The sequence below is a fragment of the Leiobunum rupestre genome, chromosome 6 (assembly GCF_980474605.1).
Source record: "Leiobunum rupestre chromosome 6, qqLeiRupe1.1.hap1, whole genome shotgun sequence".
Lineage (NCBI taxonomy): Eukaryota > Metazoa > Arthropoda > Arachnida > Opiliones > Sclerosomatidae > Leiobunum > Leiobunum rupestre.
The window spans coordinates 56618047-56690135 of record NC_143389.1 but is presented as its reverse complement, the minus strand read 5'-3'; the positions used below and the strand labels follow the sequence as shown (position 1 = coordinate 56690135).

General features: G+C 38.8%; 4 protein-coding genes across 7 annotated transcripts; 3 read left to right on the top strand and 1 right to left on the bottom strand.

Moving 5' to 3' along the window:
* Positions 1 to 31999: 31999 nt before the first annotated feature.
* Positions 32000 to 48657, top strand: LOC149942710 (uncharacterized). Its single transcript, XM_090179513.1, has 24 exons — positions 32000 to 32186; positions 32705 to 33203; positions 33265 to 33367; positions 34249 to 34504; positions 34572 to 34715; positions 34788 to 34985; positions 35411 to 35581; positions 35655 to 35740; positions 36414 to 36621; positions 37038 to 37242; positions 37729 to 37880; positions 37938 to 38060; positions 38662 to 39035; positions 40624 to 40780; positions 41744 to 41806; positions 41866 to 42017; positions 44447 to 44713; positions 44782 to 44905; positions 44971 to 45212; positions 45666 to 45970; positions 46032 to 46189; positions 46254 to 46472; positions 47677 to 47747; positions 47830 to 48657. The coding sequence occupies exons 1-24, from the start codon at positions 32000 to 32002 to the stop codon at positions 47929 to 47931; spliced, it is 4566 nt and encodes a 1521-aa protein (XP_090035639.1). The 3' UTR covers positions 47932 to 48657.
* Positions 48658 to 59429: 10772 nt separating this feature from the next.
* Positions 59430 to 64616, bottom strand: Gabat (4-aminobutyrate aminotransferase). Of its 4 annotated transcripts, none has more exons than XM_090179806.1 (2): positions 63659 to 64616; positions 59430 to 62681 (listed from the first exon to the last, which is right to left on the bottom strand). In XM_090179806.1, the coding sequence occupies exon 2, from the start codon at positions 62651 to 62653 to the stop codon at positions 61112 to 61114; it is 1542 nt and encodes a 513-aa protein (XP_090035932.1). In that variant the 5' UTR covers positions 62654 to 62681; positions 63659 to 64616; the 3' UTR covers positions 59430 to 61111. The 4 variants fall into 4 exon arrangements, with proteins under 4 accessions (XP_090035932.1, XP_090035933.1, XP_090035934.1 ...); XM_090179807.1 differs by having other exon boundaries at positions 59430 to 62678; XM_090179808.1 differs by lacking the exon at positions 63659 to 64616 and adding an exon at positions 63018 to 63405.
* LOC149942708 (uncharacterized) lies at positions 64195 to 66157 on the top strand. Its single transcript, XM_090179811.1, has one exon. The coding sequence runs from the start codon at positions 64657 to 64659 to the stop codon at positions 65968 to 65970; it is 1314 nt and encodes a 437-aa protein (XP_090035937.1). The 5' UTR covers positions 64195 to 64656; the 3' UTR covers positions 65971 to 66157.
* A 431-nt stretch (positions 66158 to 66588) lies between these two features.
* LOC149942707 (cytochrome P450 3A24-like) lies at positions 66589 to 68314 on the top strand. Its single transcript, XM_090179805.1, has 2 exons — positions 66589 to 67845; positions 67913 to 68314. Exons 1-2 carry the CDS (start codon positions 66627 to 66629, stop codon positions 68248 to 68250), a joined length of 1557 nt encoding a protein of 518 aa, XP_090035931.1. The 5' UTR covers positions 66589 to 66626; the 3' UTR covers positions 68251 to 68314.
* Positions 68315 to 72089: the final 3775 nt, after the last annotated feature.

Genomic DNA, 72089 nt, shown 5'->3' with positions numbered 1-72089 from the left:
ATTGATCCATTTGGCGGAATTAGACTCTTAACTTACGCCATCTAGGTTTTCGCAATAAATGTCTATAAATTAAATGTGTTCGGAATTAGGTTATTTTAGTTAATATAATTTTACAATAAATCCTCCTCCAAGGAAATCACCAAGAAGTAAAATTTTCCGAGAGCCAGGACCTGCAAGTCACTGTTTATATAGTGCTTGTTAAAATAATGGAAATTTTTCACCTTTACGGCAGCAACAAGCGTTTCCTTTTAACCAGGTAACTTTTTTGACATATTAAGGCTTGGCAAAAACACGACGTTTTGTTTACAGGTAAAAAGTTTCCATTATTTCAACAAGCACTATATAATCAATAACTTGCGGGTCCTGGTTCTCGGAAATATTACTTCTTGGCGATTTCCTTGGAGGATGATTTATTTAAACGCCTATTACCACTGGAAAATCTAAACAATTTCTGTAATAGCAGACGTAATTGTGTAACTACAATAGCAATACCGTCATATCTAGATTCCCTTAACCACCTTTTAGCAGGCGACAGATTCTAGAATCTAGACTTTTGATAAAGAATAGTTCACTAATAAATCTAGGGATGGCGCCACGTTTCACGAAAGGGTGCGATAGGTTTACTCCTGATTTATTTTAGTTTTTTTAGTGGTGATGGGCACTTTTGTTAAGGAACCTCTCAATTTGAGGTGCAAATTTAGAATTCACTCCTCTCTTTCGCTCTTTTTTGAGAGATGAAATTGGCGCTCCTCTCTTGCGCTCATTCTTGAGAGATGAGATTGGCACTCCTCTCTTTAGTTCATTTTTGAGATGTGAAATTGACGCTCCTCTCTTTCGCTCATTTTTGAGAGATGAAATTGTCGCTCCTCTCTTTCGCTCATTTTTGAGAGATGAGATTGGTGCTCCTCTCTTTCGCTCATTTTTGAGAGATGAGATTGGTGCTCCTCTCTTTCGCTCATTTTTGAGAGATGAGATTGGCGCTCCTCTCTTGCGCTCATTTTTGAGAGGCGAAATCGGCGCTCCTTTCTTTATCTCATTTTGAGAGGTGAGATTGGCACTCCTCTCTTTATCTCATTTTGAGAGGTGAGATTGGCACTCCTCTCTTTATCTCATTTTGAGAGGTGAGATTGGCACTCCTCTCTTTATCTCATTTTGATAGGTGAGATTGACGCTCCTCTCTTTCGCTCATTTTTAAGAGATGAGATTGGCACTCCTCTTATTTTGAGAAGTGAAATTGGCACTCCTCTCTTTATCTCATCTTTAAGAGATGAGATTGGCACTCCTCTCATTTTGAGAGGTGAAATTGGCACTCTTCTCTTTTTCTCATTTTTGAGAGATGAGATTGGCACTCTTCTCTTTTTCTCATTTTTGAGAGATGAGATTGGCACTCTTCTCTTTTTCTCATTTTTGAGAGATGAGATTGGCGCTCCTCTCATTTTGAGAGGTGAAATTGGCACTCCTCTCATTATCTCATTTTGAGAGGCGAAATTGGCACTCCTCTCATTATCTCATTTTGAGAGGCGAAATTGGCACTCCTCTCTTTATCTCATTTTTGAGAGATTAAATTGGTACTCCTCTCATTTTCGTTTCGCTCAATTTGGCTCAAAACGAGGGGATGACGCCCATAACCTATTACTAGTCTATGGATTTTTCTCACGAATGTAGCGCCACCTTCTCGTCAAAGACGAAATTCGTATTTGAATTCCGAAACTTTGTGATAAAATCTTAAATTAATTTTTGAAACATAAATATTACTCTCTTTTGCAAATGATAAATCTTATTTTTAACGTATTAGTTTTTCCATTCTACCCCAATATCCGTAAGTGCGTCAGCCGACGGGATGGTGTCGGCCCCCCTCTACTTCTACCTGTCCGAGCGGTCGGTGTAAATATTCAACCTCCCTTACATAACAAATAGTCGAGCCGCTGACCACACGCGCCACTACGGCTTGACCAACGTCCGCGGAGAGACTATTTATTAGAGTACGGGTTCTTGTAAGTATTTAGTCTCGTCGCATCCGTTTCCGTTACATATATTGGGAAAAGTGTAAGAGAGTGGACCGGGACCAAGCCAAGTTCGTTCAACTTTGGCGCTACACGTCGTAGCTGGCAGGTAGGTGTGTTGCACCTCAGAAACCCTCACTAACTCCCACCTATGACAGCAGACGCTATTTATAAAGTCAGATTTAACGACCCGGATATTCGAAGAGAAGTTTTTTTAAGTTTTCAGTATGCGAGTGCGTCGAGGTGCTGAAGTCCGGTGATATATCACCACTTTGAGGGCAGTAGCCGTTGACCCGCGGAGTTATATGTAGGATTAAACGGGGATTGGATCCCTTGACCAGGATTCTATTATCTCGTCGTTTTCTTTACGTATGGACGAAACTGGGCAGTAAGCGAGAGTCCCACAATTCTGGCCATTGTATTCACAAACTGGTGGCTGGCTAATCTCAGACAGTTGCCGAGCTGGCCATAGACTGTTACTCGGCTGGTCATAGACTATTACCGGCATGGTCAACGACTGTTACCGGGATGGTCATAGACTGTTATCCGACTGGTCACAGAATAGCTGAAAACTATTCGTGAGTTCTGAACCGTTAAGAGAACGGCCTAGGACTGAGCTGTGACGTCACGCAAAAGTTCTGGATAGTTCAGAACTTTTGTACGAATAGTTGTGATTCAAATTAGGATCGTACGATTTGACGTACGCAGCCCGTTGTGCAGACGAATTTTAGAGATTTCAACCTTGAGTTCCTTCCAGTACTTGCTCTTGAGCAGGTACCATTTAGAACGGTTCCGAACGGTTCAACAAGAGGTTCTTGTCTGCGAATAGTTTGCATTTGGGTAGTTCTAGAATTTTTTTGCCGAATAGTGCGCATGGGGACTGGTTGAACGGTTCAGAACTCACGAATAGTTTTCAGCTACTGTTACTGTCAGTGGTAGATTGTCTACACTCCAAATAGAATTAATAGAGACACTAATGCCACGTAGAGGGTATATATAACACGTATATATATATTTATTGTACCTACGGACAAGCAGTCCGTTGGAAGGCCGTAGACGAGACTCACGCCACTAAAATGTTTCTTTGTTTTGAACCTTAATTTAATCACTTAAACTGTTGCCGGGCTGGTCATAAACTGTTGCCAGACTGGTCACAAACTGGTGCCGGCCTAGTCTCAGACTGTTGTCGGGCTGGTCACAAATTGGTACCTGGCTAGTCTTAGACTAAAACCATGGTGGTCACAAACTTGTGTAGGGCTAGTCTCAGACTGGTGGCGGGCTAGTATAAATTGTGACAGGGCTGCTGCATAGTGCGTGGTTAGGACAAGCGCGAGGACTGTTGCTCAACCTAAAATTTATTTAGGTTCGAAAAATTCGGAAAAATAGTGGCACAGAATCTGAAAATATTATGGCGATAAAAATCAATGAAATAAGGGAAAACACGAAGAAATTCAAAGTGCAATAACAGGGAAAAAAAATGGTATAAAGCTTCAAATATTTCCTAAAATTTCTTAATAGAAATATGAAAAATTAAGGGGAAACTAACTAGAGTGCTCTGGCAACACTGTCTTAATGAAAATAAAAAGATCACTCCATGTTTCAGCATAAAAAACCTTTTCCTTCTGAAATCTGTCCTACCAAATGTTGCCACTAAAAGCTTTTCCAAATTAACGCGTGTAAATATTTATCCCAAACTTTAATGTTGTATTGATTATGGTGAAATTAATAAATATCGTACATTCTATCGATTTATCCATGGAAAATAATTACAAAAAGGTTTATTTTTAAAAGCTGCAACCATTAAGCCCTTAGCCACGTCGTCATAGTGACCCCTTGATAATTTGTTTTTATATCGCGTATTTCTCTCGCTAGAGGCGCTGGTCATTTAGGATATGACGTCAATTTTACGTAACTTCACACGTAGCTCTCAGTTATGATTTCGTCTAACTGCCACACTTATGCCTCAACCGATTAATTTTTTTGAAATTAATTTTAATCTTCGTCCACAACTTAACAAGTTTACATGGTTATAGTTAGTCATCAGCCATGATTAATGATATATTATCATTAATAATCATGATTAAACATTTAATCATTTAAATCTCCATTTAATCATTCGAATCTCCATTTAATCATTCGAATCTCCATTTTTCATTCAAATCTAGATTTTATCATTCAAACCTAGATTTTATCATTCAAATTTAGATTTTATCATTCAAACCTAGATTTTATCATTTTATTCAGATTTTATCATTCAAACCTAGATTTTATCATTCAAACCTAAATATTATCATTCAAATCTAGATTTTTTCATTAAAATCTAGATTTTTACCATTAAAATCTAGATTTTTATCGTTCAAATCTAGATTTTTTTCATTCCAATCTAGATTTTTTTCATTCAAATCTAGATTTTTTCATTCAAATCTAGATCTAATATTTTAATCGGGGTCTAATTATGGTTCAATCCATGTGTTTAGTATTTAATTATGTTAATCATGATTTAATAATTCTAAACGTGATTTAATAATTTTAATCGTGATTTAATTATGTTAGTCGTGATTTAATAATGATTAATGATATATTATCATTAATCATGATTAAACATTTAATCATTAAAATCTCCATTTAATCATTCGAATCTCCATTTTATCATTCAAATCTAGATTTTATCATTCAAACCTAGATTTTATCATTCAAATTTAGATTTTATCATTCAAACCTAGATTTTATCATTTTAGTCAGATTTTATCATTCAAACCTAGATTTTATAATTTTATTCAGATTTTATCATTCAAACCTAGATTTTATCATTCAAATTTAGATTTTATCATTCAAACCTAGATTTTATCATTCAAATTTAGATTTTATCATTCAAATCTAGATTTTATCATTCAAATCTAGATTTTATCATTCAAATCTAGATTTTATCATTCAAACCTAGATTTTATCATTTAAATCTAGATTTTATCATTCAAATCTAGATTTTTTCATTCAAAGCTAGATTTTTTCATTCAAATCTAGATTTTTATCATTCAAATCTAGATTTTTATCATTCAAATCTAGATTTTTATCATTCAAATCTAGATTTTATCATTCAAATCTAGATTTTTTCATTCAAAGCTAGATTTTTATCATTCAAATCTAGATTTTTATCATTCAAATCTAGATTTTTTCATTCAAATCTAGATTTTTATCATTCAAATCTAGATTTTTATCATTCAAATCTAGATTTTTATCATTCAAATCTAGATTTTTATCATTCAAATCTAGATTTTTTCATTCAAAGCTAGATTTTTTCATTCAAATCTAGATTTTTATCATTCAAATCTAGATTTTATCATTCAAATCTAGATTTTTTCATTCAAAGCTAGATTTTTATCATTCAAATCTAGATTTTTATCATTCAAATCTAGATTTTTATCGTTCATATCTAGATTTTTTTCATTCAAATCTAGATTTTTTCATTCCAATTTAGATCTAATATTTTAATCGTGGTCTAATTATGATTCAATCCATGTGTTTAGTATTTAATTATGTTAATCATGATTTAATAATTCTAAACGTGATTTAATAATTTTAATCGTGATTTAATTATGTTAGTCGTGATTTATTAATTTTAATTCTGATTTAATAATTATAACTCTGATTTAATAATAATTATAATCCTGATTTAATCATTTTAATCGTGATTTAATAATTTTAATCGTGATTAAATAATTTTAATCGTGATTAAATAATTTTAATCGTGATTAAATAATTTTAATCGTGATTAAATAATTTTAATCGTAATTAAATAATTTTAATCGTTATTTAGTAATATTTATCACGATTCAAAACATTTAATCGTTATTAAACATTTTAAGCATTATTTAATCAGATTAAATCTTTTGAGGGTGTTCTAATAATCGTAATAGTGACCTGCCTCTCAGGTAAAACAATAATTCTAGAAAACTGTAAATTGACAATTAAAACCTTATATTTTAAAGAATTATACGTGTAATCAGTTATACGTGTAATCAATTATACGTGTAATCAATTATACGTGTAATCAATTATACGTGTAATCAATTATACGTGTAATCAATTATACGTGTAATCAATTTAAAATAAAAAAAAGGTTTTAGTGATCCTTAAATAATTTGAACAGGGTCAATTAAAGATGCTTGGATATTTTCATACCGAAAGGATAATTGTTTAGAATAGTTTCAGGAAAAATGTTAAATAAATAAAAAAATTATTGGAATAGATTTCAAATTATGAACGTTAACCTTTGGTCTTATTGATAAATAATAATTTCTTATTCCTCATTCCTTTAAAATAAATATCGTATAATAAGTATTTAATGATATCAACTAGTACGATACGGCTTTTGGATCCACTTTTATATATTTTGTACCTGCCGAGATAGGTTTCAAAGCTGATGTACAAAACACCTATCGAAAGTTCGAAACATATAGCTTTTATTTAAGGTTCTGAAAAAATATATATATTTTGCAAAATCACACCAAAAGTTATTTAATACAGAAAGTTAATTCGTAAAACAGGGCAATGTTGCTAAGACGGTTCTGGCTAGCCTTACTAGGCAAAAAAAGTGAAGAATTGTTATTGTTTGATGCGATTTTCGGTTTGTTTCGAACGTTTTGATCGTCCATTTCCCGTCAAGGGTTCCTATTTGGCTGGAATAACAGAAAATGACCGATTAGCTCGGAAGTGGGAACAAAAATCGATTGTTTCGAGAGGAAATCACTTTCGTAGATTGTATAGCTGCGGTACACGGCAGAGACCTATTGTTATAGATTATTAGCAAAAGAAACGCAGGGGCGTACTAAAGAAGGTCGAACTCCAAACGGATGGGGGGGGGGGGGGGAGCCTCGATTTCGGTCAACTGTCCTAATTTTTCCGTGTTAATTGGCGAAATATTTCTTCCTAGATACAAGATCGCCAAAAAAACCTAATAATTTGGCCTATTTTAAATATAGAATCGATGTGTTTGGTAGATATACTTTCTGGCAGTACGGTTTTTACGTGTATGTGTGAGTGAAGGGTGTGTGCCGTTAGTTGCTAGCGGGATATCTCGATCGATAGTGTAATTTCTGAGCCGTAATAATCATTTTGTCCAATAATGAGTTCGAAGTCAATATTGTTTTTATCGATTAGCCACGTTTTCTCTTCTATTGAGGAAGGGGGGGGGATTAGCTCCTTACGTCCAAAATTATAAGGACGAAAGCCCCGCGTGTTTTTATGGATTGGGCAGGGGGGGGGTGAAGGGGCTACGTAGTAAATGGCAAACCGTCAAAAATCGATCCATCATTTTAGACTGTTTATAATATCTTGCTGAATATTATATTGGTTTTGCGTTAACGGTATTTATTTGTATACTTTCTCAGTCGGAAAAGTTTCGAGTTTGATTGAATTTTGAATTGAAGACCTCCCTAAATTGTTTCTTAGCATGGAAACCGCGGTTGGGTCAAAATACTAATCATACTATTTCCTAAAGGGGTTATAAACCTCTTTGAAAAGTGTAATCAAGTATCGATCCCGCCCCGTGGAACCTCTCCTTTTCCGGCTAATTTTCGCTCGAGGCCCAGGCCTATTGAAAATGAGGTTAAATTACGCGAAAAACTAGAAATGTCCATATTAAAAAAAACTAAACACTAACAAATTTGAACTGACGGAATTCTCGGACCAATAGGTCTTCGAGAATAAAATTATTACGCGAATAGATCTTCGAGTCAAAAACAAATTAAAATGGAATTAAATAGCCAGAATTTCCAGCTTTAGACCGGTTTAGCCCTAGTTGGAGCTCATCAGTACCGTGCAGGCAATATGGCTTGCGATTAACTAAACCGAAAAGAGAAGCATAGCCTAAACATTAAAAATTTAAAAACGCGTTGCGTAGCAATGGTAGGCCAAATAGTGGGATATTGGTGGACAATGATATATGTTAACTTTAACCCGGAATCCATACCTCTACTTGGAATGCTTAACCTGCCGTATCGCGTATGGTAAAATCACTCTGACAACTTTGGCCCCGCCTACGAGAGAAAAAATCCCCTCTGCGCGCGCTGCCCTCTCACGTAGCTGTTTGTTAAGTTAACATAGTGACGTCAAAAAAACCGTCAACCACATCGAGACGAAACTCTGCCGCGATAAGCATTCCAAGTAGAGGTATGGATTCCTGTTTTAACCTATTGAAAATAAGGCCAGCCCATCATTTCACGGCGCTCGACAGACGAAAACGTGGCGCCATCTTTAAGTTCATTGCCGAACTACAAATTAACGCTTTCAAAAGAAGAAAGTTACTTTTACTTCGTCAAAATAATGATAAATTATTCAATCAGAATGAAATATATTTTTGATCATATTTATCGTGATCAACGTAACATGGTAGTCAAAGAAAGCTGAATTGCTAGCTTCTCCTCGGTATAGATTTTCACCTATAATCAGAAGTACTCTTGTATACTACTGCCAGAAGTACTCTTCTATACTACTGCCAGAAGTACTCCTCTATACTACTGCCAGAAGTACTCTTCTATACTACTGCCAGAAGTACTCTTCTATACTACTGTAAGAAGTATTGTCTATACTACTACCAGAAGTATTCTTCTATAATACTACCAGAAGTATTTTTCTATAATACTACCAGAAGTATTCTTCTATAATACTACCAGAAGTATTCTTCTATAATACTACCAGAAGTATTCTTCTATAATACTACCAGAAGTATTCTTCTATAATACTACCAGAAGTATTCTTCTATAATACTACCAGAAGTATTCTTCTATAATACTACCAGAAGTATTGTTCTACACTACTACCAGAAGAATTGTTCTACACTACTACCAGAAGTATTGTTCTACACTACTACCAGAAGTATTGTTCTACACTACTACCAGGAGAATTGTTCTACACTACTACCAGAAGTATTGTTCTACACTACTACCAGAAGTATTGTTCTACACTACTACCAGAAGTATTGTTCTACACTACTACCAGAAGTATTGTTCTACACTACTACCAGAAGTATTGTTCTACACTACTACCAGAAGTATTGTTCTACACTACTACCAGAAGTATTGTTCTACACTACTACCAGAAGTATTGTTCTACACTACTACCAGAAGTATTGTTCTACACTACTACCAGAAGTATTGTTCTACACTACTACCAGAAGTATTGTTCTACACTACTACCAGAAGTATCGTTCCAGAATTATTTTTGTGTATTACCACCAGATGAATTCTTGTACACTTCTAGCAGGAGTACATAATATATATCTTATTGAGAAGCATTGAGCTCCCGGTACTATTGTGGTTATTGGATTGAAACCAGTGCTCCCGCTGATTTCCAAAGATGTTAAGACCGGCGTGACTTACTAAAACTGAATGGTTTGTAAGTAGATATCCCTACGAGTGGAGTTATATTCACATTTAAATCGCTATAGTTGTAAATTGACGAAACCGGCGAAGGTGCGTGTTTCATTTCTACAAACTAGATCGATGCTTCTCTCGAAGGGGACATGTTATACATATCAGTTTAGGCTAATTTTCCTCTAGTGCTTAAATAAGGTTTGTTTGCACAAAAATAGGCCGTGACGTAAAATCGTAACTATTCGCTACCCGAAACGTCAAGTAAGTTTCTTATTATTCTGACTCATTTCTTAATTGAGTATATTAATATTATTAATTATTAAAGGATTGTATTAGTGTGGTCGTTCAAGAAATGGCTTTCGGTAAACATTTAGGGGAACGCATAATAATACCCTTATGGGTGAAAGTTTTAAAAATAATTCGATTTAATGTGGGTTATTTAAAGAGATAGTGTCAGAATGGGTTGTGCATGAAATATGTAAATAGATAATGATAATGGTAATGACAATTTTACTTTGCAAAAATTCACTAGCAGATTGAAGTTTTTAAATGGAAAGGTAGGCTTCCCTTAATTTGTTGGGTGCCTGTTATTGACGTCATTTTGCGTGTAGATTTTTATATTGGTTGCTACTAGAGAGAAAATAGTAGGACCAAAATTTGTCAGCCCTAATATCTTAAGCCTAACTTGGAAATTTTCAAAAATCATTTTAACCTTTATGGAGAACACTAATAAAACATCGGAATTCTACCTTTAAAAAAAATCATATAATGGTTTTACGTATCAGGAATATCATTATCAATAAACATAAATCAAGGATAATGTAATAATCTTTCGAAAAATATTGCTGGTTGTCGCTATTTTCAGATGCATTGTTAAAGTTATTGAGCGCGTTTTCAAATTAAATTATAAAGGGAGCGCTTAAAATCACGCAAGCCACACTATAAAATATTAGGAGCTCACGCCTAAAGAATGAACACATAGTTTTATACACGCATTTAATCCTAAAAAAATTTAGAACGGTAGGAATTTTTTTATTTTATGACGTCAACAATAGGCAAAATTGCGGCGAAGTGATCAACATATAAATGTTTTAAAGTTAATTTTCATGACTAAATATTTGTTTTGTGCCATAACAGATATATTTTTGAATTATGATGTAACCTAAATCAACAAACACAGCACCCCACAAAAGGAGAACGCAACCCGTCGAAAGTCGTGCATTTTCTCGCGTACAGTTTTAATTGGTTAGACGCTTTAGCGCCTGCTGCCGTTGGAAGGGGAATATTCGGAAATTGTCTTTCCCCCCGCCCGTAAAACGTTCAGCGTAAAGGTTCGTCCAATGAAATTTGTACACAACACTGCGTTAGCGTGTTTAAAGGCTAGCTGCGTTCTCCTTGTGTTTGTTGCTCGTAGCTGACCCTATCTCTTTAAGAATTTCACCATTACCAATACATTACTAAAGCTTTAGATTAATCTTTACTGGCGTTAATTTGGAACCGCTTACATTGGTCACATTTGGTAAAACATGTATCAGAAAGAAAAAGTTTTTTACGATGAAGCTCTGAGTGTTCTTATTATTTTCACGAAGTCATTGTTGCCAGAGCACTCTGGTCCGTTTCCCCTTAATTTTTCACCTTGTATGTCCACATTGTTAAGAAAAGTGGGGTGGCGGAGTGGTTAGCACTTTCGCCTCGCAGCAAGAGGAGCCGGGTTCGATCCCAGCTTGTGGCACTGGGTGAAAACCTGGAACCTCTCCTTCTGCGTATAGTTATCTCCCCGCTGAGTAAAGGAGATTTCCCCCGAGCTTTTTGGTTTCCCCTTTCATAAAAACTTAACATAATTGGTCCCGTGAAAGGAAGAGCCATTGAGGACTTAATTCGCTAATCCGCGTGTCGCTTTTCAAAGTTTCCACTTTCCATAAGAACTTGTAGAGGTTAACGGTAATAGTTAGTGTAGGGAGCTGTTGGCTCGCGTGGCTCGAAGGGCTTGCCACTACCCTCCTACGCCTTGTAACCCGGTCACCTGAATAAAAAGCAATAAAAATCGCTAGATGAATTGGGCCTAAGGTGGTGCCTTGGGTATTAGCCTATAGCTGATAAAAAATAAAATACCGATAACTTCCTGTATTAAATTAAAGCTTTTTACCACTATTTAATAATAAACAATACGGTATTTTCGATACGTTTTGCGTAAGTCTATAACATAGTTCTGTAAGTACGACACTTTCTTATTCTTCACACGTAAAATGTGATCCAACGCCTCCGCGGCCGATAAATTTTGATCCCTACGTCGAATATTTTCCCCGTAACTTTTTTTTTCTTCCGAATTTTCAAAAAGGGGGGGGGGGAGATAAACCTTTGCCCCTTCGCACCACCACCGCCAAAAAAATCAACGTCGCCGACTCAAATCGAATCCGCGCTATGCTCTACTGAGAGCTATTCACGACACGGCCTTTTGCGTCCACTCGCTTTCGCTTCAAACTTATGATGACGTCACTTCGTGAATAGCTCTCGGATAAATATTTGGCAAAGAGACTAACTTATGGGAAAATATTATAGACTTATGGTAGTCGCGATCATCAATTTGTAAGAAAGAAAGTGTTCGGTCTAAGCCAGAAATCATTTAATCATGGTTAGAGTGAGACTGACATTGTTCAGACTAGTGTTGTAAGTCGGAAAATTTCCCGCTCGAAAAATTTTCCGGAAAATGACCGAGGCCTTTTTTCACCTCTTTTTTCGAATCTACAAGTGAAACTAAACCTCTAGACTAGTTTAAACTGATTAACAATGTAACACTATTAATGTTTTGTAGTATGTTTAATGGCTTTAAAAATCGCTTGATGACTTAGGCCTAAGGTATTAGCCTAGCTGATATATTATTATATATATATTGGACATATTATATCGATAAAAAATTAAAAACATTAATAACCCTTAAAAAGTAATTTATGTTTCAATTTTTTATTCTTCCGATTTGCGGAAATTTTCCGGAATTCGGAAAATTTTCCACATTTTATTTTTCCGGAAAATGAACAACACTAGTTCAGACGATCCGCATGCACCAAAACGTCACCGGCATTTGCTTCAATCGCCTCAGAAGACGTCAGTATTATATTTAAGCGCGTTCTCTGAACAACAACCAAATGTGGGTCTTCGCGCGTTTGCTAAAGGGTACACGCCTAGCTTAACATGATTAATCTGGCCACTCGATTAATGTATATAATTAGCTCGGAAGTTCGTTTAATTGGCACTTGGCTAAATGGACACTACCTTCGAGACACCGCCACTTGGTACTTGACCACCACAATCCGACCGGTACCCGTGAAATTTTTTCCTTTTTAGACGCTTCCTGTCACGTACGCAAGGCCAAAGCCAAAATGATAAGCGACAAAAAGTTTTTTTAAATTAATCAAAATCTAACTTCAATTATAAATATCCCGTCTAATTTAGTACTCGCTGTTAAGTGGCTAACTTTCGGTATAGTAATTTCACAATTACTACGAAACCATTTACCATTAAGAAAATTATTAGAAAAATCAAATAATACGAAATTTAACCAGAATCTCTACAATTAACATACAAAGCTATGAATTTTATTGTGGAATTTTAATTTTACTCTATTTAACGTTTAATATAATTTTTCCCGTTTTAATTTATTGACTTTATTTAAAGTTTATTACCGTTATTGTTGAATTTAAATTTAATTTAATTTCAAATTTAATTTAGTTTATGTAGAATTTTAATTTAGTTTATGTAGAATTTTAATTTAGTTTATGTAGAATTTTAATTTATTGACTTTATTTAATGTTTATTACTTTTTTTTTCTAGAATTATAATTTTACTTCATTTCAAGTTTATTTAAGTTTTTGTAAAAATTATTGAATTTATTTAAGGTTTATTCTCGTTTTCGTAGAATTTTGATTTATTGACTTTAATAAAAGTTTATAACCGTTATTGTAAAATTTTAATTTTACTAAATTTAAAGTTAAATATAATTTTTCGAGACTTTTCATTCATTTACTTTAATTTATTGATTTTAATTAAAGTTTATTACCGTGATTGTAAAATTTAATTTTACTTAATTTAAAGTATAATATAATTTTTAGAGAATTTTCATTAATTTACTTTAATTTATTGACTTTAATTAAGGGTTATTACCGTTATTGTAAAGTTTTAATTTTACTAAATTTAAAGTTTAATATAACTTTTCGAGAATTTTCATTAATTTACTTTAATTTATTGACTTTAATTAAAGGTTATTACCGTGATTGTAAAATTTAATTTTACTTAATTTAAAGTTTAATATAAAACAGAGAATTTTCATTAATTCACTTTAATTTATTGACTTTAATTAAGGGTTATTACCGTTATTGTAAAATTTTAATTTGTTTAAATTCAAAGTTGAATATAATTTTTCTAGAATTTTCATTAGTTTACTTTAGTTAAAGTCTATTACCGTATTATTGTACAATTGTAATTTATTAACTAGAACGTTCATTCTATAAAAAAAAGGTAATTAATGGGCCTTGGAAAACTCTAAATGGATGAAAAATTAGACTTCATTAATATTGAACGGTTTTTTAACGGTACAGTGAATATTAATTTTTATTCGCATCAGACTGGTTTCCGAAGGCTCAGGATTATGCACGAAAAAAATTTACACTTTAAAATAGAGTATCAAAATTTATAGTTAGAATTTTGCACAGTTGGACGGTTTTAACGCAATCATTCGATTATATGCGCGCCCCCTCCCTATGAATTTTGGGATCGGCACGAACTCAATTCGAAGGTGGGGGTCCTCTTTTAAAATTAGGACAGCCCGATATGGTGCGCCCCACAAATTCCAGCATTAGGCCCATAAACGGGACCCAATCTAAATGAAGCGTTTCGTGATTGTGACGAGAAGATTGGTGTCGGCGGAGGCGGTCGTTGGTGGGTACGTGTTTGGCCTACTTATTGACCACTCGCCACTCTCACGCGCTCGTGTCCAGCCCGATCCATTAAAAAGTAGAAGTAGCAACGGCCACTCGCGCAAATTTGCGTGTGCCGTGAAAGGTACGCTCCTCCGAAGGCAGGCCACCGTGTCTTGACCTCTTTTCCTCCGAAAACTTCACTCTTTTTTCCCCAATCAACGCGTTTGCCTTTATCGAGAACGTATCGAGGTTACTGGGAACGTACTGGTCGACCGGGTTGATGGATTACTTAGGACATTAGTACTTAAATTCGCGATTCAAATCGAAACAGTAACGTCATCTGTGGTTAACTTGTTTTAAGACAATTTTTTCTTCGATAATTTATAACTAGTTAAGGTAATTAAATTCAAAGATGGTGGAATAGGGGGGCAGGGGTACATTGTATCCCCCAACGAAAGTAGGGGGTGCAAACTATATATTTTGTAACCCTCCAAAAATGTTATATATATACATTTAAAATAACTTTATTCTTGAAAATATCTTCTCCAATAAATGAATTTATAAATCGAAATGCGCAGTTTGTATTCTTAAGGTCATTTAGGGCCTGTTGCAAAAGTATGCGTGGCGAGGGTTCAACCATAGAAGTTATTTTGGAAAATCCTAGACAAACGTACTTTTGCAACAGGCTCTTAGTATTTTCGTTAGTATCGTCCAAGCTAGTTTTGTCACCGGTGTAAGCCCTGTTCCTAAGAAGTACGATGACACATTACCGCTAAAATAGTCAAGATGAACTAGATCAAATTGATATGAAAGAGCTAGTTAAAGATTTAATTAATAAAGAGAGTAGAGTTAAAATAAAATTTGTGTAAATATTCTGTGAAATTATTTTTGGCTAGTTATATTCTGTTAACCGATTTAGTCGTGCTTCCTAGCTCGTTTGATTCTAACTTACAAGTATTAGTTAATAAACTAGCTGTTTAATGCGACTACTATCGGTAACTTATAAGTTAAATAAAGTCTGGAAATATGCATTAAATATCTAGCGCTATCGGCTCCCGCTCAGACACCAATTTTCGATTCCTTGTACCCCCCAAAAAAAACCTTCCGTCGCCGCTGATTAAATTGTGAAATTCATTTGCATGAAAGTTGCACGGACTACCGTAAGAATTAATTACATGTTAAAATGAAGAATTAAATTATGAAATCAAGAATTAAATTATGAAATTAAGAATTAAATTATGAAATTAATAATTAAATTATGCCATTAAGAATTAAATTATGAAATTAAGAATTAAATTATGAAATTAAGAATTAAATTATGAAATTAAGAATTAAATTATGCAATTAAGAATTAAATTATGCAATTAAGAATTAAATTAAGAAATTAAGAATTAAATTATGAAAAGAAGAATTAAATTATGAAATTATGAAAAGAAGAATTAAATTATGAAATTATGAAAAGAAGAATTAAATTAAAAAATTAAATTATGAAATTAGAAATTAAATTATGAAATTAGAAATAAAAATATGAAATAAGAAATAAAATTATGAAATAAGAAATAAAATTATGAAATAAGAAATAAAATTATGAAATAAGAAATAAAATTATGAAATAAGAAATAAAATTATGAAATAAGAAATAAAATTAGGAAATAAGAAATAAAATTATGAAATAAGAAATAAAATTATGAAATAAGAAATAAAATTATGAAATAAGAAAAAAATCGATAGTAATAAAAACGAATGAATGCGGGCTTGTTTTGAAGCCCAGGACGTTCTCTTTCCAAAAATGTCATTGTCGAAACAAATTTCCAAGCCTAAGTGTATTAACTTTGAGTCCGAAACTGACCTTTTTCACTCCCCAAAATCCTGAAATTTTCGACGAATTTCTATCTTCCGTAGCACGAGCAATATGAGCCAAATCAAAGCTGTAGTTTACTAGTTTCATTCCTAAAATAGAAGGAATTGAAGTGGAGGGATTCTGTTTACTTGTAGAAGTTTTCAAACGAGAGGTTTTTAATCATAATATTAGGCTTATTATCGAAATAAAATAAAATAAATTTACGCGCGCGACCCAACGTTTTAAGAAGAATTTACAAGGAGCCTTCGGTTCCATATCGTTTTTCTATACGTAGGCTTGTGTATGCCTATCTCAATTACTACCGCGTAGGACTATTTCCTGGGTGTTAAATCAACCTGCTTTTAATCCCAGATGTAAAGAATGTATTACAGACAATTAGCCAATGATACGCTTCGCATTTTCTGACGTCATGGGTGCCGAGAAGAATTTTAGAAGCCTGGAAATTCGCCGAAAAACTCGATTTCCACCATTTCGACTTCTTTTTATAATAATTCAAAGACCACTTAACCGATTTTGATGAAATTTTCTGTACTTGCTATAAAATGTTTGCTCTTTCTAATGAATCGTTAATTAGCCATAGCTAAAATTTCGTGCAACCAACACTTTAAATTATTAATTAAGAAATTAAATTATGAAATAAGAAATTAAATTATTAAATAAGAAATTAAATTATTAAATAGGAAATTAAGTTATGAAATAAGAAATGAAATTATAAAATGAAAAATTAAATTATGAAATAAGAAATTAAATTATGAATTAAGAAATTAAATTATGAAATAAGAAATTAAATTATGAAATAAGAAATTAAATTATGAAATAAGAAATTAAATTATGAAATAAGAAATTAAATTATGAAATAAGAAATTAAATTATGAAATAAGAAATTAAATTATGAAATAAGAAATTAAATTAAGAATTAACTTGAACCATAACCTATTGGTGTTTGTTTTAATTATCTCTGATTTGGACGTAACATGGTTTTTACCATACTTATTTATTATTTTTTTATCAATTTTAATTTATAATCAATGACGATTCTAGATTCGATTGAGACATCCAAAAGCGTTTCGACTGCTTAGTCATTTTCAATTTATGATTAATATAAAATAAGTAATTTTTGATAGTAGGGGTTATGTCTAGAAGACGCCACTTGGTAACTCCGAGCAGCTAAGAAAGAATATTCAAGAATGGAAAATATTTTAAAAGTTTAAATTATTAAAAAAACTTAGTCTTCTACAGCTACCGTCATTGCCATCTCCGTTAGGCCATGGATTTATTCATATTCAACCATGATCTTCTATGATACTGGCGCCACCACGTTCAAAAAAAGGCTGAGCTTTTAAACCTCGCCCACAGTGGCGTCACCGGATACAGTCGTCTGCCTAAAATTTCGCGTCCATAAATATTTTGAGTCCGTTTGAAAAGAGCAATTATGGGTAAGAAAAACGCGAAAGTTGCGCGTGAAATTAGTTTTAGTTTATCTAAAATAAATTAAGCGAGTGAAGAATTAACCCAAAGAGTTATTGCTAGGTTAGCCCTTAATAAGGAGGAAGAAATTTCAAAACCACAAAGGCTCAAACATCTAGACCATTTTGGTTTACGTTTGTTAACAGAAGGAATTAGAAACCCAGTCTTGACTGTGATATACTTATGAAAAATTCAAACACAATTCCTAGCTGTAGCCAAAGGTATACAAATTATTCAACCACACTTTAAATGATGCTAAGCCTAGGTCCGATAAGTTACGTAAATGAACTAATGATAGATTCTTAAAATTATCACAAAAGGTGGAAAGAATGGCTTTCAAAAGATTCACTTTTGAACTAATCATATTGGTAGAAACGGTCATTTTAAAAGCACTTTTAAAACCATCATTTATGTAAAACTTACTGTAACTCCAGAGCGCGAGCAGGATTTTTCGCGTCATTTTCTTTCACCTTTGATTGGCTCGTTTAAATAGTCGTTGGGACGTAAATCGGCAGAAAGTCCAGCCTTTTCTAAATAATGATGGTACCAGGTATATAACCTACTGTTCTATATTCACGGTTGAATATGAATAAATTCATTGGCGTCGAAGTTCACAGTTGCGGAGTTTTGGCCCCATACCTTAAGTAAACATTCATTGTTTTTAACCTGGGAAAACATTTCTATATATGTGTACCTAGGAGTATTTTAAATGTTTTTCTTTAATTATTAATTAAAATCAAGCATAAAATATTAATATATTATGGGTGTTTGGAGTTATTGAAATTAGAAATATTTATTGAAGTTAAAAGGCGAAGTGGGTAGCACTTTCGCTTCGCAGCAAGAGGAGCCGGGTTCGATCCCAGCTTGTGGCACTGGGTGAAAACTCGGAACAACTCCTTAAGCGTTGAGTTTGCAAGTTTAAGGGGTTTTCTCCCGAGCTCTTCGGTTTTCCCTTCCATAAAAACTTGTTGAGGTTAAAGGTAATAGTTAGTGTAGGGAGCTGTGGGTTCGCGTGGCATGTAGGGCTTGCCACCACCCTCCTACGCATTGTAACCCTGCCACCTGAATTAAAGGGTTAAAAAGTCGCTTGATGACTTAGGCCTAAGGTGGTGCCTTGGGTATAAGCCTAACTGATTATTATTATTATTAAAATTTTATACAATTTGGTGACTTATGGGCACAAATTTGTTTAGGTACAGTTTATAAACCTTATTGAAAAGAACCTGCATTAAAATTAGCTTTAATTTAAGTCTATTAGTGGAGGAAGTCCGCTGTTTAAGGCCCTAACTTGAGCCAAGGACAATAAAGGTCTCGTACCTTAGATTCGAAATTACTGTTTCCGACTGAGTCAATAGCGTTTACCCACTTCCTGCCGGAACTCCGAAAATATTAGCTCCGTAGTTACCGTGGTAACCAACTATATAGATAGCGCCCTACAGCTGCAATGGCTGGAGGCTAGTTTTTCGAAGGTCACGTGCCGGAAGTGGGTAATCGCTTCGTTACAAAACCGTCAATTGGAAAGCTCTCGAATCTAGGGTACGGGGTTCTGTATTATCTCTGCTTAATTCTCGAAACCAGAAACGTGTATTTCATACGTTTGAAATAATCATTTCTATGTCTATTTTTGGCCTAACAACGCCTGACAAAGTGTTCCAGTAGCGACGCTTCGGAGTTCAGGAAGAGGCCCAACCTTAAGGCGTAACTTCGACGCTTACCTAGAGCGGTAATCGCGAGGTACCGCTATAACCCCCCCGCCTTCGTCAGTAACAATCAGGTGACTATCGACGTACGGCTACTACCGTTACCCGGGTCTCGATTCGAAGTCCGAAACACGTTTGGAAGGCTCAGGGAGAGCTTTATGTTATTATCCTCTTTTTTACACGCGATTTCGGCGAAACTACTCCACTTTACCGGCTTCGGCTTGATCGCGATACCCGTAGCATTTTTTGCAGTCGCCTGTTTCGATTAGAAACGTCTCTGCCGTAGCCGCATCTACATTCTCAATTCTTTTCTCTCTCCAGGTGCGTCGCTGCGCGCGCTGACGGAGTCGCAAAGTTGAAACTATATAATAACATTTTTGCCTGGAAGGTCCGGTTGGGGTCCGAAGAGACTGGAGTCGAGTGCGCGCTGGGGGGGGGGGGGGGCAGCGATTGAGGGAGGGGACGGCCCCTAAACGAATATATTAGAATTCGCGGAACTACGCTACCTTCTAGACACGGGTGTGTGTCGTGTCTTTACGGAAAGCGAGTTTTTTCCTGGTTTCCTTCCGTTCTAAAACGCGTCCTCTTCATTTTCAGGTCGCCAAATTTCATGATTGGAAAATGTCCTCGTCAGATCCAAGTCCTATTTTCAGGCATGAGCTGTGAGTACAGTAGTTTTTTTATTCTATTTACTAGACTTTTTAGGGCTGTTCGAGAACATCACCGAGTACTCGAACTCGACCTCTGATAAGTAATTGGAGAATACTAGGGGTGCGCGATTAGTGGTTTTAGGCAATCGAGTCGGTTATCGAGTATCAATTTTTTGTCATCGAGTATGCGAGTCGAGTAATATTGAAGTCGAGTCGAGTAATCGAGTACTTGATTAAAGTGAAACTTTCTCTTATTCGAGTCGAGTGACTAAAAACAAACCTCGAGTAATATTTTTAACGAGTCGGGTTATCGAGTACTTGATTAGTAGTTGTTTTTATTCAAGTAATTATGAAATTAAATTTAAAAGGAGTATAAAGTAACTTTTAATGCTGAAAAATATTCCTTTAAGTTAAATGAACCACCTTTTCCACAACTTTGTAGGTACCGTATATTGCCCCCCCCCCCCCAAAAAAAAAAGTTGTAAAAACCCCTCTTTGAACTTTGAAGCAGCGGGGATAGAAAAACAAATACTCGACGAGTTTAGAGAGCAGCTTATTCGAGTAATCGGGTAAATGACTATGCAATTTATTGGTACTCGGTAATCGACAAAGTATTCTCCAATTTCTTATTTGAGGACGAGTTCGAGTAATCGACCTAAAAAAAGGCCGAGTACTCGATGATGTTCGACTGCACGCTCGTTATGAAATTGCCGTTGAGAGATTGGGTGGGGAAACGGATAGTTCTATTTCTGGTTTGACGACCGCCACGCCAAATGCGGCGTTTTACGGAACCTAAAGTACCTTGAAAAATCATCTTCTTTATGTCGCGCACTTATACATTTAAATATTTATAATTTTTAGTGTATTTTCATTATTAAATTGTCGTGGTTATTATTCGAGATTTAAAACCAATTTAGTCAAATAGGCTTCGTGCGTAGTTTAAATTTTGGTCATAATTATGGCCGCCTACCGACCGAGTTTCAAATTGAATATGTGAAAGCTGTCTGCTCGTTCAAAATTATCTCTGCACAACAGCTGGAAGTTCAACCGAAAAACCTAGAAATTCAAAAGTCGTCTGCTATTTCTTCACATATTTAGTTGGCGGTTATTAAGGCAGATGGCGCTATATTTCCTACGCTCGAAACCTATAGGCTTTTTTAAACTGGCTTAAATTTGGTTCTGAGGTAGCGTAAATGTCTTTGACAGTAATTACCAGAAGTAATAATAAATATCTTACGTAATCGTATAGAAAGTTAAGTTAAACGTATCTCCCAGTGCCGAAATAAGGACTAGGCCTACTAGGCACAGGCCTATGGGCCGCCACCAACAGAAGGCCCCCACCACTGATGAAATCAATGTATTTTTCACTGATTCAGCTTAAGAGAAAAAAATATCAGGCTTGTTGCTTTATTAATTGAAACATCATTATTATCGTGTCATAAGCTCAGGTTCGGGACACGCGAGTTTTGGCTTTTTACGCTTTCCTTACATAGGCCCCCACCAACTTAGTGCCTAGGGCCCCACCTTCAGTAAATGCGGCACTGGTATCGGCGAAGCTGTTTTCAATGAGAGTGAATTTCCCGAGTAATCATTTCTATCAAAAACCAAACTAAAATGTAAATGCCTTGGAATATTTTTACTTTTTATAAACAATATTTATTTTCTGTGGAATTGCTTTAAAAATTATTATAGTAAGGAATTTCCCCAGAACTATTTTTTCTTACTAAACATATTTCGAAAAAGCAAGTGGAAAATAATGGTAGATAATGGTAAATAATATATTTCCATGAATTATTTACAGTATTTAAAACTTAAACCACATTTATGGAGATAAAACCTTTAAAGGGGAACGGTCAAGCTTTAACCAGTTAGATAGCCCTATAGCCCATTAAAAACCAAAATATATGGCGAAAACCGCATCAAAAAATATTGAGTGGTTAATTTTTAATAAATTAAAGAAATTTCGGGAAATCGAAAAGCGCGCGTCCACCGCGACACCTGGTGAGAAGTCGGTGAGACGGAAAAACAACGTAAAAGCGCGCGCTGCTGAAGACGCGAAAAATATGTTTCGCACGCGCGGCGCGTTCCAGTTATAAGAGACCTTAAGCCTAAATTGCGCGATTTTAAGAGTTAGGATAGTTCGCAAATCGCTCATACGGGGTTTAGGGGCGCTGGCGGCATCCGCTAAGATGGCGGCGAAAATTGAAACCCAAACACCTGGCGTTATTTTTCGTTTCAACCTTTTGGGCCAAAAGCTATTTTTTCAAGACAAAAAAAGGTACGTGTTAGTATATTGAACGTCTTGTTAATCTTTTGATACGGAAATAAGGCCATATTTGGAAAAGCTTGGCCGTTCCCCTTTAAGATTTACAACAAACTTGTAGAGTAATGAAAATAAAGTCTCGTAAAGTTGATATATTACGTTTTTTTAATGATTTTCTTGATTTCGCATATTATTTTACAATATAAATCAATATTTACCACTATTTACCATTATTTACCTTAAATTACCAGTACAAGAAAACGGACTCTAAGAGTTATATTCGCAAGCTCGTGGTAGTACTGAATGTAGAAGTATTTCGCGAAACGAAGAAAAAAAAAAAACTGCTTAAGAATTTTTTTACTCAATTATAAATAATAGTTTCCCTCTGTAAACGCTTTAGATCAAATTTTTATTCCGAAAAGTATTTTGATAAGTAAACGTGAGCCTATCAAGGTATATGTTTCAAGCGAATAAATTTAGCAGAATAAACGAAATGGATAGTTCTCTCGTAAGAGTTATATTATAATATTTCTGTCAATAGCTGTCCTTCAGTTTTCGTTACTAGGCGTAATCCGTAAGTGCATGGTGCCACTCCTGAATATATTACAATCGACGTATCCTTTTGCATAATGCGGGTCTATGAATTATTCCATAATTTTCAGCCCTTCAATTTTAACATAATTGGTCCCGTGATAGGAAGAGCCATTTAGGACTTAATTCGCTTATCCGCGTGGTGCTCTTCAAATTTTCCACTTTCCATAAAAACTTGTTGAGGTTAACGGTAATAGATGGGGTGGCGGAGTGGTTAGCACTTTCTCCTCGCAGCAAGAGGGTTCGATCCTAGCTTGTGGCACTGGGTGATAACTCGGAACAGCTCCTTAAGCGTTGAGTTTGCAAGTTCTCTCCCTACGTGTTTAAGGCGTTTTCCCCCGAGCTCTTCGGATTCCCCTTACATAAAAACTTGTAGAGGTTAACGGTAATAGTTAGTGTAGGGAGCTGTTGGCTCGCGTGGCATGCCGGGCTTGCCACCACCCTCCTACGCGCTGTAACCCGGCCACGTAAATTAATGGCTTTAAAAGTCGCTCGATGACTTAGGTCTAAGGTGGTGCCTTGGTTATTAGCAATTTAGCATAGCTGATTGACAATATGTAGAATCCGTACGTGATCCGCTTTCGCGAGTTGATAGGCTAATTTCGTCCTGTTTTTCCGTTCCGCAAAAAAAACGAGGTAAGCTCTCCGAGGGACTAATCGATAGGCCAAGTGGATCGCGAAGGTTTCGCGTATAAATTGATATAAGCGAGTTTCGTGATCAACTTCGCTCATTCCTCGAAAACCTTTTAGTCCTTGACGCGCTTCTTGAAGTTGAAGAAGGCTTGGCTGGACGTCTGCCTGGCTTTTGATGAAGTTGGAACACGCACTTTTGGATTTCCAATTGGCAAACAGCTCGCCGGCAATCGTCCAAACATTAAAACTAAATTCCCCGTGACCGATTCCAACAGTTAATTTTATCGGAATGCTTCGCTGGAGATACATTTAATATTTAAGTTTAGATCCTTAACATACTTTTTACCGTTCCTAGGGTAGAGTCCGTCAGGTGAAACTTGGTTCGGTGTCATAGGTGGTACAACTACTTTAAAGATATTAAAGTGTGGAGTTTCCCCTTTTCAGAAAAGGTTCGTGATATGGATCAAGTCACGAAAACATTATTTCTTGGTTTATGCGGTAAATTCTTAAAATATTACTATCACGTTTACTGGAAATTGACGTTACACATGCGGATAATTTACCCTCAATATGGCGACCTTGACCAAAACGATAAGGCGAAGCGCTTACCACTTCCTAAAAATCTGCGCACCGATTACAGGTACATGAAACTAACAATTTAAGTACCGCCTACGCGTAATGCTACATCTGTAATCCGTTACGTTATTACTTTAGTACAGTCCAAGTTACAGGCTTGTACACCGATTACGACTCGTAAACGTTCAATTAATATCCTAAGTTTCTCGTAATTTACGAGTAACTTAGGATATTAATTGAACCAGAAGTTTATATTATATTTCTTACGAGAAAAGTACCTAGATCCCTGGTATTCTAATGCCATTTGCTTGAAACACGAACCCAATGCAAGTTACCGCTGATTTTTCCAGAAAAAATAGTGCAACGCTAAATACATTACTTGTTATCTTTCTAAAACTCTTACATCGGGATAATATGGTTTTTATATAAGTAATTACCTCTACACAGTGTAATTTTTAATGATCTACAGCTCTCTACGGATACTTCTCTCGTAAGATTGTATTTTATATACTTCTGATTAAACTAATGTTTAAAGGGAGTATGAACTAAATAAGAAAATCGGCCTTTAACACGAGCTCGACTGGTTTTTACGTAACTAACGCTAATCATCCCTAACTTCTGTTAACCCTATCTGAATTCGCAGGTTTAGGAAACTAAAATGTAATCCGATTAGTTTGAAACACTAGAAAAAGCAATATCCAAGTTTAAAACACTGAGAAACAATATCCAAGTTTAAAACACCAAAAAGCAATATCCAAGTTTAAAACACTAAGAAACAATATCCAAGTTTAAAACACTAAGAAACAATATCCAAGTTTAAAACACTAAGAAACAATATCCAAGTTTAAAACACTAAGAAACAATATCCAAGTTTAAAACACTAAGAAACAATATCCAAGTTTAAAACACTAAGAAACAATATCCAAGTTTAAAACAACAAAAAGCAATATCTAAGTTTAAAACACTAAGAAACAATATCCAAGTTTAAAACACCAAAAAGCAATATCCAAGTTTAAGACACTAAAAAAGCAATATCCAAGTTTAAAACACTAAAAAAGCAATATCCAAGTTTAAAACACTAAAAAAGCAATATCCAAGTTTTAAACACTGAGAAACAATATCCAAGTTTAAAACACCAAAAAGCAATATCCAAGTTTAAAACACCAAAAAGCAATATCCAAGTTTAAAACACCAAAAAGCAATATCCAAGTTTAAAACACCAAAAAGCAATATCCAAGTTTAAAACACTAAGAAACAATATCCAAGTTTAAAACACTAAGAAACAATATCCAAGTTTAAAACACTAAAAAGCAATATCCAAGTTTAAAACACTAAGAAACAATATCCAAGTTTAAAACACTAAGAAACAATATCCAAGTTTAAAACACTAAGAAACAATATCCAAGTTTAAAACACTAAGAAACAATATCCAAGTTTAAAACACTAAGAAACAATATCCAAGTTTAAAACAACAAAAACCAATATCTAAGTTTAAAACACTAAGAAACAATATCCAAGTTTAAAACACCAAAAAGCAATATCCAAGTTTAAAACACCAAAAAGCAATATCCAAGTTTAAAACACCAAAAAGCAATATCCAAGTTTAAAACACTAAGAAACAATATCCAAGTTTAAAACACTAAGAAACAATATCCAAGTTTAAAACACTAAAAAGCAATATCCAAGTTTAAAACACTAAGAAACAATATCCAAGTTTAAAACACTAAGAAACAATATCCAAGTTTAAAACACTAAGAAACAATATCCAAGTTTAAAACACTAAGAAACAATATCCAAGTTTAAAACAACAAAAAGCAATATCTAAGTTTAAAACACTAAGAAACAATATCCAAGTTTAAAACACCAAAAAGCAATATCCAAGTTTAAAACACCAAAAAGCAATATCCAAGTTTAAAACACTGAGAAACAATATCCAAGTTTAAAACACCAAAAAGCAATATCCAAGTTTAAAACACCAAAAAGCAATATCCAAGTTTAAAACACTAAGAAACAATATCCAAGTTTAAAACACTAAGAAACAATATCCAAGTTTAAAACACTAAAAAGCAATATCCAAGTTTAAAACACTAAGAAACAATATCCAAGTTTAAAACACTAAGAAACAATATCCAAGTTTAAAACACTAAGAAACAATATCCAAGTTTAAAACACTAAGAAACAATATCCAAGTTTAAAACACTAAGAAACAATATCCAAGTTTAAAACACTAAGAAACAATATCCAAGTTTAAAACACTAAGAAACAATATCCAAGTTTAAAACAACAAAAACCAATATCTAAGTTTAAAACACTAAGAAACAATATCCAAGTTTAAAACACCAAAAAGCAATATCCAAGTTTAAAACACCAAAAAGCAATATCCAAGTTTAAAACACCAAAAAGCAATATCCAAGTTTAAAACACTAAGAAACAATATCCAAGTTTAAAACACTAAGAAACAATATCCAAGTTTAAAACACTAAAAAGCAATATCCAAGTTTAAAACACTAAGAAACAATATCCAAGTTTAAAACACTAAGAAACAATATCCAAGTTTAAAACACTAAGAAACAATATCCAAGTTTAAAACACTAAGAAACAATATCCAAGTTTAAAACAACAAAAAGCAATATCTAAGTTTAAAACACTAAGAAACAATATCCAAGTTTAAAACACCAAAAAGCAATATCCAAGTTTAAAACACCAAAAAGCAATATCCAAGTTTAAAACACTGAGAAACAATATCCAAGTTTAAAACACCAAAAAGCAATATCCAAGTTTAAAACACCAAAAAGCAATATCCAAGTTTAAAACACTAAGAAACAATATCCAAGTTTAAAACACTAAGAAACAATATCCAAGTTTAAAACACTAAAAAGCAATATCCAAGTTTAAAACACTAAGAAACAATATCCAAGTTTAAAACACTAAGAAACAATATCCAAGTTTAAAACACTAAGAAACAATATCCAAGTTTAAAACACTAAGAAACAATATCCAAGTTTAAAACACTAAGAAACAATATCCAAGTTTAAAACACTAAGAAACAATATCCAAGTTTAAAACACTAAGAAACAATATCCAAGTTTAAAACACTAAGAAACAATATCCAAGTTTAAAACAACAAAAAGCAATATCTAAGTTTAAAACACTAAGAAACAATATCCAAGTTTAAAACACCAAAAAGCAATATCCAAGTTTAAGACACTAAAAAATTAAGAACCAATATTCAAAGTTACGAATCTTAACTTTGGATATTGGTTCTAAAAAGGGCGCTGTAATGAAATTAATCTTGTAGTTCCGAGGGGTGGGTTAAATTTCGCGTTTGTTTCGATGGTTTCGACGTTTGATACGCACCGTAATAGATTTTCGGATATTTTGTTAGTAAGTCAAATGACTCTTGAAAATTGAGTGTTTTCAGCGTGTAGTAGTTCCACGGCTTATTATTAGCATAGATAAATTATCATCTCTCAAAGGTAGCTAAACAATGGAACGCGAAATTGTAATTATTGTCAGGACAGGCGCAAAAAAGCGACTCCTCCCTCTCGCATTCGCGTTGACGAAAGGGTGAAGGACAGATTCGACCCGCGGCGAGCGCCGACGCGCCGAGGCTTAGCCGGACTTTCTACACATTTCTAAATATGATATTCCAAGAATGGATCGATGTGAATTTTGAAAACGATGCTATTTAGGCCTTTAAAGGAAATTTCCGTCACTTATTTTCAGTCACGTTTCGCGTTTCGTAAGTGTTGCCAGCTGGTCTGTCTTCCCGCCCGATTGGGCTTCTCTCCAAAGTACGACGCCGGAGAAATAACTGTTCGGGCGGGAGATGGATTTTAGCCTTTTAGGCATGTTTTAGAAGGGTTTAGATTGTAACAAGAATGCTTTTAAAGGGAATATAACCTCAGGTATTTGGTGTGGAACACCAACGTTTGCGGCTCTGGCCGTTCTTGCCTTTGGCTTTAGAAATCTTTGGCGCCACTGTGCAGGCTAATTTGAAAAATTGAAGGAGTCTTCCGTAAAGATTGCTTTGCAGGTTATATTTCCTTTAAAGAGATAGTGTCAGAATGTTCTTGGTGTATTAGATTTTGGCATGAGATATATAAATAGATAATGATAATGATAATGATAAGGACGATTTTACTTAAAAATTATTTTTTTATAGTTTTTAAATGGAAAGGTAGGCTCCCTGCATTTGTTGGGTTCTTGTCATTGACGTCATTTTGCGGGTAGATGTTTATATTAGTTGCTACTCGAGCGAGATAATGTTTAGATAAAATAGTAGGACCAAAATTTGTCAAGCCTAACTTTGAAATTTTCAAAAATCATTTTAACCCTTAAAGCGAATATAACCTGCTAAGCAATCTTTATGGAAGACCCCTTCAATATTTCAAATTTCCCTGTACAGTGGCGCCAAATATTTTTAAAGCCAAAGGCAAGAGCGGCCAGAGCTGCAAACGTTGGTGCGAGACTTACTTTTCAAAGCAACAATCTCAATTAAATAATAAGATTTTTTTATTATTTCTCTGTGTATTTATGTGGAATTTTCTTTGCTAATAAATCAAATTTCCATGTAAATGCCTAATTAAAACTAACTTTAATAAATCCGATGAGTAGTTTTTGTGAATAAATTATCGTACTCTTGAAAATTTCCGGTCAAATTGAATTTTGTCAGAATTATAAACTTGATCGAAGTTACGTTTATGATAAATCAAAAATGTTAAACATGCTTAAATTAATTTGGGTATATTGATAAAATATTGACTAAAACCAAAATTATTATTAAAGGTTTTAACTGGTTTTAGCTAAAACCCGAAAATTATCGTACGCTATATTACGCCATGGGAATTATCAATAGGCTCAAAATTTTATTCGAATTTATCGACGCATATTACAATTATCGTACCTCTGGCAACTCTGATTCCCGGGAAGACTTAGTAAACGGGTAAAGTTGTTGACGCCTAGGCTCCCAAGTGCTTTACCAAGCTAATATGGCAGTGCTACCTGATGTTCCCTTTATACCTCTAGTGTCTTTAAAATTGATAATGTTGTTTTTGTTAGTACGAAAATTGTCAGAGCGGTGTATTTTTCATAATCGAGGCATTTTAAAGGGAATATACAGGCAGTCCACTAAGAAATGAAAAATAATTAATAAATGAAAAACGTTTTTTTTTAATTTAAAATTTCTATGGAACATTTCTCGTGCCGGGGACATTTACTAGTGTAAAATTGAATGGCTTTGAGGACATGGTTCAAGGTCATTCAAAACTATCTCGAGATTCGTTGGGGACATTTACTAGTGTAAAATTGAATGGCCTTGAGGACATGGTTCAAGGTCATTCAAAACTATCTCGAGATTCGTTGGGTTTACGGATTTGATTCCAATTAGAAAGTTGTTGCTCGCCATGTTATTAATTCAAATAACTTTGATTTGACCAAATTTGACCAATCAGAAGCCGAGAAATTGAAGGTTAATGAATTCAGTGTTTGATAATAAAATAATCTGGTTAGTTTTAATGTGACTAAATCAAATAAATACTGAATAGTTTACACCGGTTCAATTATGCCAACGTCTGCTACGATACACGCTGGAGCTCGTTTAACGACGGAGTTCGTTTATTCTAAAACTGGTTTTCATGACAGCCAATCTTACAGAAATCAGGTTCAATTAATTAACCTTAAATTTCTCGGCTGCTGATTGGTCAAATTTGGTCAAATCAAAGATATTTGAACTAATAATATTGAGCGCAACAACTTTCTTGTTGGAACCAAAACCGTAAACCCAACCGAAGAGGTGTCCCTTTACCTTAACTTTACTCAATTTCTGTATAGACTCTCGGACATTGGTAAGGCTCAAGTAGGTAATGACTTTGGCAAAATGAGACTCCGAATAATTCGTGCGTACAAATATCGATTATCGTTAGAGTAAGTCTCGCTATTTCGCTCCTTCCAAAGTTTCTAGAAATTTCCCAAGTGAAAAGCATATTTAGGACTTTTAGTTTTGGAAAAAGCGTAATTGTTTTGAAGCGTTTCGTGACGCCTAATTCCAATATTTTCCTTGGTCAATCTAAGATTCAACTTTTAAAGGGGAACGGCCAAGCTTTTCCAAATATGGCCTTATTTCCGTATCAAAAGATTAACAAGACGTTCAATATACTAACACGTACCTTTTTTTGTCTTGAAAAAATAGCTTTTGACCCAAAAAGTTGAAACGAAAAATAACGCTAGGTGTTTGGGTTTCAATTTTCGCCGCCATCTTATTGGCTGCCGCCAGCGCCCCTAAACCCCGTATGAGCGATTTGCAAACTATCCTAACTTTTAAAATCGCGCAATTTAGGCTTGGGTCTCTAAAGGCCCAAACACACATACGGTTCGCAAGCGATTTCGCCTGCGAATTTTCGCGCACGCGCCCATGCGCCATGACTTCCATTCTATTTAAGTCACGTGACGCGACGCGATTTGCTAGCGAAATTTCGCGCGCGAAGGCTATGTGTGCATCCGCCTTCATAACTGGAACGCGTCGCGCGTGCAAAACATATTTTTTTGCGTTTTCAGCAGCGTGCGCTTTTACGTTGTTTTTCTATCTCACCGACTTCTTACCAGGTGTCGCGGCGGACGCGCGCTTTTCGATTTCCCGAAATTTATTTATTTTATTAAAAATTAACCACTCAATATTTTTTGATGCGGTTTTCGCCATAAATTTTAGTTTTTAATGGGCTATAGGGCTATCTAACTGGTAGAAGTATCTGAACTAGGCCATTAAAATGAAACGTGTACCTTTGCAGGTTCGAGGACATATTCCAATGGGCGCGAATTCCCTGCCGAAACACCGCAAACGATATAATACGTCCAAATTATACTGAGTACGGATCTTTTCTTTCAAAACCATATTTTCCCGATGTAATAGTTTAAGAAAACCACCATATGATGTATTTTAACGCGCACTATTTTTTCTCCTGAAAAATCTTTAAAAAAACCATCAGCCGGGAGTAGTGGCGTACTCCTGTAATCCCAAGCGTCTGGGAGGCAGAGTTTGTGGATGGCCGTGTGAGGACGACCACCAATTCCCCAACGGGTGGTCGGAATACTTCCGACACTGGTGTTCCCACCCCTGTCCCCACGTATCCCCCCGTAGTCGTGGCTGTTACACATATCTCGCCCTGATTAATCAGGTGGACGAGCGGACTGAATTTGTCCCACACGTTCCAATCCCGAATGAAAAAATCAAAAAAAAAAAATAATCGGGAGCCTGCTAAGTTACCTGTTTCAAGCGAATAACATAATACCATTTTAGGGACCCGAATCTCTTACGAAAATAACTTGATCCAATGTCCAAAATTGGATTTAGCTGGAATAAAGACAAATCCAGTTTGAATACAAATCTGTTTGCATCAAATAATTGTGATCAAAACGGAATAAAATTGAATTTGATGCATTTGAGTTGGATCAAATAAAGCCCATTTTGGATTGTAATTTTCTGTCAAAGAACAATTTGTATCGGTCCAATTTGGGATGCAATGTTGGAATCAAATTTGGGGCACCATTTTATAAAGGATATTTTTCTAGTATGGTATAAATTATACGTTTCTGGGTTAAAGCACATACCTTTATTAGATCTGAAAACGTGCAAATAGGTCTATAGCTTCCTACGCTAGTACAACTACAGTCATCTCGAGTAACGGCGTATCTAAATTAGTAATTCTGGTCGAGACACGCTAATGACCCAGAAATCGTGGCCCAAGTAGTTCGTTGACGCGCTGGTCGATATATACGAACTTCCCGGGACTGCGTCGAAAGAGTCTCCATTCCCGACCGTTATCCCTTATCCGATCTCTCAACCACGTCGGAAAGAATTGTTTTCGATATGGGTTAATCCGATTGTTTGGCGCAGAGTGAGTCGACGGCCTCAAATGGACGCCAATCATCGTTGATAGCATCGCGGTATCGTCGGCGGGGCCGGACCTGAGAGCCCATGCTTTCTCAATTCCGATCTCGGCACGGAGTCCGACCCGCCGCCCTCCGCACCAGCGCCGCCACCCGCCTTTGCGGTTCCCTGCAAAGGACCACCTTCTATTTCCTAGTCTCCGTGGTCATCTTGGCAATGGGACGTCAAGATCCCCACAACGACAAGCTTTTATATCCGACCTTTTTCAAACAAGGCAAGTTCATTTGTTCGTTTTTGTTTCGTATCATTGTTTCGCGGAAGCGTATCAGTAACCCTATATTCCAAGTGTAACATTTTACTGAGACCCGTTTATAAATTTAGTGGATTTCAGACATAAACGACGAAAAGTATCCACGGTTCCCTGTGGATTTGCAGGGTCTATGAAACTCGCGAATCGATGGCTAGGCTTAGGGTTTTAGTTAATTTAGATTATATTAAGGTTAAGGTTAGGATAAGGGTATGGTATTATATTAATACTACGGTCTTTCTCTTTGGGTTGAGGATTTTTGGCCAATAAAAGTTGGGCACCCTTCTTTAGACTTAGTCTCTTTGCCTCGTCGTTAAACACCGGTGCTTCAAGTCTTTACGTGGCGTATTTTTATCGCTAGAGGCGCGAATCTTTTTTTTTTGGGTTTGACGTTAGTTCATAGTCACTTTCTCAGTTATTTATACAAACCGTTTTTGTTTTCCCGCAATATCTGAATTTGTTTTGTGTCTCGTGACGGTGCTCAGATTGCGCGTTGTTTGGGTTTCCGGACGCCAAATTGAACGATTGCGGATATTGCGTGAATGGAAGTACGAACTTGCCCGACGATTACGGCAAAGACTGCAATAACGTCTGCGACGGCGGAGCCATCTTGGATTGCAACAACACTTGCGGCGGAAGGGCCTTCTTAGACGAATGCACCCTAACTTGCACTCAACCGGGCACCGACGACGAGGAAGTCCGCAACTGTATGGGTTTGTGCTTGACCGGTGAGAATTCCGTTCGATACGCCGACTCTCGCCAATACCACAAGGACGAATGCGGCGTCTGCGTCTTGGGCAACACGGGCGTCGCGAGTCCCTTCAAAGATTGCCGGGGAAATTGCCATCTGCCCGGAAATGTCAAGTTGTCGGACTACAGGGAGATGTGCGGCTCCTGCGTCGACTACCCGAGTCTGCTCAACGAAACTTGCGTCGACGTCAAATGCGGAAACGGAACGGAGGTGCAATGTCTGAAATGCAAAGTGTGAGTTGCCCATTCTCGATACGGGTATTTTCTAAACCAACCTTTGTCTTTTACCTCTCAGGCACAAGGCGGACATCTGCGGAAATTGCGACAAGAAGAGTACAAAGTGCCTGAAAATAAATCAAATCTGGCCGACGCACGCACCGACCGAAACTAAATTCGAGGTAGGCGTTATAGTTTTTGGAACTTTTGAACCATGAATGGAAGCTACGGCTGTCTCTGGCCTAAATTGTTAATTTATCTCGTCTCCAAAAGTAGGGGATAGTGTTGACGTGCTAATATCCGGTTCATTTGATTTTCTTTGCCGGAATAGGCGCTTCAATAATACATCTTCAAGGAAATTGCCAAGAAGTAATATTTTCGAGAGCCAGAACCTGCAAATCTCTGTTTATATAATGCTTGTTGAAATAATAGAAACTTTTCACCTGTAAGTAGAACGTTTTTTGCTAAGCTATGTCAAAAAAGGTACCTGGTTAAAAGGAAACGCTTATTGCATACCGTACAGGTGAAAAGTTTCCATTATTTCCACAAGCACTATATACACGGTAACTAAAAGGTATTGGTTCTCGGAAATATTACTTTTTGGCAATTTCCATGAAGGTGTTTTATTCAAGCGTCTATTTCCCACGTCAACACGAGAGCCGTGACCAATGTGGTTCCACTTTCCATTTCTAACCGAAGAAGAAAACATTTTTAAATAAGGCAAAAACGTTACTACAGTGTTGGTCGACGCAAAAAGAAATTGTATTATGTCTAACGGTGATTTTGTTTCCGTCAACGATCGCCGTCGCCGCGAAAACCAGACTTATTTCTGGCTTCACTTTAAGCCTTGATATGCCAAGCGAAGTTTTGTAATTAAACTACGGCCATCTCTAAATTGGTTGCTAAAAGAGTATTGAGCAGACGAAAGTTTCTAGGGTTCTGATTGCTTTGCGAATTAAAATTTCAGCGACGAATCTAGAGATGCATGGCGCAACAATTTGAGCTACTACGCGCTAGTCACCATGACAGATTGGGGTCGGCTGATTGTTAATTCTTCTTGTAGATTCGAATATCGGGATCATTCGAGGAACAAAAGAGAAACATGACGTGCCACATTAACGATCTAAGCGACCGGAACGCAACCAAAGTCTCTTTGAACATCACCAGCAATTTTAGCCCTAAAATGTTGAGATGTTTTATTCCCGAGAAACTCCCTGTTGGGAAGTATCAAGTGACGGCGAGGGAGAACAACCTCAATCCGGCGGAAGAAGAGGTCCTCTCATTGGATGACTATGTCTTGGAGATTTACGACAAAAATAGTACGTTGGACGTCATTCGATCGGTCTTAATATACAATGTCCTCTGACCGGCTGTTTGGCGTTTTAGAAATTAAGTACACGACGATGACGCCTGAGAGATATCACTACAGGTCCATTCTGAATCTGACGAACACGGACAAGGAAGTGATTCTCCGTTTCAAGGGCGAGAATGTTCTCGATCTTCCTTTGACGTGCCTTATTCTGGGCAAAAGTAAGCGCGTCTCACGCTGCTATTTTGCCATTATCCGTTTGTTGACGGTTCTTTTGTTTCCGTCGCGTACAGATTGGCCGAAATGGTTGGGAAAGAAAACGCATAAGTCCAAAGAGAACCACGTCTGCATTCTCCCACTGGTTTGGTCTTCTATGACTGTGCACATTCGACCGACGTACAATGGTCAACACGAACTCGGAAACCAAACCTTTAGTTTCACGTTTTACGCCCCCGCGCCCGCGCCCAAAATAGCTCACATTTCGGAAGATGGTAACGGAAATAGACGCTTCAATAAAACCTTATCCCTCTTAGTAGCGTTCCCCCTTCGTAAGCCCAGTCGGGATCACTGTACGCAATATTTTCTGTTGGTCAGACTTGGTCGGTCTCCAGATTAACGTGGCTAACCGAAGAAGAAAACCTTTTTAAATAAGGCAATAACGTTACTACGGTGATGGTCGACGCAAAAAAAAATGCATTAAGCCTAACGGTGAATGTTTTGCGTCAACGATCGCCGTCGCAGCGTTTTTCGCCTTTTGAAAACCAGACTTATTTCTGGCCCATTCAGCAAGGACGACATAACGTCCGTCTAGAGTGCGTAATACTTCCTAGGGAATCGGTTTTATTGTAGCGCCTATCAGAAATTTCCCTTCCGGAACCTTTAAGCGTTGACCTTTCGTCTTTCCATTCCCAATCAGGGCTAGTAATCAGCGTCGCGTTCGATCGTACCATCAACATTTGTGGTCTTTACAAGTGCCCTTGTTCCGATCTGCTCGAGGATTCGACCTTGGAAGTGCTTGGTCCGGGCGTTATTTGCAAATGGGCTACCAAGGCTCAACTACTTATCATTCCGAAAAAACCTTTTCAAAGTAACGAATCGTTTCGGTTTTTACAACTATCGGGAATATCGCGGTTTCATAATGCAATTTGATTTTCCAAAAGATGAGGAGTCCGCGACGATAACTTTCAAATCTGGAATACTGAAAGAAGACGATCAGCAAGTGGCCATTCCAGCCACCGAAAATCTAGTAATTGCTTTTATTATTTGCATTGCGTCCTTTCAAAAGTAAGTCAGAAAGTCTTGAACGGCCTATTTTTTGAAGATTTTGCTTTCATCCCAAGACCTGTTTTCAGGGAATTTAACAAAACGTTAAGTCCGCTGCAGTAGAAAGTAGTTAGCTTCTTTTTGAGGCTTTAATCAGGCTAAACTAAACTTATAAGTGCTTACAAAATAATATTCTACAATATCTTAAGCAGACATTTAATAATAATTATCAACTAGGCTAATACTAAAGGCACCACCTTAGGCTCAAGTCATCGAGCGACTTTAAATGCCTTAAACAGGTGGCAAGCCCTTCAAGCCACGTGAACCAACAGGGCCCAAACTAACTCTTACCGTTAACTTCTACACGTTTTTCTTGTATCAGAATTTATTAAAACTATTCAAAATAAAATAATTTTATTTGGGATTACCAATTAGCGTAAGCTTAAATTGGTTACCCAAAAGCTTTCAGAAGAGGTCAATTTTGTTTAAAGAAAAAGGCGCGAGGTTCCAGCAATTCTATTGGCTTTTTGAGTTAAGTGTTCTAGTGCTCATTTAATAACGAGTTAAGCCCAGTAGAAGCAAGATCAAGACTTTCCTATAGATCCTAATATCTTTTGGTCGTTAGTATCGCGTCCTAATGGTTATCTCGTTTGAAGGTGATAGTAGCCAGGAGGGTGCGACAGGAAGTCCACTTGAACGTCAGCATCAGCGGGCCCAACCGCATTCCCAGTTGCGGATCTTTCACCATTTTCGGCCATCACAGCGCCCCTAGCGACGGGCAACCGAGCTATCAATGGGTTGTCTCGAGAACAGATGGGGGCACTATTTCCGATCCTCTCGCGGAAGCGGTTCTCGATAAAAACGGTAATTGTTATCCATTTTTTTTGTTACCTTTGTTTTGTCATCGTTACGTTTCTCCAGTGAATTTCTTAGAGCGTTTTTATTGGCTACTCTAAAGCACTCCAAGTTCACCCAGATCACCATTGCATCTTTCATTCGCGTGCACAGATCTTCCCTAATCAACATTGCGTGTTCCATTTGCGTGCTCAGATCTTCCCCAATCAACAATGCGTGTTCCATGATTTGCGCGCTCAGATCTTCCCCAATCAACATTGTGTGTTCCATTGGCGTGCACGGATACGCTCCAACCAATTTCCCCGTGTTCCAATTATGCTGGGTGCGCTCTGAGCAAATGTTTTAGCTATTCGGTGTAAATCTCGAGCAGTCAAATGGAAAACGTGTTTAGTTTAGCTACTAACCTTTAGAATTTTCCGTAACAGATCCATACACGGGGCTCAACTTGGATTTGCAAAGCGAATACTTCGATTTCGAGGTGAAATACAACATCGTGTTGACCGTCGTGACAACTGCGAAGAATTCGTACAGCAAAACGCATCAGATTGAAAGGATGCCGTTTCTGGCGCCGATCATCGTCGCTTACGCCAGCACTAACATGAATCCACGCCCACTCAGACCGAGCCAAGGGTATACACTTATACTACTAGAAAAACGGGATTCTCTGAACAGAAGTTTATAATATATATCACGCGAGAAAACTATCCATCTAGTACATTCAAATTAAAAAAGTACCTTCGCCAATTCCACGGATAAATCATAAATATTTCGCCTAACGATTTAAAACTGCGTAGGACATGTATTTAGATGTTACCCTTACGTCATCAGACAAAGCTTTATTAATATTGTCTTCGGGGGCGCTAGAAACTCCGAAATGTCTCTCGACTCTAGCACAAATTTCTTGCTTTTTAAAGTAACAGACAGTGAGGTAAGTGACAAGAAGGCCGCGCTACTATATACATGTAGAATTAACAATTTGTATCTTACAAAACCTCTTTTAAAAAACAACGGTGGCTTTTGAAAGTAGATGTTTCAAGCGTTAGGGAGGTGGATACGTATCTCGCTAGAGATATATTCTATACTTTCAGATATTAATTAATTTCTCTACCACCGCAGTGCCACCTTGTATTACGAACTTTCTCTTCCGTCCTGCGTGGGATATGGTCACAGGGCGCTGGCTTATTGGACAGCGAGTGATCCTAGAGTCAAGATGGATAAAGACAATTACTGGTCCAGCATATATCCCGTCTATCCATACGCTCTCCCTGGTAATTACTTACCGCATTACTCGCCTCTATCCGGCTCATACTCTACGTATTATTTAGAGGATTCCCTGATCACTTTTACGGCCAACGCTTTCATGGACAACGGTATCAATACCAGAAACTTCACTACGTCATCCGTGTCGATCAAGGTCGGAAAGAAACAATTTACGGCCAAGATTCGAGGTAAAAACACTTTGATGGTAAAAGGTCCACTTTTTGAATTCATTGAAAAGATGTTTCTTAAATGGCGAAACTTTGGTCAGCCCCCTAGTTATAGTAAAAGTTAACCAATTAGAATGAAATTTTGAACTTAACTACCGATGAATTGTTTCGTAACGCAGCGAAAATTTTAAAATAATAAAATATTTATATATAATATAAATAAATGTTTAATTTCAGCGCTCGTGAAATAATAAAATAAATAAATAAATAAAATAAATTAATACTGAATTTTTAATATCAGTCTCACCTAGGAGCAACAAACACAGCACCCCACACAAGGAGAACACAACCCGTCGAAAGTCGTGCATATTCTTGTGTACATTTTTCATTGGTTAGACGCTTTAGTGCCTGCTGCCGTCGGAAGGGGAAATTCGGAAATTGTCTTCCCCCTTTCCGTAAAACGTTCAGCGTAAAGGCTCGTCCAATGAAGTTTGTACGCAACACGACGATAGCGTGTTTAAAGACTAGCTGCGTTCGCATTGTGTTTGTTGCTCCTAGGTCTCACTAAGTAAGAAATTGGCTTCTTAAAAGAAACGTATTTGACATTTTGACTGACTTTTAGGCACGGGTAACCGAATCATCGGGAGTCAGATGCACGTCAATGCCAGCAAGATCGTCATGAAGGGCGAAGCTTACGGCGACATCTGGGGACTCCCTCTCAGGTACGAGTGGCGCTGTTTCGCCACCCACAAGGACGAGCCACCGGAAAAGAAATTCCCCTGCTACAGTTCGGCGCCCACAAACGAAACCAGGCAGTTTCTGATCAACGAGACTGAGCAGACCAACAAGGACATCGTCTTCAGCGCCAAGCAAATAAACACGACCATCGTCACAATGCTCAACTTCACTCTGGAGATTTACAACACCTCCGATCCTTCCTTTATCGAACGCGACTTCACCACCATCGAGATTGACGATGAAAAGGTTTATCCTCAAGTACGGTATACATTCTTTCGACTTCAATAGACGGGTTTATAAATCGTTTAAAGGGATGTAACCATGTATAGCAAAGCCCTTATAGTAGGCAATGGCATTATTATGGGGTGTAATAGTTCACCCCCCCCCCGAAATGAATCGAGGCGGGAGTTGATGCAAAACGTAGCGTTGCTTTTTTGGTTTCTCAAATTTCAAAATGGAAATCTTTTAAATTCGAAATTTGGGCAGGAATCCATACCTCTACTTGGAATACTTATCGCGGCAGATTCTCGTCTCGATGTGGCTGACGGTTTTTTTTTGACGTCACTATGTTAACTTAACAAACAACAACGTGAGAGGGGAGCGCGCGCAAAGGGATTTTTTAACTCGTAGGCGGGGCCAAAGCCGTAAGCAGGGCCCTATTAAGACATGTGCCAAGTGTGCCATGGCACAGGGGCCGCCGAAGTTAGGGGCCCCTCCTTCGAAATAAATGTGTTTCCATTTGTTTTAAATATTATAATAATAATAATAATAATAATAATAATAATAATAATAATAATAATAATAATAATAATAATAATAATAATAATAATAATAATAATCAGCTAGGCTAATACCCAAGGCACCACCTTAGGCCTAAGTCATCAAGCGACTTTTAAAGCCATTAATTCAGGTGACCGGGTTACAATGCGTAGGAGGGTGGTGGCAAGCCCTTCATGCCACGCGAGCCAACAGCTCCCTACACTCACTATTACCGTTAACCTCAACAAGTTTTTATGGAAGGGGAAACCGAATAGCTCGAGGGAAAACCCCTTAAGTTAGTGGGGGAGATAACTTGCAAACTCAAAGCGGAAGGAGTGGTTCCGAGTTGTCACCCAGTGCCACAAACTGGGAACGAACCCGGCTCCTGTTGCTGCGAGGAGAAAGTGCTAACTACTCCGCCACCCCACATTATTATTTAAAGTCGGAAAGTAAAGTCTGATATTTTTAGGGCCCCCAAATTCTACTTTGCACAGGGCCCCCAATAGTGAATATCCGACCCTGGCCGTCAGAGTGATCTTAATATACGCGACACGGCATTATAAGCATTCCAAGTAGAGGTATGAATTCCTGTTCGATTTTAATGATTTAATTTCAAATAGATGTCGCTAGGGTCGCCCCGTCCGCCCCGGGCGCCACCGTCATGTTAGGGTATAGGGGCGCCAAAATATTATTTGCAAAAAAAAATAAGCTTATATTAGGGGCGCCAAATTTTCACTCGCCCCGGGCGCAACTTTTTCTAGCTACACCACTGGATGTCGCCATTTTAAACTTATAGGCGGGAATTAAATACAGATTTTTTACCAAAACCACTTCTAACACTAATTTAAGCGACATTTTATGTATAAACTACAAAGTTTAAATTCAACTCAGGAAAAATAAATGATACTTGTCAGACTTTTGGCGCTATTTGCTAGGATTTGGGGTATTTATAAATTATAATGGCGTTACTAACGTGTAAGGATCTTTTCCCTTGTCAAATGCGCATTTGTCAGAGGTTGCCAGTAAAGGTTTTTTTGTTTTTTTTTTACAAAATAAATCTTATTATTTTCTGTATCTTTCGATTAAGGTTGTCATTGAGGAGTTGAAAGTTCGTAACGTCCCCGTGCACGAACGGACCCCGCAAGGCCATTACATGGTGCCTGCTGGTGCCAGCATCGTTGTCGAGGCTTACATCGTTCCGATTCCCCGAAACAAATTCAAGAAAATCATATGGAACGTCACAGGTTATATACTATACTATCACAAGAATAACCAAGAACAAATCGAAGACACTAAAAAAAAAACAAACAGGTTTCTGTGATGCCGTTTTTTTTCTAATGTTGTGGGGGGGGGGGGGGAGTTTAACCGACCCATGGTAATTATCTGTGGGTGAATAATACTACTGTGTTTACAAATTCGTAGCTTGCTCGTAGGTGTGACTTGTGTTCGTTGCCGTGGTAACGCGTATGGGTCCGCCATGACATTAAGTCACCAATGGCGGTCACGTTATTATTTTTCATCATGTGGTGTTGTGCCTCGTGATCTGTGACGTCAAAAAATGTCATGGCGGCCGTTTCAAGGCAGGACTTAGTTATGACGTATAATAAATGCTTACGACGCTACTAGCAAGCACCCAATAGTAATTGTAAATTAATATATTTTTAATAATATTAATTATTAAAAATTAATAATAATTATAAATTTTTTAATGTTACGTAAGTAATGAATAAACCAATCTTAATAGTTAATATAATTATACATAACCATTATTTTATTAAACACTTTGAAATATAAATTTAATTACCTATAAAATGGCATACATAGTAGATCACGGCATCACATCCCATTGCAAAGCTGTTTGTTCTCAGTTGTTCTTGGTATAACTATAAGTAACATAATAACCATAAGTATGCCGCTTCCTATTCTCACAACGCTAAGTTCTTTAATGATAGTCTGTTTCGCCAATGACCATATAAATTATTATGTGACAAATCGATTGACTATTGAGTTAACGATTAATTAGGTAGTTATATTCCAATTCGATACTTGAACGTGTTTTCGCATCAAACTAATTTGGCAGTAATTTTGCCAGCAAAGAGAAAAGGACGGGAAACCGTTCAGTGCATACTTATGTTATTATGTTACTCATGGTATAACGGAACCTACCCGCTGTTCTGTTTAGTAAAAATGATCATACGATTAAATAGGTATAACGGAACCGTATTTCGTCGCCACATCCTTGGAGACGAGTCATTTGCTGATTCCAGAAGGTTAAAAACTATCTTAAAATAAGTACTTGTAATAAATATCAAAATACTTGTATAAGCAGGAGTGACCGTTGGATATGGAGTGTACGTTGTGACTCTAAACATTTGCAACGGCAGAGGGACCATTTGCAACTCCGACTTTATTTCATTCTACGCCGTGCCCGGAGTTTCCAACTGCCGCGTTACCATCAACAATTACGAAGCTTTCAATACGGTACGCCAATAACTTAAAACAGGAATCGCGTATGGTAAGATCACTCTGACGGCTTTGGCCCCGCCTACGAGAGAAAAAAATCCCCTTTGCGCGCGCTCCCCTCTCACGTTGTTGTTTGTTAAGTTAACATAATGACGTCCAAAAAACCGTCAGCCACATCGAGACGAAAATCTGCCGCGATAACCATTCCAAGTAGAGGTATGGATTCCTGGTTAAAATTAATAAGAACTACCTATGGATTGTAATCCAAAAACTGCTAAAACAGGTGAAAAGGTAGAAAAATTCATAATAAAAATAGGGCAAAAAAGATAAACCCGAAACCAATTTAAAGTAATTTCTTAACTTCTGAATTATTCGTACCAATAGGTCTACGATAATATAATAAAGACAGGAAATTCAGACCAAATAGATTTTCGAGTCGAAAACTAATTAAAAAGTAATTAAAATAGCCAGAATTTTCAATGGTTCGTCCTATTTGGGACTCATAAGTACCACTAAACCGAAAAGAGAGGCTAAGCCTAATCAATAAAAACCAAATAAGGGAGTTGTGGCAGAGAATAAAGTATAGGAAAAGCTAAAGTTAATAAGAACCCCGACTATGGACTGTAATGCAAAAACTGCTAAATCGGGTGAAAATAAGTACTAGAGTCTTTATGAATAGTGTTAGAGGGGTTTTCACCGCAGTTCTTCGGTTAAACACTTGTTGAGGTTAACGGTAATAGTAAGTATAGGCAGGGCCGTGCTTAGGGGGTGGCGAGCCGGGCGGTCGCCCAGGGCCGCTAAAATTTTACCATAGGGATGTATATACCGGAGGGCCGCTAAACTCACAATTGTCAATTTCGCCCATGCATTTCGCCCGGGGCCGCGAGACCTCTAAGCACGGCCCTGAGTATAGGGCGCTTTTGGCTCGCGTGACATGAAGGGCCAGACACCACCCTCCTACGCGTTGTAACCTGATTAAAAGGCATTAAAAGTCGCTGTATTACTTGGGCCTAAGGTGCATGGTGCCTGGGGTTTAAGCACTACCTACGTAATTAATCAATGGCCGTAGATGCTCGGAAATTTAATTTTTTTTTGTTCTTTCAAAATCGCCGCAAATTACCGCTAGGGGCGCATGTACGTCGAATCTACTTCTCGGGCCTTGTTTATGGCATACGCATGGTGATAAATCACGTAGGCTACGGCCGGTATTAGCGTAGGACAGCGTTTAATAAAACGAGGGGGTGGAAGAGGCAGCCAGAGAGAAAGATTGAGGTGAAACAACGAGGGGTCGAAACCACAGCCAGAGATAAATATTGAGGCGATTCCATGAGGGGTGGCAGCGGCAGCCAGAGGTGAAACATGGGGGGGGTGGCAGTGGCATCCAGATAGAAAGATTGAGGTGAAACAACGAGGGAGGGCAGAGGCAGCCAGATATAAAGATTGAGGCGATTCCATGAGGGGTGGCAGCGGCAGCCAGAGATAAAGATTGAGGTGAAACATGGGGGGGGGGGGTGGCAGTGGCAGCCAGAGAGAAAGATTGAGGTGAAACATGGGGGGGGTGGCAGTGGCAGCCAGAGAGAAAGATTGAGGTGAAACAACGAGGGAGGGCAGAGGCAGCCAGATATAAAGATTGAGGCGATTCCATGAGGGGTGGAAGCGGCAGCCAGAGATAAAGATTGAGGTGAAACATGAGGGGGTGGAAGTGGCATCCATAGAGAAATATTGAGGTGAAACAACGAGGGAGGGCAGAGGCAGCCAGATATAAAGATTGAGGCGATTCCATGAGGGGTGGCAGCGGCAGCCAGAGATAAAGATTGAGGTGAAACATGGGGGGGTGGCAGTGGCATCCAGATAGAAAGATTGAGGTGAAACAACGAGGGAGGGCAGAGGCAGCCAGATATAAAGATTGAGGCGATTCCATGAGGGGTGGAAGCGGCAGCCAGAGATAAAGATTGAGGTGAAACATGAGGGGGTGGAAGTGGCATCCAGAGAGAAATATTGAGGTGAAACAACGAGGGAGTGCAGAGGCAGCCAGATATAAAGATTGAGGCGATTCCATGAGGGGTGGCAGCGGCAGCCAGAGATAAAGATTGAGGTGAAACATGGGGGGGGGGGGGCGGGGGTGGCAGTGGCATCCAGATAGAAAGATTGAGGTGAAACAACGAGGGAGGGCAGAGGCAGCAAGATATAAAGATTGAGGCGATTCCATGAGGGGTGGCAGCGGCAGCCAGAGATAAAGATTGAGGTGAAACATGGGGGGGTGGCAGTGGCATCCAGATAGAAAGATTGAGGTGAAACAACGAGGGAGGGCAGAGGCAGCCAGAGATAAAGATTAAGGCGAGACAACGAGGGGATGGCAGTGGCAGCCAGAGACAAAGATTGAGGCACCCCCGGAACCGCTACACTATTCATTTTAGTTCTTGTTTTCATTATTTCGTGTATCTTAGACCGTGGCTGAAATCGCCGCCTGCCACGTTCCCTTGGATCGGTCCCCCTTGTCGTATCAACTATTCTTCACCGACCATAAAAAGGAATTGGTCGCACTGACGGGTCCCCAGTTCGGCAACCTCATTTTCTTCGTGGGTCCGCCTTCGCCCCTTACTTACGTCGAAGAGACCAACACGAGCGTCAACGCTACGGTCAACGGCACAATACCTGAAACGGAAATAGTCACCTTCACCAACGAGTCTTACCCAATTAACTTGACCATCAAGGTATGATTAAGATAAATATCCAATAATATACCCATAGCGCAATTTTTGTGATTTGTATTCTCCGAAAGGTGTGTGATGGCCTTTTTATATGTTCCTTTTTGGAACCCGTCCAAGTAATGGTCAATTCTCCATCCAATGTCGTTCAATCCACTGACAAATTGTTAGCCGAAGCCGATAACCTAGCGTCGGCTGGTAAGTTGAACGATGACTTAGTCGGTGGACGTGTTTGATCTAACGTTTGCGTGTATGCGAAACAGGTAATTTAATCGGTGCCTTGTCTTTGTTGTCCGTGCCTGCCCGTTACGGCAATCTCTCCGTGGTTGGTGAACAAGTGGTAACGTATGTTAGGAAATCTATATCAGACGTGCCTTTAATGCCTGGTCAAGTGTCCCTGATCTACAACTGCCTGGAACCATTCATAAGAGTTCAAGACTCACGGACGAAGAAGTTAGTTTTGGCGGCCATCGCCGGTGCTACTCGGAAGGCCTTTTCACTCAAGGTAAAAATTGTCGTCATAATCAAAATCTTTTTATAGAGGGGTCAGCGCACCACTGTTTTTTTTGTGAAAGTCGGTTGTCAGTTTCAGGGGGAACATATTCATGACTACTACGCATAATTTCCTTTTTGTACCAATATAATTATTTTGTTTTTTTAATAACTTATATTTTATAGTTTCGTTTTAAATATTGGTATATAACAAAATGTTAAGATTCAATAGATGGCGTATCGTAGTGTGCCGTCTCCATGAAGAAAACTATAAATTTTGTACCTAAAATCATATTAGTTCCATTAGCCGCTGTTAGACGGAGCGACGAGACATAATTATAAGGTTTCCGTTTATGTACTCCCTTTCCCCGCACGAAAGCGTTGCAATTCGTTTTATGGAAGTGATAGAGGAGTGTACGGACCTATTAATAAACATTTCCTGTCATAATGTTGGGTTTTCACATAGATGACGCCACCGTTCGCCGCCCTAAATCGTGCCTACAGTTTCACTTCCCGTTTGGCGGCTCGTAACCCGTACGACGTAAATATGTTAATGGACGTTTCCAAGACGCAAGACGCGTTGATCGAGACGATGGTTCAGTCAGCGCCGCTCGCTCAACGGTTGGAATTCCGAACTCCGGACGACCCGGATAATTCCGTCCTCTTTTTGTATCACATGTATCTCAACAACGAGCTCTTTTATCTCAAGAAACTACCCACCAGTCGCCTCCCAGAAGTCACTTTTCGTTTCAGTCAGAAAGTCCGGGAAAAGTTGAGTTTTTAAGTTTTTGGATCCATCATTTTGCAGAAACTGACGCTCTTCTCGCTCCAGAATCAGTCAGAGGACGAGTGGACAGTGCGGTCAAGCGGACTGCCAGGAAGTCTCCATCGTCTTTATCCTTTATCCCGGACACAGTCTTCACCCTGAAGGGGACGTTGGTCGTCGGATGAGTCCCGTTCTCAGCGTAAAAATTTTCTCGCCAACGACTGGTTAGCCGAGACTTTTTTCGACTTCTCGAAGATATGACGTGCAATTTTCCATGTCAAATTTCAGGAAAGGAGATTCCAATTCACGAGAAAGATGGCTTGGAAATGCATTTCCTTCAGACGGCCAACCACACCACGAAGGTTCCTGGTTTGGTAACCCGTTGCCACAAATGGGACGGGCAAACCTGGTCGATGGAAGACGTACAAACTTCGGGAATCAGCGAAGGCAGGGTACATTGCACGGCGTCCGATTCCGGCCTTTTCACCGCGCTAGAAGTCAAAAGCGGTGAGATTGCGCTCCAACCCATTCAGTTTATTCATTACCTTTAATTGTCCAGTTTCGCGCTCCAAAATGAAGTTGGCGCGTGATGAAAAGGCAAGCATTTTGGACGCGAAGCGAACCTTTTACTCTTAACAAAAATATCACGATTCATAGCCCTTCATTTTTCGTTTGGCTACCGGTATGGGTTGGTGGTTTATTTTCTAACAGAATCTTTGTCGGCTTTCTCGCGAAAAATTAATCGTTGTATACTTTGTGTTGTTACGAGTTGTTGCTATAGCGTTGTCGTAGGTCAACTTTAGAGACGTTCTTCGTTGTTTTGACCATCCTCTCTCTCTCTCTCTGTCCTCTCCGGAGTGTCACTGCATCTCTATCTTTCTCTCAACATCTATAAACTCTCTAGCGCACGAGCTAATAGGCCTTAGAACGTCATCCTGTTTCTTTCACCAAGCCGGTAATCCTTCTTCGCTATAGATTCAAACCTTTCTACTTTGCTCCGTTTCCCTTTCTTAACTCCTGGCTTTTAAAGTAACCACTCCGTCCTCCTCATACTTGGTATTTACGCACATTTTCAAACTATCGCACGTTTTTTTCTCGGGTCTTTTAATCTACTTAAGTATACGAAGATGTACGTGTAGATGAAAGGAATTTTGCTGAATGGTAGTTGGTAGTTGCCCCAGACGATAGCACGAAAGACCCAGTCAAGGATGTATAAACTGATCCGTGTCTATTTCTTAATTAGGAATGACCGGTGGGACCATAGCTGGAATTGTGGTTGCCACACTCATGTAATTATTTAATTCGAACGCAACGAGCGTCTGACATTTCAGCCCGAGTACGTGATCCCGAATACTTAATTTCCCGGCAGGTTCGTGACGATTATGGGTATGGTGGTGATGTTCTTCATCCGGTTGAAGAACAGCAAGGAGAATCGAGTTGGAAGTTCCTAAGATCAGCCGCAGTTTAAGGAAGCCATTCTCGTATTCCAAAGGTTCCTAAAAGCTCTTTAGCACAAAATAGTTCAAAACAAGTATATTTTTGGACCGAAGTCCAAAGGGTATACCGGTAGCCTCCTCGTATTTTTCTTATTTTTTCGCGTCCACTGCTATAAAATACCCTTCGCGGATTGGCGACGGAGACGAAACTCGCGTATCTCAATGCCAGTTTCTTTCTCTTTTACCAAATTCACCTTTTGCTTATCTGGATGAAGGTCTGTCCGGTGGAGCGATTGCGGGCATTATCGTTGCGTCGTTGATGTTCGTTACCATTATGGGGATGGTGGTAAGTTCGATATCCCCTTGATGAAATTTCGAGTCTGCACTAGCTCCCTTTTAAGAATTAAACTTATTTATCTCCGTATTAGGTCATCTTTTTCATGCGTTTAAAAAAAGAAGCCAAGAACCAGGCCAAAGTGTCGCAACAAGAGCTTGCACGCACCGACGAAGACGCTTTTTCCATCTCCTAATTCAGGAACTGAGCGGACATTATCTACCAATCTAATGTCCTTATCGCCAGCTACTGGACTCGAACGATAATTCGCCCCTAGCTCTTCGCGACATCGTTTCAAAGAGTTTCTACTCCTCGACGCGTAAATGGCGTGATTTGTGGTCTAAAATAAGCGACAGATCGTAACGCTACTTATTACTTACGCCAGGCAAATCCGTAACTTCAATCGCTTACATCGCCCGCTTTACAATGGTACAATGTTCTGGAATAGTCCTATCCTATTGGAAAAATTGAATGTGATATTACTTGGTTAATAAACAGGGTAAAACGCGCGAATTTTTGGCGCGCTTGAAAGGGTTCCAAAGATTTCATTTTCTGTTCTTACGAGAGGCTGTTTTTCCAAATAAACTGATCCACGCTAAAAGCCCAAGCTTTGGAGGTGGAAGCGCTGTTGTTTTCGACGATTCCATATGTAACATAAACCTTATTTCGGCCACAAATCACCCTTAGCTCTTGGCCGTAAATGACTCGCGAATGATGTTGCGAATGACAAACCACTTGAGTACTTGTACGGAGACTTTAACCGAAACAAATTGCCTATGAACCCGCGCTTTTACCAAGTCAGTAATTAAAAATACACCGGAAGTGGATACGTTTTGTTTTCCCGCGATTTAGACGAAGATTGTTGAAAAATAAGGGTGTGTTATTGGAAATCCGTCCACTCAAAAACGCGCCTTGAGAAAAAAAAAGTGGAATTTTACTAAAATTATTAATAAATTGATAAAATGTAAACTACACGGGAAAAATCGTGCATATATTAACTTTCTCTACGAAAATGTCCTTTCATTTACGAAATTAATTGTCGCATTTTGTCGCTTTTATATTTATTATAAAAAAATCAAAAGAACCTGCAAAGTATTTCTAAAAAAAAATACAAAAAAGAACAATAAAAATAAACTTATCGAACTCTATAATAAATAAAATTATTAAAATCGTGATGCTACGAAAACGGAAAAATAAAAATGGTTTTGTACAAAGTTTAATCATAAGTTTACTTAAAACTCTCCGTAAGAACTACAAAGCACTTATATTTATACTTTGGACAAAGATTATGGAGAGACGATTTTGAACGTTGCTCAAGGCCTACCAATATGCACCTTCCCTTACAAATAACCATCTGGTATTCTAAAACGTATGTCCAGTGTCGTAACTAGTGCATAGGGCCCGGGAAAAATTTTGCTTGTAATAAATCCAAACCTTAACAAAAAATTTCCACCGAGATCAGACGTCCTAACCGAAACTGTTTTAGCGATTCCATCAACTTAATTTTATCGTTGCACCAACCAAAACCTTCCTAGTTCCTACTGCATGAAAAGTGGGCCCAAAATAAAATCTTCGAGCACAGGGCCTAAAATAGTGGGCAGTTCTGGGCAGTTCTAAAATCGGATTTGGGCAGTGCTATTTATCGTGAATTTGTCGCAAAAAAGTATTAAACATTTTAAATACCCGAGTACCTCCTGAGAGATATCAAAAGTCAAAATTTAGGCCAGAGATTCCAACAGTAGACCGGTTTCGCCCTTTTGGGGCTCATCATATGGCACTCTGAATGTTTATTAGTTTTACTGATATCGGCAGATTTCCGAGGATAGCCAGAGTTCCTACACAGTACTGATGAGCCCCAAAAGGGTGAAACCGGTCTACTGTTGGAATCTCTGGCCTAAATTTTGACTTTTGATATAAATATCTAAACGTTGTAATTCTACGGGAGCCCGAGCGTAAAAAATGTCTGCGGAATATCGACCGCCCTGCAATAATTGGTGAAGAATTTAACTATACGTTGCAATGGACTGCTCACATATAGGGCACTCTGAATGTTTATTACTCCTGGGAGATGTCGCGGTCGACAGGTCTTTCCGGTACATATCGACAAACAAAGCCAGTTTTGTTAAAGTTACTGATTTAAAGCCCTTTTTTATCTCATAATTTTATTAAAATATTTGTCTGCTACGAATTCGGTGATTCCGCTAATGTGACAAGCGAGGCATTATAAATTAAAATAATTCCAAGGTTCTAACTGCTTTTATAGCTCATTTAAATTATGTTTTGGGGGGTTTAGTTATTTTTTTTTTGGGGCAGTTCTAAAAAATCCTTATTTTAACCTTTGCTCGCGCAGGTCCTAAGAAATCTAGTTACGGTGCAATCAGATGGCACGCGTAGAAGAGTCCAAAGTCTGATCAGACCCGAAGAGGCAGTCGCCATTTCAAAAATTTGTGTCCCGTAGAGCAGAGGTGTCCAAATAGTCGAAGTTTTTCTTCAAAATTGTGTCATTTATAAAAAAAAAAGTTTAATAAGGCTAACATTTACGTTACTAATTACCGCACTAAACTATGCAAAAAAGTGAAAAATATGAACAAACAAATTAAGTTGGACACAATAGGGGAAACCACTTCGGGTGAAGAGACAACATCAAATGCTCGGAAACAAAGCCACTACGGCACTACCTCACGACCCCAAAACCCACTGTCGTTCGAAAGCGGACAAGAACGTCGCAATGTGGAACGCTCACGAACAATTTATTCTTTAAAAGTGGCTAGTTTAGGTTTCCAAATGAACTTGATTTTCGAAAAAGGGGAACTTCTGGGGCGGAGTGTCGGAGGTACGATACAAAATGTCCATTGAAGAGCAAGTTCGAAAAACCGCCCAAGCCCAACTTTTTTGCGTTTTCTAGCGCCTTAGGAAGTCTAAAGGCTGGTTTTCACTTGGGAAAAAACGCCACAGCGGTGAACGTCGACGCAAAAAATCCCCGTTAGGCCTAATACAAATTTTACGCGTCGAAGCTATCCGTCGTGCGATTTTGGTCCTTGTGAAAACCAGCGCCTTATAGCTGTTCAGTTATTTCGGACTGAAACTTTCAGTGCAAAGGATTTTAAAGCGATGTTAATGTGATGCGGCGTCAGGGATCTAAAATGCGCCCCCTAGTTCCCAAAACTGAGACATCGATAGTGAGGCTACGATATCACCTATCGATCGATATATCATTTGCCTTTCTATCGCTAAGGGGGCGAGAACCTTTCAATGTCCAGCTAGGGAGAACACAGCTAGCCTTTAAACACGCTAAGGCAGTGTTGTGTACAAATTTCATTGGACGAACCTTTACGCTGAACGTTTTCTAAATTTTCCACTTCCGACGGCAGCAGGCGTTAAAGCGTCTAACCAATGCAAACTGTACACAAGAAAATGCACGACTTTTGACGGGTTGCGTTCTCCTTGTGTGGGGTGCTGGGTTTGTTGCTCCTAGATGCCCAGGGCCGGACTGGCTAGGGGCTTAGTGTGGTAGATGAAGGCCAAGCCCTTCTCCCTATAAGTCTTGTCAATGCCTTATAAAAAGAACTATTGAAATTAGAAAGGCTTTCAAAAGTAATTTACTCTCGCGAAATAAGGATTGAAACATGAAATCGACTATTATAATCACATTAATAATGTCCTGTATTTTCACGTTTATTGAAGAGTTATGTCCAACACGGTGGCCGCAGCGGATACTTCTTTCAGAAAACACTGTAAATGTCAATCCTAGATTTCTTAGACTAGGACGTTAATAATAGATATGGAATACATTGCCCGTAGCTGCTTTTGTCGCGTACCCTCGATCAAGTATTGGGACTGTCTGTCACCGACTCACCGTCACCATGCACTTTTGTGACCAAGTGCAATTTTGACGAAACGTATTGAGATCAACTAACCTAAAACTATAGTTGTTTTTTAACCTGATATCTTTTTTAAAAAATGGGCTTTATTTAACCTGAGCAAACTTTACCGGTGACAATTTTAAATTTTAATGACAATTACAATTTAAAGCGTAGCCTACTTATTATATATGAAAGTTTAAACAATTCTAAATTTAATGTTTTGAGAAAAAAACCATGTCAGACTTATTTCAGACGAAACTACTGGGTGTTTGAAACTAATTAGTTTAGCGTTCAGGTGTGGAGGACTCGGTTATGTTGCCTTCAGGCCATGTAGAATAGGCGTCGACATTGAGAGGGAAACGCGTGATTGCGAAGTGGGCCAACAAAATACACGGAAACTTAAGGGCGTATCCAGGATTTTAATTCAGGGGCGTACAATTTCAAGTGGGGGGGTGCTGACGGATGTTTCACCTCCAACCCCCCCCCCTTAAATACACCCTTGCCAGGGCCGTCTTTACATATTGTGAGGCCCTGGCACTTTTGATTTTGGGGGCCCCCTATGGTGGCGTACGAGATAGCAAGGTAGGACAGGGCGAAGAGAAATTTATCATTTATTTTTGGTATCATGTACGGCCACAGGGAGGGAGTAATTGCCGCCCCCCGCCCTTCAATGAGATATGTCCCGTTACCCTTCTTGGGTCTCAGTTTTTCCCGCCGTTATTTTCGATTAATTTTCGGAGACTAGGATAAACCCAAAAATGAACTGCGGCCCGTCCGCACCAGAGTATTACTTGAACTGTCGTTCTTCGTTTTGGGGAACACACTGCAGTAGAGTAATTACTTCAAATGTGTCTTATATAACTTACGGAAAGCTCGTTCATTTGAATCATTTATCAAACCGTTCTGTGTGACCGCCGAGCGAGCGAAGCGAGTGAGGTTGCTATATCATATGGCACTCCCTTAGAATGTCTGCTGGCGCCCATATTTCGATTTTTAGAAATCATTTGTCAAATTTGATTTCGAAAATGACCGGAAGTATTCGAACAAATACCGTCAGGTTTGAAAATTTTAACTAAAGGGAACTTTTTATCATGTACCAAATTACAACGTTTTAACTTGAGGAGTAAATTTTCATCGATTATGAAAGCGTGGTATTTAACAGATGGTAAATAACGTGATATAAAATGGGAAAAGTTGTATGTTAACAATTTGGGCGGAAAATCACTAACCCGCGCCCAAAAATATCTGAAGCCACAGGAGGGAGCGGGAAATGAAAGAAGGGTTGGTGTTCCACACCAAAAAACCTGAGGTTATATTCCCTTTAAATAATGGTAAATAACACTACAGCATAAAATGGGAAAAGTTGTATGTTAACAATTTGGGCGGAAAATCACTAACCCGCGCCCAAAAATATCTGAAGCCACAGGAGGGAGCGGGAAATGAAAGAAGGGTTGGTGTTCCACACCAAAAAACCTGAGGTTATATTCCCTTTAAATAATGGTAAATAACACTACAGCATAAAATGGGAAAAGTTGTATGTTAACAATTTGGGCGGAAAATCACTAACCCGCGCCCAAAAATATCTGAAGCCACAGGAGGGAGCGGGAAATGAAAGAAGGGTTGGTGTTCCACACCAAAAAACCTGAGGTTATATTCCCTTTAAATAATGGTAAATAACACTACAGCATAAAATGGGAAAAGTTGTATGTTAACAATTTGGGCGGAAAATCACTAACCCGCGCCCAAAAATATCTGAAGCCACAGGAGGGAGCGGGAAATGAAAGAAGGGTTGGTGTTCCACACCAAAAAACCTGAGGTTATATTCCCTTTAAATAATGGTAAATAACACTACAGCATAAAATGGGAAAAGTTGTTAAATAATGGTAATTAACACAACAGCATAAAATGGGGAAAGATAACGTTATGGAATAGCTTAAACCTTTTGGCCCCATCAATCGTAGGATGATATTAAAATAATTCCTCAGTGATTTTCCCCCCTCCAAATTTTTGAACGTGCTACCAGCATCGCTGATATAATTTTCTTACGCCTTTTCCATTGGCTTATGCTCTGGGTTTCTAAATACCTAAAGGCATAAGTAACAAAGTATTATATTTCTTATCACCCAATGCAACATTTTTAATGATATTCTGTTTCGCCAATGACAACCTAAATCATTATGTTGCTAAAAACTGACACCGGTCCTAGAATTACTTAGTCTTTGTAAGTTTCAGGTAACAACGCGCGGGAAATCGTTGCTGTTAGCCATTTTCAACTTTTGATGAACGAGCCCAGACCCTTTCAAAATTAAAACACTTTCACAAGTATCAAAAGAAAATTAACTTCTGCAAATATAAATTATTCTTTGATTCTGAAAAAAAAATAAGATTCTCGGACAGATTCCTGTGATTTGGTGTATAACAATTTTATGAATTTGTTCACCGAGCGAGCGAACCCTATTTGTTTAGAACATTTCCTCGGCAAATATTTTATGTTGGGAAAGGGGCCCCACACGCCCTAACGCCGGCCCTGGTAAGAGAAAACAATTTATCGAAGGAAGAAATCAGCTCCGATTAAATATGCCCGCCGATTGCAATAAAATGTCCGAGGGGTAAGACACTCCGCGAACTCGGTGTAGACTGCCGTACCTTTGACAGTGCTAAATGGAACTCGCGAACTCTTGAAAATATGTACCTTTAACAGTGCTAAATGCACGAACTCGGTGTACAGATTATCTGAGACTGTCTTACCCCTCGAAAATGTCTCAGTGAAATAAAAAAAAAGTGGAGCCAAGATGAACTTTTTTTTTCGCTTAGCCATTATTGCAAATATGAAATTTTATTGTTGAATGGTTTTGTTTTGAGCCTGAGGGGGCCCTTTTTGAGCTCGGGGCCCTGGGCCCTGGCCCAACGGGCCCAATGGGAAAGACGGCACTGACCCTTGCGGAAACTCGATGCCCAGCTTTCTTACACGCATATCCAAGAATGTGATAACAGGGGCGTCAAGTTTTTTCGGATTTCACTAGTTTGTGTAAGTTTTTATTTTTTTCACGGTCGGCTGTCACCCCCAAAACGGCCCCTAACGGGTGGCACCCGGTGCAGGCCTTCCTCGCCCCCCCCTAGCTACGCCACTGTGTGGTAACCTTTTCTAGATCGTTGTCCGTTCAAGCCCAAAATTACATCTTCTACTTTATTAGTTTCTCACTGTTTTGAGCAATTCACTTTCATTGCGCCTATTATGTTGTATTTATCTCAAGTACCCGAGTAAATTTATACTAACTAACAACACAGAAAAATTTGCCAATGATTATGGACGCTGTTAGTATTCAACTTAAGCCAAGTCTGCCAAAGGGCTTGAAAAGTCTCTACATGGCTATTTTTAACTGGCCACATCAGCTTTTTTGTGTTTTACGACTTTTTGGAAACCTAGCGTTAAAGCTAAAACGACCGACTCAACCAAAGGCGCCAAATGATGTTCGAGCAGAGTTGGTCTCAAAAGGTATTTATTTAAACTCGGAGAAAATGACCATGTTGATAATATTTTTAACGTTGCTCACAATACCCCTCATCATCGAATAAGTAATTGGAAAATACTCGTCGATTATCGAGTACCAAAAAAATTGTATAGTCGGGTACTCGATTACTCGTATAAGCTGCTCTAACGAGGAGACTACCCGAGGTGATAATCACCGATTTGGTTGAAACTAGGTGTGTATGTAGACCTTATGGTAACATGAAATTTTACCAAGGGAAATATTGCAATGGGCATTCGTTTTGCCATGGCAACCGAAAATGTTTTTGACAACACAGTATGTATATTTTCCCATTGAAAATAACATGGGAATGTGAGCACTTCTAAGGTTCCCTCCCCCCCTGTGAAAAATTTCAAAACTAAAAAAAAAAATTGATCAAAATTGACAAATGAAATTAATTTTATGATATTTTGATGATTTTTGGTCAATTTGATCAAAATATGTAAAAATTGATCAATTTTTATTTTCAATGGGACAATATACAGACTGTGTTGTCAAAAACACTTTCGGTTGCCATGGCAAAACTAATGCCCATTGCAACTTTTCCCTGGGTGAAATTTCATGTTACCATAAGGTCTACATACCCACCTAGTTTCAACAAAATCGGTGATTATCAGCTCGCGTAGTCTCCACGTAAGTTCAAAGAGGGGTTTTGGCAACTTTTTGGGGTGGAAATAATAAACGGTACCTACAAGACGTACGAACAACAAATGCTGTGAATGAACTTGGGGATGGATCACGGTTTTTAATGTGTAGTGCGCCTGCGATGTTTTTTCCAAACACTATTATTAAGCGTCGTTATTAAGTTTGTTTTCTTTTTTGGTTTGGAGTGTCACTTTGATGTCTCTTCACGAGTTAGGATGTCGGCCGGCGTTAGGACTCAGGAGTCTTAACTTCCTAACCGATATACGGACAGACGGTACATTAATAATTTTACTTTTAATTACTATAATTAGGCTAGTAGCCTAGTATACTAATGTTTTATATCCCACTAGTCACTATAAGGTTACTAAAGTTGAGGAGACTGTGGTTCATTTAAATTAAAGGAATATTATTCAGCATTGAAAGTTAGTTTATACTCATTTTAAATTTAATTTCCTAATTACTTGAATTAAACCAGCTCCTATTCTAGTACTCGATAACATGACTCGTTAAAATATCACTCGAGATTTTTTCTGAATTACTTGACTCGAATAAGAGAAAATTTCCCCTTAATCAAGAACTCGATTACTCGACTCGATTCGAATACTTGATGAAAAAAATTCGGACTCGATATCCAACTCGGTTGCCTAAAACCACTATACTCGCACAACCCTACACGCAGGCCAAAGTCAACTAGTGACGCCAATTACCGGTGGCCGGGCTACAAAGCGTAGGAGGGCATGACGGAAAGCCACTCAAGCCACGCCAGCCCTACACTCACAATTACCATGAACCTTAACTAGTTTTTTAATGGAAAGGGGAAACCAAAGAGCTCGGGGGAACAAACCCCTTTAACCAGCAGGGAGAAGACTTTCAAAACTCAACGCTTAAGGAGTAGTTTTCACCCAGTGTGTCAGAATTTATAGCCCGGTGTACCTAGTAACATAGACCATACCACCGGAGGTCTATCATCATAGTTCCCTACGCCAGCGTCCACCTAGCCCGGACAGGTGACAAATCCAGCATGGGTAGTAGTACCCTACTACTGATGGTCGCACCTTAGACGCAAGCCACTCAACCCAGCAGAAGGTGCAGCAATGGGTGGACCATTACCCACTTTGCACACAGCTATGGGATTAAGAGTGGATGCTGTAGCAACTCCAGCCGACACCCTACCTACGTAGGTAAAGAGTCAAACCCTTTGGAGAGAGCTCCTAAAGGGGAACGACGAGCACACAGCAGTCCAAGCCACCCAACCCAGCTGGCACCTGAGATCCCGGTGTGACTCCAAAAGGCCGGGAAGCAGGACCACCAAGCCCTCATACGGAGGCCCGCCGCCTCACAGCAGGCTACCCAATCCGCCGAGGCGGCCAGATTGCACGGACCCTGTCCGTTAGCCTGAGCCGAAACTCCATTTCCAGCACATACCTGACTGAAGTCGGAGGCGGAGATAGGCCCATTTGACCAGAGCTAACATCTCCCAGTGCACCACCGCCCTTATGTTATTGCACACTCTGACGCGATCGCTACTCCACCTAGCGGGATTGCCACATTAACGTTTGCCATAAAATGGATTCGTTCAATCTTGGTGGCGCAGGGCCTAGTACCAAGGAGGGGCTTCTAGCGAAACGTACTGCCAAAATCGAATCCTGGCCAGGGCCCAAAAATAGGTACTTAATTATGAAATTGCGTAAAGGGCCATACAGATTCATTTGGAAAATTTGCCCGGAATTTAAGGTGGTTCCTACCCTTCCGTACCTCGTGATATAGAGATCCGACTGTCATTGTACCTTCACCATTTCTGAAATTATAATGGAACATCCACATGGACTATACCTTCAATAAAGTAAAGCATCAATTTTTGGCTTTTTCGAGTCCCTCTCGTCAAACCTTCAACAAGAAACACTCTGCTTAAATTACTGCATAACGCACTAGTGCCATCATTTCTCGACTATGCAGATATATTCTATAACAACGCTTATTATTATTATTATTATCCCAAAACATGTCAGCGATTCTCGCTCACCAAGCAGTTATTGCCGGTGGTGATTTTGGAAAATTCCCGTCGTGTTCCTACCAGGGTTAGGCATAAGGCACTATTCACGACATTTGATTACTAAAATCACTAGTGAAAAATTTACCAAAATATTATTAAATAATGGCGAATATGGCGAATCATAGATTCATCAGTCATCAATCCCATTTTATTTAAAAATTGCGATCGGTCAAAGTTATGTAACACAAAAGATAATGTGATAAGATGTTGACTGCCCTTCTTGTTTTTATACCCCCACTAGTTAGTGACGACTAAAATAAATTAAGATAGGAGGCTCACTAGTCAGTGTGTCAGAATTTATAGCCCGGTGTACATAGTAACAGAGACCATACCACCGGAGGTCTATCATCATAGTGAACTACGCCAGCGTCCACAAACCCGGACAGATGACAAATCCAGCATGGGTAGTAGTACCCCACTACTGATGGTCACACCTTTGACGCAAGCCACTCAACCCAGCAGAAGGTGCAGCAATGGGACGACCAATTCACACTTCGCACACAGCAGTGGGATTAAGAGTGGATGCTGTAGCAAATCCGGCCGACACCCTACCTACGTAGGTAAAGAGCCATCAGGCTATAGCTACTTAAAAAAATATCCCTATGTCCAACCCTGGTTCCTACTGTCATCCTACAGCAGCTGCTTCTGTTCGAGCGCTTTATCCCTTTTGCGTATAAAGAGCCGGCCCTTAACGGGTCAGAGTGTGCAATAACTGGTGGCTTTACCGGGGAGTCGGGGTCCGGCTCTTGTAACCCATAAGGGTGGTGGCGCACTGGGAGATGTTAGCTCAGGTCAAATGGTCCTATCTCCACCTCCGACTTCGGTCAGGTAGGGGCTGGAAACTGAGTTTCGGCTCAGGCTAACGGAGAGGGTCCGTGCAAACTGGCCGCCTCGGCGGATTGGGTAGCCTGCTGTGAGGCGGCGGACCTCCATATTCGGGCACGGCGGTCCTGTTTCCCGGCCTTTTGGAACAACACCGGGATCTCCGGTGGCGGCTGTGCCGGGTTACTTGGACTGCTGTGTGCTCGTCGTTCCCCTTAAGGAACTCTCTCCAAAGGGTTTGACTCCTTACCTGTGTAGGTAGGGTGTCGGCTGGAGTTGCTACAGCATCCACTCTTATTCCCACTGCTGTGTGCGAGGTGGGAAATGGTCCACCCATTGCTGCACCTTCTGCTGGGTTGGGTGGCTTGCGTCAAAGGTGCGACCATCAGTAGTAGGGTACTACTACCCGTGCTGGATTTGTCACCTGTCCGGGCTAGGTGGACGTTGTCGTAGGGCACTATGATGATAGACCTCCGGTGGTTTGGTCTCTGTTACTAGGTACACTGGGCTATAAATTCTGCCACACTGAGTATAAAGAGCCAAAAATGTTTTCCAGATTTAAATTATGTATGAGTTGAAACCCCTGCTCATTTATCTGTTGGCGTATCCAAAACATACCATTGTATGCACTGAAATAAAGTTATCTCAGTGCTGCGTTATTCCATTGATAAAATTGCTATATTTTGAAAAATATCACACGTTCTTTCCTTACCTATCATTTATACTGCCAACTTGAAAACAACCACGATAGCAGTGTTGTCGATCGTGGTTTACACAAAATGGTGGCGCTCATATTTTGGCGCCAAACAAAGCCACGCTTTTTTCATTAGAAATAGAATATAACAATTTTATTTCGACTGCAAATTAAAAACTTTCACATTTCGAAAACATTTTCGTTTTAATCGCGACAAATTTAACAAATTATGTGTAAAAACAAGAGTAAATTTGAACACATTTAACTTTTTTACTGACACTCAGTGGGATGGACAAATGGAAGACTGATGATATAACTTTAAACATTTTTTTTTAATCTTTAAACACATTATTTTTTGTTATGGTTTTCCCATTTTTAAGTCAACAAAAATTTGGCGTATTGTGTTACCTTTCAACAAATTTAATTATTAGTTTATTTTTAATTTAACGATTACCTTTTGATCTTTCAAGGGTTGAAAATTAGGTTTTTTCGATAACAAAAGCGGTTTAAAATTCAAAACTATTTTGACTTTAGTTGAAATTGGTAAAAAGTATAAGTATATATAATAATATTTTTCTATTTATTAAATCTTTAGTTATTGCACTTTGGGGGTGCGATTGAGGACTAGACTAAAAAATGGAGTAGCGGGGAATTTTACCCTAGTGACGACGCTGGATGAGATATTTTCTCAGAACTCTTTTCAATGTTTTTAAAATTTCGCATTTAAAATTTTCTATACTAAAGAAAGGCGTGGTGTTTTGAAAAAAGTCATCTTAGGTATATAATATAATAATTTTTGCCAAGTTTTTTTTTGTTAGGACCCAAAAATATCTTTCTAACGCTTTCACTGCATATTTATAGCTATTAACACTGAAAAAGCTCATCTTTATGGCGCGCGTTAAATCTCTTCGTGGCCGTTTTAAATTGCGTGCTTTTCATAATGGCGATCCGCCCGAAATCTTAGTTACCATTTAAATGAAATGACGTAAAATGAAACATTGATTTCTCTTTAATTTCAAGATCTTTTTATGGAGAGGTCAGCGAGCGGGACTAAATAAAAACATTCTTGATATAACGAAATCCAACCCGTTTGCACCAAGCGTAGTTCGGGGGAAGGGAGTACGTAAGGTGGGGGACATTACAGTGTCTCGTCGCGTCATCCAATGGCAGCTTCTGAAATTTGATTTTCGCATGAACATTATAGCAGGGTTACTCAATTTAAGGAGGTTGGATTAGCGAAGCTTTCGAATGGCACCCCAAATTTCCATTCTTTCATCGTTATTGCACGGGTGCGCCATCTAAGTTAATAGCGTTGAGTAAAGATAACCACAATTTTAAATATATATTTAAGGTAAATAAATTTTATTAAATTATTTTCATAATTAATGGTTAATTGTTTACTCTATTTTCACAACCTTTTATTTAACCGCAAGAGGGCGCTGTTCACAAATTAACATAGGATCTCCTTCCTTCACCCAGGTGTAAGGAAGTACACTACCCTGTGCGCCATATATTGAACCTGAATATTTTGTTATAATATAAAATTTCTTTAAATATTAGGCTATAATTAGAAATAATTACGGAGACAAAATAATTATTCAAGTAGTACCATAAAATAATTTGCTTTATATAATTTCTTATACCTAGTGTGATGTACCAATATAGATGGCGCAAAAACATCAGAAGCATATATATTTCCCGGCCTGACAACGCGGGAGTGCGCCGACCTGTCCGTAAAAAGATCTTGATAACGCTAACGATAGTCGTAATTAAAGTCCCTCGGACAAGACCTGGTCAAAAATGGACAAGAAAATGTCGGCGTGATGAGGTTGGAAGGTCATGGTCGTCCGTATTCGCAGGGTCTGCTGGCCGCTACCCCCGCAATGGACGCCCTTCTTGTGGAGGGCGGCGATGGCTTTGTCCCGCAGTTCGGGGCTGGCAAAGTCGATGGCGCAGAAGGTGCCCCTTCCTCGAGGCGAGTTGACTAAGCTGGGATATTTACGACTCAATTCCGTCAGGCCGTTTTGTAATCTGGTTCCGGATTTTTGGATGCTCGCCAAGAGGTTCTCTCGCTTGATGGTATTAATGACTTCCTCCAACAGAATGAGCTTGCTGGGGTCGCCCAACCACGTGTTGAAGATGCGGTACGATTCTTTGGGGCGTAAGTGGCTCTTGTAGAAATAGCCGCCCGTCAACATCTTCTTGCTGAAAGTGACAAAGTCCGGCGGGTCATCCAGCTTCCAGTGCTCGTGGGCCCAGATCTTCCCGGTGCAGCCACCGCCCGTTTGGACTTCGTCGCAAATGAACATGACGCCTTTGCGGCTACAAAGACTTCGCAGTTGCCTGAAATACTCGTCGGAGGCGTGGTTGTCGCCGCCCTCGGCTTGGATCGGTTCGACGATCAAACCGGCGACCGGAACGCCTTTCTCTTTGTTGTACTCGTCGATCAGCTCCTCGACCCGGTCCAAAGAACGCCGGTCTTCTTTCTCGTTCTCGGCGGCGAACTGGTCCAGGGGGTAGCGGTATTGGGGGAACGGCGCGATCGGCCAATCGAAAGCGGGCACGTCGATCTTGTGAATGGCCTTGGAATGAGTGGTCGACAGCGTCGCGAAGGTTCGCCCGTGGAAAGCGCCCTCGAAAGACAGGATGCTCAAGCGGGGGCTGCCCGGGGGCAAGTTGAACATGCAAGATTCGAGTTCCTCGCCGGAGAAGGGCGCTTCGCCGCGCGTTTTCCTCACGTACGCGAAGCAAACGGCCTTGAACGCGTTCTCGTTCGAGCAGGAGCCGCAAGCCATCGTCTGCACTTCGCGCAGTCCGGCTGGGGCCACGGACAGTAAGGCCGATTGTAGGCGATCGGCGAAGTCCTCCGGAGGTAGAATCCCCAGCGCGGGTCGGTTGATCAAGGTACTGACGTTAGCCGGGTCCTGGATGACCTTGATCAAAGAAGGGTGGTTGTATCCCAACGGAATCGACGATATTTGGGTATACACGTCGAGGAAGACGTTGCCATCGACGTCGCGAATGTAATTACCAGTCGAATTTTTGTAGTCGACGAAAAATTGCACGGCCAGAGCGTTTTGAATCTCGCCCAATTCTTTTTTTAATTTTTGCGACTTGGGACCCGGGATTTCGGAAGTGACGATTTTGGGTCCGCTGGGTTCCGCTACTTCCGAGTCCAGGCATGACGTCAAGCCGAAATTGGCGTGTTGAGACGTAGAAAATGTAGCGCCGGCGGATGTCTTGAGAAAGTTAGGCCCGCAAGATGTGAATTTTTGAAGCCGGACCAGACGAGGTATCATGGCCATGGTCATTCTAGCGCGGTTTTTCTCCGATTACCTACTTGAAAATAGAAGTACGGAAGGAATACGAAAATTAATGTTATCTTAACTCAAAATTCATCTCAAGGCTCCCATCGGAATTTGAAAAATTATAGGTTAAATTACTAATCAATATTTAAAAAAGAGCCAATGGAAAATGATAATTTTACAAACTAACCTTAAACAGAAATATAAACATAATTTAAACTGATGACGCTTGTTTCCAGATTTATTGAAAATAGGGACTTGAGGAACCAAATCCCGATTTTAAGGGTAGAAAAATAGGAATATTTTAAATATTCTTCAGGACTTGGTGAGAGCCTTGTAATGTATATATTTCGACCCGAACAAAATATACCAGATGATATATTGTTGCGTTTGCGGAGCTACAATTTACAGCCAGGATATTACGAGCGCTACTGTGGCACTATTTTAAATTGCCTTCAATCTGTTATTTGCGCAACGTACGTGTAACGGATAATCGTATATTCGTTTACAGCGAGATAACAATTTATATTCATGCGTAGAGATAACAGACGAGTTAAGAGCACGCTAAAAACGAGTACGGGGAACGTGTAGAAGTATAGATGTATCTGCTTTCTGGCGCGGAAACTGTTTACCCTACACGTTCCCCGAATCCCCTTAGGCGCTTTCTAGCGAGGGCTTTTATCTGTCTATTTTAGAGTTATAGTTCAATATCGAATGGAAATATTCTGGAATTTTCCGCATTTGAAGTACCCTTTCCGGGTTTTTCATGACCTACGTTAAAATAAATTTAATTATTGAAATATACCGTAACGGTTTATGTGTTTATGTCAATGACAAAAGGTACAATTCGATCGTTTTTCTACGTAAATATTTATTTATACTCCGATTAAATAAAACTTATTTTATGTCATTTAAATCATTCTATAAGGATTAAATTTCGACAAAAGCCAAAACACCGCCAAATTATCTTAAGCCTCGGTCTATCGTATATTACGCAAAACCCGTTATTACCTGGAATTGTTGAATAAATGATGATTTTATTTCCTCCTTTACGATCGCATTGTAGTTGGATGATTAAAAGAGGATATGCTAGTACTCTTAAACTTGGGCGGGAATTAAAACAGAAGGGACTATTTTAATACGACGGCGTTTTAATGTCGTTACCGACGGCCCGAGCCTTGAGTTAAGGGAAGCATTTTCGGTACAATACGGTTCTTCCCGGAGAGAATTACAAGTAGGGAGACGGCAAGGAAGAGGTGGAATGGATGCGCGTAGGAAATAAGGCGCCATCTATAATGGGGCTAAATTATAATTTAAAATGACTTTCACCGCGAATTTAAATTATTTGGTTTTCCGTCATTTTGGTTCTTCCTTTTATCAATATTTTCGTGCCAGCCTTTTTGGATCTTATCAAAAGAATATCGACAAAGCGAATTAAAATATCGATTTTTTCTTTTCACGCTATAATTGTTTGTTTTCAAAATGTATCTACTGTATCTACTTTAATGTGTATTTGGAATTGACAACTGTAAACTGTTACTGTCCATTCGTAGACAAATCGATTTCGTTTTAACCTAAGTGGCGTTTCCATATAAAGTCGATATTGAAGTCCACCGTTTTTTTAAACAACGCGCGAATGTCTTTCTCTGTGATGTTTTTTTTTTTGGTTGTTGTACCCGTAACTAGCCACCGCCGTTAGTTCTCATTCGGCGTTAGAACTTTCGGTCACGCCATTTCCAAACAAAGTCAGTCAACAACGGCCGGTCAGGGAGGAACGCGTTTAATTTTCGATCCGCGCCCTGGACACAAAGTACCCGTACTCTTTTCCATTGATTCGTCTTCGGGGGTGTTAGAGTTCCACTTTCCCTCTAACCTTTCGCGTCCTTAGCCGCTGACTATAGCCTTCCTCCGCGCCGAAGAAATCCTATTAAATAGATTGAATACTTAATCATTGCTTTTTATCAGTCAGCTGTCCATTTCCAATTTGCAACGACAAATCGACGGATAGAATGTCTTTCCCCTTGGAACGTTCAACTGGAATATCTCCTTTCGACCACAAAAGTTCGCACTTTGATAACAAAATAGGAGCGGTGAATTCCATTAACGGCAAAGTTGAGAAAATGATCGCGACTGGTCGAAACTACTTGGAGTTTCTCAATCCCCTCTATCGAGTTTTGAACGGCATCGGGGTGTTGTTGCCTAAATCTTCTAGCCAGAGAAATCAGACGGAAAGATTCAACAAAGACGAAGCGAAACCGTCCACCATCAAGAGCATGGGCTTTAGAAACTGGTTGATGGTCTTATTCTGCTACATCTACCTGTTGCACAGCTTCATCTCGGCGACAATGGTCAGCTCTGGCGGCATGAATTTCCTCAAGTGGTCCGCCGTCATTCAGCGCATAATCGAAACGACCGTCGCCGTCTTCAGCGTCAATCATTTCTTGAGCAGTCAAGCCGATATTTACGCCATCTTCGGCAGCTGTACCAAATACATTAGTCAGTTGCCGGCGACGGAAGTGGCCAGATTGAGAAAGAAATGTCGACGAATAATCTTCTACATCGTTTTGGGTTTGCTCCTAGGCTACGCTACTCTGCCCGATTCGTTGAAAGACACCAGTTTTTACGTCGGATCTACCTTCTACGGGTTGAATGCTACCGAAGACCTTTCCGATTCTCAGTCCAGTATCCTGGTAGCCATGGATTTCACCTTGAGAAACGTTCTGGACACCGTCTCCCTCATTTTAATGTTCGCTTTCGTCACAGTCTCTTACTACATCGGCGCGTCGGCCAAGTTCTACGAATTGAAGCTGATCGAGACCAAAGACAATCCGGTTGTCACACCAGAAAGCTTGCATCAAGTCCAAAAATACCACGGAGAGATCACCGACTTGTGCCAGAGAGCCGACGCAGTTTTCACGCGAATCACGCTTGCCTGGTACTTCGACCTCGTTCAAAGGTTCTTGTTATTGATTCCGGCCATCTTAACTTCGGTTAAACGCGACCCTTTTCACGTCTACTTCGGTCTGTCAATTCAGTTTCTCTACTACTCGTACGTTTTCACTGTCATGTCCTTGTCCGCCTCCAAGGTCAAAGAGGTCAGTCACGACGGGATGCTGACCGTTCACCGTATCGCCAACAAGATTCCATCGAGCGATTGGCATTCGTTAAACCTGATTGTCAACCTGATGGGCATGATGTCTACTTCTCAAATGCATTTGACGGCCTGGAATTTCTTCATCATTGACCGAAGTCTGATATTGACGGTTCTGAGTATGGTCCTCACCTACACTGTCGTCGTTATTCAGTTTTTCTCGGTTAATTAAGAGTACATAATAAACCAATTCGTAAAAAATGTATATCAACAACAAGTGTATTTTAACAACCTGGAATCACAATACGGTTTTTAAGCTATTTATCGAAGAAACCGATAAGATTTTTTCGCGTGCTTCAGAAGTAGGCGGAAACATTTTTCAAGAAAACCTGAATTTATTCATGATCAAAGTGATACAAAAAAAAGAGTAATATTTTTTAATTGACTGGAATTTGAAGTTGTTAATGAAAATTGCTAATTGTATATTTTTTAAAATTGTTTAGCGGTACATATTACAATAGTGTATTGAAAATTGTTACAAAACTTAAATAGTTTAAGGTTGTCATAAAACGACAACGTATATATTTGTTACTCTTTATTGCTTGATGGAATGATTGCGCGTTAATTTTCATTGTTATAAGTACAGAGTTAATTTAAAATTTAAATATATATCATAAAAGTCCCAGATGTCACGAATATCACAATAAAAGAAACGTACTAACAATCAATTTACCCGCATTATGAATGCCCTTTTTATCTCGGACGTAATTTTAGTTACCATTGTGCGTCATACCATTAATGAATAAAACCATTACAGCTTCGCGACGAAACTGTGACAGTTTATTTACGTTACATTCCTGAAGGTGTTTTAACCAGAAAAAAAACAAGATGTTCGTCATTTCAGACGTGAAAGTTACGCTGATGGTTTTTCTACTAGTCATTTTCAGTTTGCTGTTTTTCTGTTTGCTATACACAGCGCGGAAGCTGCGAATGTTCGCTCGTTTGGGGATCCCCGGTCCACAAACGAAACTATTCTTCGGCAATATGCTGGAATTAATGAAACTTAACGACAGCAGAACCATCGAGATGACTGGCAAATGGATCGAGCAATTTGGCAGCGTCTTAGGCTACTATATCGGTTGCACCCCGTACCTCGTCGTCAGTGACCCCGAAATTGTCCGTCGTATCCTGGTCACCGATTTCCAATACTTCACGGATCGACCCCCTCTTTTTGTCGAAATCCCGCCATTGAGTGGATCCTTCACTCACTCCAAAGGACAGAGGTGGAAAACGCGTCGTTCCGCCGTCAGCCCGGCTTTTTCCCAAGCCAAATTGAAAGCCGCCGTTCCACGTCTCAACGAATGCGTACGACTTTTAGTTTCCAAATTCGAGGCGTCGTTGGAAAAACAAAAGGATCAGAGTCACCCTGAGCCTTTGGCAGTTCACGATTTGTATCAAAGATGCGTAATGGACGTTACCGCCGCCAGTTTATTCGGAATAGATAGTTGCTGCCAGCGCGAAGACAACAACGTGTTCTTGGAGGCGACCAGGTCTTTCTTCGGTGGCATCGGCAACCCCGTAGTTTACTTGCCACTGGTATTTCCACCCGTCTCTTTCATTTTTAGCTATCTCTACCGCTTCACTTACACGGGTAAATTAACCATTAAGGCGATAGAAACTTTAGAATTCATGTTCAAACGCGCAAATAATAGCCTCGTCCAGCAAAGGGGCAATTTTTGGGATGCGATTCGGGGTAGGAACTCGAAAGGGGAGTGGGAGACGGGCCAAAGTTTGATGGACGACCATGAAGTGGCCATCAACGCTTTCTTGTTGATGATAGCCAGCTACGAAACGACCGCGAAGACTATGGCCTACGTTACGTTCGTTCTGTCGAAACACCCGGAATACCAGGACACACTCTACGAGGAAATTTGTTCCAACTTGGGAAAAGATGAAAACAAGTATCCCGAAATGTCCGAATTAGAGAAATTGACATTCTTAGATCAAGTCGTGTCAGAAACTATAAGAATGTATCCCCCTTTCTCGAACTTTGTCAACAGGAAATGTGTGAAGGATATCGAAATTAATGGCGTCACGATCAAGAAAGGTCAGTTTGAAGCACGCGCCGTATTTCAGTTCGTTCCTGGTTAATCCCGTTTCCTTTTACGATTTAGGCGTCAACGTCGAAATTCCCGTTTGGAGGATTCATCACGATAAAACACTATGGAAGGACCCGTGGACATTCGACCCGGAGAGGTTTAACAAGCAAAACCACTCCAAACACCATCCTATGGCGTTTCTTCCTTTTGGAGCCGGACCCAGAATGTGCGTTGGGCCTCGATTCGCTCTCTTGGAAATTAAAATGGTTTTCGTTTGTTTGTTGAGGAAATTTCGATTCGAATTCAGCTCCAAGGGGTCCGAACATGGAGTGGAATTACCTTTAATATCGGAATGGGGTCTAATTAAACCTAAAAACGAAATTTATGTACACTTAAAACGTAGGACACCTTAGCTTATTCGGATTTTTTTCGTTTCAATTAGCCTTTTCAGTTTACATAGAACCACGTAGTGGCAAATGCGAGAAGCTCATGAACTGCTGGATTTTCGTCTGCTAAGCAGACGATTTTTCAATAAAGCGTCTGCTTAGCAGACGAAAATCCAGCAGTTTATGAGCTTCTCGCATTTGCCACTACGTGGCTCTATGTAAACTGAAAAGGCTAATTGTCATGTCAAGAACGTATTTGAGTCACTGGAAACGTACGAGCCAATCTTCAGGGCCCGCTACCTAAACACTTCTCGCCATCTAGTAACGTTTTCTCGTATTTTTCTAGAAACTGATTATAATTTGTGCAACTTTGATGAAAGCGGAATATAACGCTTTAATTAATTTAATTAATCACAAATACATCCTCAATTATTGTCAGAAATATATTTTACAGCTTCAGCGACAGATGGCGTTAGTGTTTTATTTTGAATGGCGATTTTTCAGTCTGGCCTAGTTTAGAACTTGTTGTAACCTGTAAACAGGTCGACTCGTACGTTCTCAGTAACATCAATGAGTTCCTTCGTTCAGTACAGTGGTAATCCGGTATTAGGTTCCGCGTTGTAATTTTATTTTCATAAATAAATGATTAAATTTATTTACAAAATGAGAGTGTAGCACTTGCCACTATGGTGGACGAGACGGAAAAACATCTTACAAATCAATTTTTCAGCGTAAAAGGCCGGAGAGTTGAAAACGCCCAGTTCGCTGGGTGGAAATTTTAATGAATTCACGCCTTTCTTTGCCCTTCTTATTTGTCCCCACGCTCATCCACAATGACCTTCGTCCCTTACGGGGGTGTCTAGGCTCGGCTCCTTAGGGGGAAGAATTCAGTAAAAGCCTCTTTTTCGTTCAAGCTGAACATTTCTGTTTTAACAATTACATAATTGAATTATATTTTTCTTGTTAGGCTGAACCTTCCTCTAGTGCTTAAAATAATTTTGATAATTCTAATTTTAATAGTTAATGAGATATAAGGTCCTAACTAAAAGATAGTTTGGGCACTTGCCCAACTTGTTTAGCTCCGTAATAACTTAATTACTTTTAAATTTAAAATGGTTAAAATTATTTTAGTCACTAAACAAGAGGCTGCTCTACACTTAAATATTAATTTTATAAGTTAAAATACAAAATTACAAGAGTTCAGCTTGAAATAGCGCGAAAGTAGACAATGGCCACTGTAGTCTTCTCCTTAAATACGCTTTAAACGGAAGAAAAGCTAAAAGCGAGTACATATTTAGTTAAATATTAAGTGCAGTACCGGATTTACTGAAGGTGGGGCCTTAGGCAGATTTTGGTGGGGGCCTATGTAAGAAAAGCATAAAAAGGCAAACTCGCGTGTCCCGAAGAAAAATCCATTGATTTCATCAGTGGTGGGGGCCTTCTGTTGGTGGGAGCCCATAGGCCAGTGTCTAGTAGGCTAAGTCCTTAATCGTAGAACATCCGCTTAACGGGTGTTCCCAATTTTGTTTAAACTTAATTTTCATTATTATCTTTAGTCCATTAGTTGTATTAGTATTTTTAGTTTTATTTAACTAGTTTATAAATACGGTGCACCGTAAAATTTAAGTTATAATAAGTTAGGAGTGTATAAATGTCTTTTAAATTAAATAATAATTTGTTAACCTTCTATCATATGTAACGTAATTATTCATAAGTATGCCTCTCGATAACATTTCCATATAAAAAATTTCAATGAGACCTGGTTTCACACGGAACATACAATACGCTTCGAGCTTAATAAATATAGCGCCATCTGCCTTAATATTCGTCAACTAAATTTGCGAAGAAATGTTTTTCGGTTGAACTTTTAGCGGTTGTGCCGAGATAATTTTGAACGAGCTATCATATATTCAATTTAAAACTCGGTCGGTAGGCGGCGATACTTATGAGCAAAATTTCAACTACGCACGAAGCCTATACACTCTTTTACGAAGTCGGCCATTTCATTAAAGGCCTAATTTAAAATTGTACAGGCAAGGGCGCCTGCACGTGCTTATCAGCTCGAGACGTCGCGTGCACTTGACCGCGTGAAGCGGCCTTGCATGCACTATTTGAAATCAGACCTGTAATAAAATGGCAGCTCTCACAAATAAGGATATAAAAGAGTGTTTAAGTGGACCCAAAAATGAAAAAATTCTCATAATCATTGCGCTATTGAAAAGGTTACCATGGCAACAAAATCACGTTGGCGCGTGGTACGAGCTAAAATAAAGTTTGTTTCACTAAACTTCCGATTCCCATCAGTAAAGCTGAGGACGCGTTTTTCTTCACGGAGTCGGAAATGACGTAAATTGCATCATATCCCGAAACGTAACATAGAGAAATAGGCTCTCCTCAAGCACGGACTCTATTGTATCTAAAGAGTCCGTGCCTCAAGGCATACATGTCGAACAGTTATAATTTTTCACAAGTTGGATAAATTCAATTCCAATTCAATAATTTATCATTATTTCACCGAAGAAAGAATTATTTTAAGGAGCGTTACCTCAAACGGAAAGTAGCAGTCGTTACCTGGATGTTACAACAAATATGATATATACCTCCCACTTCCTGCCGGAACTCATAGCTCCATAGTAAACAGCTGCAGCAATCGATGGAGGTCGATTTTTCGGACGTCACGTGCCGGAATTGGGTAATCGCTTGGCTACAAAACCGCAATTGGAAAGCTCTCTGAATTGGAACCATAGATATAAGAAATGTATATAAAGGTCTAGATAAATTTCGGGGCGTCTAAGCCTAACATAAAATACGGAGTTGACACCTAGCAGACACCGAGGAAGGCACGTGACCAAGAGCGCGAGCTCTCTTAGCATTTTAGTACTAAGTGTTGCGGTTTGGGAGAGCTAATTGTCTTTGAGAAAATGTATATATATCTCCACCGGACTGAAACAGTGGGTATATACAGGTAGGTGATGGGGTCTTGAAGTGAAGGAAACGGTCTTGAAGTTAGGTGATGGTAATTGGCGATTGGTAACGTGTTAGTAGGTTAAATAATGCGTTGGAATTAGAAAATATGAAAACTGCATTTATTTACACGAAAAAATCAAAGTTTAAATTTGGAAGGAGAACTTCACTTCTCTGGTTAGCGGGCTCAAGAGATCTGCCCAGTGTAGGACCCTGGGAACCGTCAAAAGCTTTGTTCTCCCCCTTCTTACGCCCCCAGGTAGATCCCCCTTACAGCCATCCCTTGGAACGCGGCATCCCAAAGAAGTCAAATTGCTTGAGAAGTGCTTTTTATGACTCTCGGGGATGGCGGCGATGGTACGGCGGACAATCAGAGAAACTATCCCTTTTCGCAAATTGGCGAGTTTCTTGGAAATTCGACCGTTCCCCCTGCCCTACACTTTATTGGCAATGGATCATCGGTAACGGCTCCCAAAGTTTGACATTTTATTTCAGGAGGAAAGTTGAGAGAAAATACCTTTAAAAGCTTGGAATACAATAATACAATGAAATAGAGAGTACACTGGTTATTTTTGGCGCGAAAACAGGTAGTTATATTTTTTAGAGTTAAGCTATACATTATTTAAGGTACAAAATGAAAATTACAAGAAGCTTAAATTTATAATTAAGTTTAAATAGATTTTAAAGGAAAGCGCTTTATTTGTAATACGCTTTCGCAACACTAAGTGCTTGACCTTTCCGCAGGCCCTAGTCTTTAGACACCATTTGTTGGTGACTTTTAGTATAATTTTTAAGCAGATAACTCGAGCTTTCTTACCGATAGATAGCGCCTTATAAGGATAGCCTGCAGAAATTACGCGTTTCTGCTAGCTGTCACCTCCGTATTCACTCCCTTTGAAATA

What these genes read in the sequence shown, in the direction of transcription:
- LOC149942710 (XM_090179513.1), top strand. Translation starts at nt 32,000, where the DNA reads ATGCTTTCTCAATTCCGATCTCGGCACGGAGTCCGACCCGCCGCCCTC. An exon ending in AGCTCACATTTCGGAAGATG is followed by an intron (nt 34,986 to 35,410) that starts GTAACGGAAATA and finishes ATTCCCAATCAG; the next exon opens with GGCTAGTAATCAGCGTCGCG. An exon ending in ATGAAAAGGTTTATCCTCAA is followed by an intron (nt 39,036 to 40,623) that starts GTACGGTATACA and finishes CTTTCGATTAAG; the next exon opens with GTTGTCATTGAGGAGTTGAA.
- Gabat (XM_090179806.1), bottom strand. Translation starts at nt 62,653, where the DNA reads ATGACCATGGCCATGATACCTCGTCTGGTCCGGCTTCAAAAATTCACA.
- LOC149942708 (XM_090179811.1), top strand. Translation starts at nt 64,657, where the DNA reads ATGTCTTTCCCCTTGGAACGTTCAACTGGAATATCTCCTTTCGACCAC.
- LOC149942707 (XM_090179805.1), top strand. Translation starts at nt 66,627, where the DNA reads ATGTTCGTCATTTCAGACGTGAAAGTTACGCTGATGGTTTTTCTACTA. An exon ending in TGGCGTCACGATCAAGAAAG is followed by an intron (nt 67,846 to 67,912) that starts GTCAGTTTGAAG and finishes TTTACGATTTAG; the next exon opens with GCGTCAACGTCGAAATTCCC.